The sequence below is a fragment of the Pogoniulus pusillus genome, chromosome 23 (assembly GCF_015220805.1).
Source record: "Pogoniulus pusillus isolate bPogPus1 chromosome 23, bPogPus1.pri, whole genome shotgun sequence".
Taxonomy (NCBI): domain Eukaryota; kingdom Metazoa; phylum Chordata; class Aves; order Piciformes; family Lybiidae; genus Pogoniulus; species Pogoniulus pusillus.
Window position 1 is genome coordinate 16658635 of NC_087286.1, and position 71750 is coordinate 16730384.

The 71750-nt window shown below is 45.9% G+C and overlaps 1 protein-coding gene across 11 annotated transcripts; it reads right to left on the bottom strand.

Annotated features, from left to right (window-relative positions):
• Nucleotides 1-6450: 6450 nt before the first annotated feature.
• On the bottom strand, nucleotides 6451-57710 carry MKX (mohawk homeobox). 11 transcript variants are annotated; one of them, XM_064162761.1, is made up of 7 exons: nucleotides 57313-57707; nucleotides 56569-56816; nucleotides 54569-54728; nucleotides 46361-46514; nucleotides 44826-45161; nucleotides 9264-9297; nucleotides 6451-9149 (listed from the first exon to the last, which is right to left on the bottom strand). In XM_064162761.1, exons 1-7 carry the CDS (start codon nucleotides 57664-57666, stop codon nucleotides 8963-8965), a joined length of 1473 nt encoding a protein of 490 aa, XP_064018831.1. In that variant the 5' UTR covers nucleotides 57667-57707; the 3' UTR covers nucleotides 6451-8962. The 11 variants fall into 11 exon arrangements, with proteins under 11 accessions (XP_064018831.1, XP_064018841.1, XP_064018838.1 ...); XM_064162771.1 differs by lacking the exon at nucleotides 57313-57707 and adding an exon at nucleotides 57072-57185; XM_064162768.1 differs by having other exon boundaries at nucleotides 9095-9144; nucleotides 57313-57699.
• Between the last annotated feature and the right edge of the window lie 14040 nt (nucleotides 57711-71750).

A 71750-nucleotide genomic window follows, 5' to 3' on the forward strand; every position in this document is an offset into this window, starting at 1 on the left:
GATAAAGCCTTTTCTCTCCACAGACCACCAACCACAAATGCTCTCATTTTCAAAACACTAAGCATTAGAGTTCCTTCCATGTAAGTTATGGGGATGTATTTTCCCATGCTGTGGAATTTGTTTTTGAGATGTTAAAGCTTTCTTGCTTTAAAATGGGATGGAAAGTGTAAATACATGAACAAATATATAAACCAAGGAGTATGAATAGCCAAATGAATACATTTTAGAAGTCAGCAAGCCTAATCCAGTAACTCCAGTATAAGTTTCAAGTGGCTCTGATTTAAATCTGATATCAACATCTGCGGCTCTGATTTAAATCTTTTTAACTACAGTGATCTTACATTGCACTAGGGAGCAAAGTTAGCCTGAAGATCTAGAATCCTTCATTAAAATGAATAGAATTTTAAAAGTAAAGAGTTTGATCATCCCCAAGCTTTCTTAAAAGAAATCCAGACACAGTTATCCTGCTTCACAGAGTGATTCTGTTTTGCTGACCTGGCATTAAATTTGCAAAGGTCCAGCTGACAGGCTGCTGACCACCTCTCACAACTGCACTGGCTGCCACTGAGTGCTTGGAATGGTTTAAAATCCAGCCATGTGCATTCCATGGCCATTTCTCAAGATCCTCATAGTTAGACTCACATTGTAGCTGCTGCCCAAACCATTTAGCCATGAATTTAAGTTATAGAGTAGACCTTGAGAACTGTGCCCAATTCTGGGCTCCTCAGTTCAAGTTTGCAGATGACACCAAGCTAGGAGCAGGTGTTGATCTGTTGGAGGGTAGGAGAGCCCTGCAGAGGGACCTTGCCAGGCTGGATGGGTGGGCAGAGGCCAATGAGATGAGATTGAACAAGGCCAAGTGCAGGGTTCTACCCTTGGCCACAGCAACCCCAAGCAGTGCTACAGGCTGGGGACAGAGTGGCTGAGAGCAGCCAGGAAGAAAGGGACCTGAGGGTACTGGTAGAGAGTAGCTGAACATGAGCCAGCAGTGTGCCCAGGTGGTCAGGAAAGCCAGTGGCATCCTGGCCTGGATCGGGAACAGTGTGGCCAGTAGGACAAAGGAGGTTATTCTGCCCCTGTACTCAGCACTGCTCAGGCCACCCCCTGAGTGCTGTGTCCAGTTCTGGGCTCCTCAATTCAAGAGAGATGTTGAGGTACTGGAATGTGTCCAGAGAAGGGCGACAAAGCTGTGAGGGGCCTGGAGCACAGCCCTGTGAGGAGAGGCTGAGGGAGCTGGGGGTGTGCAGCCTGCAGCAGAGGAGGCTCAGGGCAGAGCTCATTGCTGTCTACAACTACCTGAAGGGAGGCTGTAACCAGGTGGGATTGGTCTCTTCTGCCAGGCAACCAGCAATAGGACAAGGGGACACAGTCTCAAGTTGTGCCCTAGAGGATGTTAGGAGGAAGTTGTTGGCAGAGAGAGTGATTGGCATTGGAATGGGCTGCCCAGGGAGGTGGTGGAGTCTCTGTCCCTGGTGGTATTCAAAGCCTCGCTGAGGCACTTAGTGCCATGGTCTGGTTGCCTGGCTAGGGCTGGGTGCTAGGTTGGACTGGCTGAGCTTGGAGGTCTCTTCCAACCTGGTTGATTCTATGTACCTGAGGTGCAATTTTAAATCCTGCTTAATGCCAGATCCTTACAGTTCCTTCAGTGCCTCAGAACCAGTGTGCCACTGACAGCACAACACTGCTCTCTCCTACCTTTAGAGCCTCCCAGCAGCAGGGTGAGCAATGAGGGACATCTTTTAGATAAGATCCTCGTCCCACATTCCCTGGTGCTTAGAGTATTCCCAGGGAAGATGGCAAGCTCCTTTGCATGGACCAAACTTGGGATGAGGCTTGCTGGGACTCACATAGGAAGCCTGCATGAGGAAAGGGCCAGCACTCCAGTTCTTCACCAACAAACTATCTTTCTTGTGCTCAAGATAATGTGCCTTTACCGTAAAGAAAGAAATGTCCCTAATTTGTGGTTATTTACAGCACTGTAAATCAGGCACATGCCACAAAGTACCAATAAAAATTGTTTAAAATCAGCCTTAAATAGCTAAACTCTCAACAGCAGCTCATAAAATGAGACTTGGCAGTTCTGAGGTAGTTATGGTTAAATTGACAGTCCTTTGGGGAGTTAAGATAGCCAAAAGCAGTAGTAGTTAGGAGTGAAGTGATAGATGGTGGAGCTTGTTGGTTGAAGAGCCTCTGTTGCACACTCCTGATACTTCACATGTTCAGTGGCCCTAGGCTGGGAGAAGGCAGATACCAGACTTTGTTGCTGAACATCAGCCTGTTGAGTCATACATTCTTCTTGACTATGGCCCTAGAAACTGCAAGCCCAGAACAAATGAGCTTTGGCATGAAGGGTCCCATCGCCGTCTGCATGTAACAGGAGACTTTGCAGGCAGGCAGGAAGATAGGAGGAGAATCAAGTTCAAAACAGGCTAAGGGGGAAGTAAAGGAAATCTGAAGAAGGGACCAACACCACAAATGAAAGAAAGCCCATCCCTAAAGAAACCAGATCTCAGCTCCTTTAAAAAGTCAGGTGCTTGAATTATATCAGCCTCGAGCCAGGTCTGACTTCCGCTGCCAGTAACCACTTCCACTGCCAATAGCCCAAGCTGACATAACAGCAACATTAAGGAGGTTAGGGATTTTTTTCTGTTACATTAGGCATTCATGTCTCTTTTCCACTTCTTTCTTTCTTCTTTTCCTCTTTTTTCCTTTTTTCCCCCCAAGGTGCTTGTATTGTAGCCAACCTCCACCCGTCTTGTTAAACAAGAGGAGTTTCGAGACGGGCCCCAAAACTAAACACTGGCTCAGCCACGCAGCACTGTGAAAGCCACGGGTTTGGGTCTCAGCTCTGCTGCTGATGGATATTGAGCACACCCAGATGCTGGCAGCTTGGCTCATACAACATGAACTCGCCTTCAGCCTCGATTCCTTGCAGTTTGTCAAAGCAGTGCTCTCATTCAGCCCTTAGCAGCGCTCTCATTCAGCCCTTAGCATCCTGTTCCATCTCACTTTCCTGCTCTTGCTAGCTAGGCCAGGCAGGCATTTCACCAAAGCAGCTCCCAGCTATCAAAGTGCTTCTACACACAACAGCTCAGTCATGCAGAGCAGGATTGTTGTGTTCTTTGAAATGCTGCACCAAAGCACAGAGAAATGTGAGGACATTGCTGTGGGCAAGTGAAAGCACAGAACAAACAATGGTCCAAAAGCTGCACAGATAGAGCCACACGGTGCCAAGTCCTGTCCACGCTCTGCTGAGGACTTTGATGTAGCAGCTCAGGCATGATGCCAAACTTGGTTACCCAGTTTCTGAACTAGGCCATGCTCTATCCAGCTGGCTCAGAGCAGGCAGGCAACTGTCTGTACTTGGCTGTGGAAACATGTCTCGGCCCTTGGACCTTCAGAAGTGCTTGAATTGGTTAGGGTAGGAGCCAGGATCCCATTGAGGTTCTTTCTGCTTCTCCAAGAGGCTCACAAATTGTTCACAGTAACATGGGACTAAAATGGAGGTCTGTTGTGCTTGAAGCTGTCACTGCGACCATTGAATTGGTGCCCATTGGACTTGAGAGATGCTTGTGGAGTAATGGAGGGTCTGGTGTCCTCTGGCTGTGCCAGGTCTGGGCTCCATTGTACTGAGAGGAACAGGCCATGGTTTCAGAAAGTGTAGTCACGCTAAGGACTGAGTGAAAACACAGCTGGAGGTGAAAGCTTCATAGCAGCATGTGAGATTTCACAGCGAGAAATGCTGGCATGCACCGGAAAGTCAATGGTGGTGGAAGCTAGCTTCACTTTGCTCTGTGCCACAGAGCAAGTGGGCAGCTGAGGCAGGACCCAGCCCAAACAGCAGTGACAAGCATTGCTGCTGCAGCTGCTCTTCTCTGCTGGCAGTGCTGGGATCCCAGCTCTGCCAGGGCTCCTCTGAGGTCCTTAGTGATGTTCTGAAAGCAGAAATTATTAGTAAGACTTGCAGAGCCCTGGTGGAGCTCAGTTTATTTACTTAGCTGCAGCTTTGGGAGGTTGGATGACTGGTCAGGCTTACTCTCATCTTCCACTCCACACAGGGGATGCACCAGGAGACACACCCATCTCCTCCAGCTTTGGAAGCCATGCAGGGGAAAAGGCCCCAAGGCTTTCTCAAGACAAAAGAAACAGAGGCATCACAGAGCCTGAAAAACCTCTGGGAGTATTCCTCAAGGAGGGTCTGAGCTTAGTGGCTGCAGCCTCTCTGGTTGGCAGTGCTTTGGCAGGCAGGCTGTGGTGTAGCCCACTGGCGTGCTGCTTGATAGCACTCAATGGCCCTGAGTGATTGCTCACACCAGTATTCAGTCACTGTGGCAAAGCAAGGAGAGAAGGCAGTTTCTGGTACTCCAGAGCATCCCCAGGACTGCCACAAGCCCTCCCCTTTCCTGTTGTAGGTCTCCTTTTGACTAATGCAGAATGGTTCCCACACTCACACTGCTGGGCACATGGCAGGGAGCACAAAGGACTTTCTGGGCATTAAGAGCACAATGCCTTCTGGAAGCTCATGTTATAATCAAGGCCACTTCCTGCACCTCACATCTGGTGGCATTGATGGGTAGTTTAGGTGGATCAAACCCCATCGCTCGCCAAAGCCAGGGCACATCATGAAGAAGTTACTGAGTGAGGTGACAAATGAAGGAACAGCTTTAAGGCCCTACAGCTCTTGCCCTAGCCTCCCTTGTACAGTACAGAGGTACTATGCAGCTGCCTTCCTCTTCTTCTAACCCATGGTGCAGTGGTTCATGCACTTGCATGTGGGCATCCCAGTCTAGCTGCTATCCCTTGCCAAACTCCAAGTCAAAACGTAAGCCATCAGACTATTAAGTGTCCTCAGAAGGGCCCATGTGTCATGCTGGGACTTGCTCTCTGCCCCCCTGGTGCTACAGTTTCACCTGCCATACATAGTCATACATCAGGCTGCCTTCTGAGAAGGAGGCCATGACCAGAGAACTGGCGGTGGCTCAGTGACTGTAGCTGGTGTGTGATGCTGGGAGGCTGCAGTTCTGATTCCAGGGCGAAATTCTAACTACTGAGCTGGCAAAAATGGAGCTCCCCTTACTCTCAGGAGTTTACAAGCAGTTGTGAGTGTTTGGCTCTGTCCAGTGATGTGACAGACCGTGTGGGAGCAGAACAAGTTAGTTTTCTCATGTCAGGCTTGGATACAGTGTAGGCACTGAGCTCACCAGCCTCAGGGTGCAGGTGTTTCTTACGCATCCCCCACAGCAACCGTCAGGCTGTACTTACTCCTTCAGAACCCTGCATATTGACTGAACAACCTGATCTCCACGGACTTGGGTGGCCACAGGTGCTACAGGGGTATACACACACCACAGAGGAGAGCATAAAACCTGAAACTGCCAACTGCTCACTAAAACATTAGTTAGTTCCTCCCATGCAGCTGAAGGAACTTTGCTGAGGTACAAGTTAGGGGGCCAGATGCACTGGGCTCTGATTACTATGAGCCCTGAATGTCTGATGGGACAAGGGGCAATGAGTGGAAGCTGAGGCATAGGAAGTGTCATTTAAATGTGAGGAGGAATTCTTTCACTGTGAGGGTGACAGACCACTGGAACAGGCTGCCCAAGGGGGGTGTGGAGTGTCCCTCTGTGGAGATACTCAAAACCTCCCTGGATGCATTCCTGTGTGATCTGGTCTTCGTGATCTGCTCTGGCAGGGGGTTGGACTGGATGAGCTTTGGAGGTCCCTTCCAGCCTCTGACATTCTGTGAGTCTAGATGGGCTGACTGAATCTCTTTCTCCACCACACCTCCACAGCCAGAGCATATCCTCTGGTCTCTTCTGCCAGGCAACCAGCAACAGAACAAGGGGGGACAGTCTCAAGTTGTGCCAGGGGCAGTATGGGCTGTATGTTAGGAGGAAGTGGCTGCCAGAGAGAGTGATTGGCATTGGAATGAGCTGCCCAGGGAGGTGGTGGAGTCACCATCCCTGGAGGTGTTCAAAGAAAGACTGCATGAGGCACTTAGTGCCATAGGGCTGGGTGCTAGATTGGACTGGCTGAGCTTGGAGGTCTCTTCAACCTGGTCGATTCTATGATTCTATGATCCACACATGGTACTGTAGCCAAGTGTAGCCCATAAACAACTCAAGTCTTTCCCAGCTCACAGACCTTCTCCAGTGACTCAGAAGGATGCTGAGCTATGGCTTGCCTCTGCACTACCAGTGGGGAGGATTTATGCACATCATGCCACGTTGTCATTAGCAGTCATTAGCCTAAACTTACTGATCAGCCACTTTCACCAGGGATGTGCCAAACTGCTTCACTGTGCAGCACAAGGTGCATTCATCCACAGGCTACCATTCCTGTCATCTCTGCCTACTACATGGCTGTATCCCAGTACTGGCTGTAACGGGAAACCCAGAAATGCAAATAACTAAGGACAGGCAAATGAGTCTTTAATTCAAACCAGCAAGGTGTTGTTTGCAGTTATTTATTTTACTAAAATGGTTACATATGTTGAAACAAAGAAGAGCAATAGTAATAGTGTTTGTTTTTCCCCAATATCATATAAATAATTATTGAGTCTTCATTAGCTGTTGGCTCAGCACTGATTGTGGGGTTTTTTTTTTGTTATTAAAAGACACACACATAATTCATTAGAATTTGTGTTTTCAGAAACCTCTAAAGCAGCAGTAGGAAAAAAAAATAAATTAAAGGAAATGATACCAGGAACTTATGCCAAGTATTTCTTCAATTTAAAACCCACTTGATGTGTTTTACAGATTATTCTTTGTGCTTTGATCATCTGAAAGAAAAAGAACCCGGAGCAGGTTGTTTATACAATGGTTTGTCTTCTCCACTTTTACTTCAGAGAAGTCCCCAGAAGTAGCTTTTTGTCTTTTTATTATTATTTTACATTTTATTGTCATTTATACAGACCAAAACCACTGTGAATATTTCTAACAGAAAAGTCTGTCCAAACCATCAATTTATTGTCACAAAATATTTTAATACCAGAATAACTTATAATAGTATGAACAAAAGTGAAGTATTAACTCTCTGCTATTAGTTATAAACTCACATTATTATGTCAAAATCCAGTAAAGTATCAAAAACAAAAATGAATGTCATGGAATCTTAAGACATAGAATGATGCAAGTCAGTAAAAGGTATACTTCAACTGTTCATACAGTCATGACATACATTTCTTGCTTGGCACTTTTAAGTCAATGTAATCAGCAATTTAGAAAACAAAGTAAAAATATATATGTACAAAATATTTTCATATCAAATCATTTTCATTGTACACTAAATAAACTCAACAACATGTTATGTTACATTGAGAAGTTTCCTAAGAAGTCACACCAAGGCTGATGTCTGCAATGGGTCTTGATTATTTTAGTGCAACTGGAACAGCCTCTACTTGCGTGTTAGTTTCACCGTTAGTCCTGCTTCCACTGAAGTGGGAGTTCTGCCTTTAAACTCAGCCAGAGCAGGACTGAAGTCTTGTCTTGTTCATTGATGGCTCACCAAAAAAGAGAAGCAAGGAAAGGAATAAGTAGGAAAAAACCCTGACAGGATACCCACAGGAAAAAAACCCATCCAATTCCTAGCAACAATCATTGCTTTTCCAGTTCTCTGTAACTGATTCTGTGTAAATTGGGTTTGCTTTTGCCACTGTTTATTCAAGCACTGTAAACCTCATTAGACTATTGTTATATGACTTAAGAATCACTTGTACAACTCCCAAGAAAACTTCAAAATAAACCTGGTTTTATGCTATTTGTTACACTCACCAGCAGTCAAGTTTAGAGACGTGACATTTAATACATAGCTTAGTCTCTCCTCAAAGTCCTCCCATCTTTAAATGCTGAGATTTTCAATGGTTCATTTCACATTTGTGTTTCTAGTTTGGCCTTTGATAGCTTATCTTAGAGCTTTTCCTCAACTGAAATGTGAACTGTCAATCAACTGTCCTCACTTCTGCAGTACCTATGAGATAGAACTGTTTAAACCACATTACAGTACTAAGTTCCACCGTGGAAACTTTTCGGAGCTCCGCTGCAAACAACAAATGGTGCTGCAGGTTTAGTTTTGTACCAGAAGAAACCAACTTCACTTCTACCAAAACTTCAGGAAGTCACTAGCAAAGCTTTTAAACTGTGGAAATTCAACCTGAATTTACAGCTAAAACCTTCTCAACTAGAAATCTTGAACGAGCAAGGTGGCTGGGAGTATTAGTTCAACACAATGTGAACGATGAATTGTTTCCTCAATTTTTGTGGTCTTGAGTATTGCACTTTTCAAAGGAATGATTTTGGTATTTTAATATACTGCATATACAGGTAAGAAACATGCATAACAACCCCATTGTCACTTGGACAAAACAAAACAAAACAAAGCCCCAAACATACTGTACAATTTTTATAACACTGCTGATTAAAAGAAAAAGAGAGAGAGAGAGAGAGAGAGAGAAAATGATGTAACAATTTCATTAAGACTCGTCGATTTGTACAAGTCAAACAAGCACAACCTCTCCAGGGCCTCCAGCAGTAATGTGTTCAGCCCTAGGCTGCTTAAGCCCACTTGGAATAACATACAAAGTTTAAGCATTATGGCATTGTCATTTTGAGGCATAATACTGCTGTACTATGCCCACGTTATAGCTTATTTCTCGAAAGCAAGGCACTTACTGTAATAGCAATGCAAACATCTTATGCGCGCTTTGATTAACATAAAATAAGTTAATGTTCTGATAAAAACAGGGTTTCTTTTATAATTTACATGCCTTTTATAGAAGCAATTCAACATTTCATTTAGTACAATGAAAATGTCTGAGTCAGAAGGAACGTTTCGTTTGGGTTTGTTTTTGAACTGACCAAAAGGGAGCCTATTTGCCTCGTATCTGTGAATCTGATTTTGTTGACAACCGATCCCGGTGAGGAAAATGTCCGTTGGGCAGGAAAAAGAAATAGGACCCAATCTCTTAAAACTGCTGAACTAATGGCACTTTGACAGTCTTTACTTCTGATATATGTGATGATTTCTGAATGATGCAGCTGGTAGTTCCCTGCAGTTTATCTTTCCCCTGGGCAAGGTTCGTTAGGGCCATAGCTGCGTTGATCTCCTTCCAGTACGTTTCATCTTTGCTGGTTCCTTTTCTGTTAGCTGCACTAGATTCAAGCAATAATAAATATTTACACATACAGCTTACATTAGTTACATGACATCAGGAAAACTGTAATAGTAGTAATAATTTTTGCAGAACTATCAAGTCCTTTACTCACCTTTCACACTTATTTGGTCCATTCTCCAGAGTTTCTGAAAACAGAAAACAAAACAAAAAGAACTTTTATTAAGAGTTTTTAAAACAAGCAAGTTCATGGAATAGGCATGTGGGAAAATAACCTGATATTAATTCCAAACCTGATACCAGATTTCCAAATCAAATCTTTGTTTTCAACACTTATAAAGGGGGCAGAGCTCCAGGCAAGAGTCTGCCAGGCAAAATCTACACTGAGCTTGGAGCAGGGCATGTGTCAAGAAAAAGTGCTGTGATATCCCCAAGACATCATCTTATAGAAACAGGCCTTGGTAAGGGAGTACCTCACTGAGCATCACCAGAACTGCACTGGTAAAACTGGTGCTGAACCCTGCCCAGTTCATCCCACAGCAGCCTATTCCCCTGAACAGGTTATCCTGGCGATAGCGAGAAGAATGCTGGCCTTGGAGGTTTCCCTACATTTTGCAGGGTGATACAGCTAACTTTTCAAAACATAAATGCCAAGAACATAAGGAATTGCAGAACCTAAAACTAAAACTCAGGTTTCAGTGGAAGCTTTCTTGTGTGCACTAAAAATAGGCCCCCTGCCCTTGCACGCCTGACGTGTGTGGTTTCGGACGCGCGCCTGGGGCGCAGCCACAGAAGCAGAATGAGAAGTATACAAGGAACAAGCACACCTGGTTAACAGCCTTCAAAAATGAAACTGCATCACAGGCACGAGTTACACCTTCCCATCAAGAGTCACATTTGTTCATTCATGAAGTCCTTGCATTGCAGAGATGCCAGAAATATTTACCAGGCAGAGATGTGTAAGCTTTAGATGTAGAAACACATTCTAGAGGAGGGAGAAGCTGATGGCTAACTGCAACAGCCGCAGAGAACCACTCAAACAAAGCAAACAGCAACAGCACAAGCACTAGCAGCTACACCACCCAAAAAGTCCCTAAGCACTGCATAAAGCTTGTGAAGTAATGCACCTCTTTATGAGGTGCAACTGAAAATCCATCTCACTGCTCCACTGCCACCAAATTATTAATTAAAAGTTGGCATTTTCTTGAAACAGAGCTTCCAGGGGAAGAAGTCTCAAAGCACACTGGGAGCTCTCCACTTACATAGGACTTTGCCCATCACCTGCCAGCAATCCATTTTCTCATAGCCAGCCCACATTGAATGTCTCAGCCCAGCCATGTTCCCCACCACCTGGAGGTGACCATCCCCAAAGAAATGCATGGAGACCAGCTGTGATTTCAGAGGGCAGATGTTTACCAAGCTGTTTGATTTAGCAGAATCATAGCATCAACCAGTTTGGAAGAGACCTCCAAGATAATCCATCCCAACCTAGCACCTAGTCCTGTCCAGTCAACTAAACCATAGCACTAAGTGCCTCATCCAGTCTTTTCTTCAACACCTGCAGGGACAGTGACTCCACCACCTCCCTGGGCAGCCCATTCCAATGCCAATCACTCTCTCTGCCAACAACTTCCTCCTAACATCCAGCCTAGACCTCCCCTGGCACAACTTAAGACTCTGTCCCTTTGTTCCATTGGTGGTTGCCTGGCAGAAGAGACCAACCCCACCTGGTAACAGCCTCCCTTCAGGGAGCTGCAGACAGCAATGAGGTCTGCCCTGAGCCTCCTCGGCTGCAGGCTGCACACCCCCAGCTCCCTCAGCCTCTCCTCACAGGGCTCTGCTCCAGGCCCCTCACCAGCTTTGTCGCCCTCCTGTGGACACCTTCCAGTACTGCAACATCTCTCTTGAATTGAGGAGCCCAGAACTGGACACAGCACTCAAGGTGTGGCCTGAGCAGTGCTGAGTACAGGGACAGAATAACCTCCCTTGTCCTGCTGGCCACATTGCTCCTGATCCAGGCCAGGTTGCCACTGGCTTTCCTGACCACCTGGGCACACTGCTGGCTCATCTTCAGCTACCAAGCTTTACATCTCAAGCTCTCCTAGATCAGTGCTCGAATGGGATTCAAGACAAGGGAAGTTCAACATATGCCGAGGAGAGGGAATGAAGGAATAAAGAAACATTCGAGCCAGACAGAGGTACTGAATGACACCAAAAGTCTCCTTCATGCAGTACCTGGCTACAAATAATTTTTCAGCCCTCTGTATTTATTATTGTTTCTTAAACAGAGATGATTTTAAAGAAGAGGTTTAGGCCTGAATAGATCAGTAGGTATAGAACTGGCAATGGCAAGTAACAGAGGACGTTGTTGCCAGAGCAAACCTGGATATAAATACACCTCTCTCAAGCATCTGTCAGTTTCTTTTGCTGTTGGAAAATATTTCCTAAGAACAAAAAAATTGCTTGTACAAACTTCTGAGGAAAGTAGGTGTGAATGGTGACACAAATTCCATTTCCAGCATTTATTTGAAGGAGTATTTGCAAATATTTTGAACTGGTGTTTAGCCAGCTCTAAAAGAAAGCAGCTTGCCCATGGTATGTAAAAGTAGCAGCAGAGCTCAAAAATAAAACCCAGGAGCAAAAAAAGCTACCTCTTCTCTAACTTTGCTGAAAACCTTTCCTGAATTACAAGTCTTTTTTTAAAGATTCCATTCAGATTTTATGTGTTTTCAAACAAATAATCTGGGTCACAGAAACTCAAAACCCAGTTAGGATAAAACCATCATTGATCATCTGCAAAGCTCTTGCTGATAACTGCTGGAAAAGCAGGTCAGAATAATGAAGCCTGGAAATCCATCATTTTCAAAGCACAGAACCCCTTCTCCTTGCCAAAAATCCTTTCTGCTCTACCAAACCTCTGACAGCCTATCCCAGCTTGCACTACCACAGCATCCAAGCAATGCACATCTGTCTGAGCAGCCCTTAGTGAAGGAAGGAAGTATTACCATCACCTTTTGGATGGGGATAACCATATTGAGAGAGATAAAAGACCATTCCCCATGCTCTCTTTGACATCTTGCTGGTCAAACCAACTTGAGCCAACTCAAAAGAAAGAGCAGGGTTCACCTCACTTGCAATGCTCCTACTAAGCCATGCATCTTGTAGTCATGCCAGTTGTCCAGACTCCATCCACAAACGTCCTTCAAGAAGCAGTTTCAGCCCACCTATCCAACACTGCAGTCCAGCAGCTCTAATGCTGCTGAAAAATCAGACTATGAAGCCCTGTGCTATGGACATCTCCCACTATTCCCCTTTGGGCAGCATTACCACCCACAGAGATATAAGGATAAGGGCAGGTCCACATCTCTCCTTCAGACCTTAAACTACTGATATAACTACAGCCTTAATAGCTTAGCTCAGCCTGGAAGAAACAGTCTGGCTCTGTGTGGCTCACCAATGACAAGAAAGGGAACAGATAACAAAATCTTATTAAATAGTAAGAAAAGAGGTGAATCTTACCCATCAGTTTACTTTATCTTTTGCAACCTACCTGCTCTACCCCTGTGTACTAATTAAAGCTTTTGCTATTTGATGTATCTGTGTAAGAACTGCAAAGCGTAACTCAGTGTAAAAGCAACATTCTGGTGAGACTGTTTAAGGAATATAATCAAAGAACAGCATTCTCAGCATGGCAAGTGTTTGGTTTCTCGATAGCACACATCACATTCCCAGATTTTGTCTCTGAGGCAGTAAGGGAAAGGCACTGGGACTGGGTAACATCATTAGAAATGGTGATGGAAGGAATGGAAAAATAAAGCAGCATCCTGCACCTCACCAGGTAGCCTCAGCCAAGGACTTGCTCCAGAAGAAGCAGTGCTGATGGGCAGACCTTGCACTTCACTCATGAGCCTTTTCTTAGTACATGAGAAGTAGCACTTCATATAAGCTACTAGGTGCACCATAGCTGCCCTTTCCATGTGCTGTGGTTAACTTTAACCTAACACACCTTAGTATTCACCCACCTCTGGTCTCCTGAAAAAATGTGATCTTCTCACTACTCAGATCAAGATAGGCTGCCAAACAGATTGCAACCCTACAGACTCATCGAGCTCACATCAATGTGCCAAGTGACTCCAGAGAAAGCCAATGCTGATCTGTTATTATGTTCCAAGAGTTATTTGACAGGGTGCATGAAACTTACCAACCGCACACCACTGGTCAGCATGAGTAACTTTCCTAAACAAACTACAGTTGTGCTTTAATACCATATTGGTTAGTTGAAACCCCTAAAAAAGCTGCTGCTGAAGTTGGTTTGTTCTGTCTCAGAAAGCAGTGTGTTTCTTGTGAAAGAATCCTGAAAGGCTTTCAGCATATATTGAGACCCTTGAATAAGGGAGGTTATTCTTCCCCTGGACTCAGCACTGCTAAGGCCACACCTTGAGTACTGTGTCCAGTTCTGGGCTCCTCAATTCAAGAGAGATGTTGAGGTGCTGGAACATGTCCAGAGAAAGGCAACAAGGCTGGTGAGGGGCCTGGAACACAAACCCTATGAGGAGAGGCTGAGGGAGATGGAGATATTTAACCTGGAGAAGAGGAGGCTCAGGGGTGACCTCATTGCTGTCTACAACTACCCGAATGGAGGTTGTAGCCAGGTGGGGGTTGGTCTCTTCTGACAGGCAACCAGCAACAGAAGAAGGGGACACAGTCTCAAGCTGTGCCAGGGGAGGCCTAGGCTGGATGTTAGGAGGAAGTTGTTGTCAGAGAGAGTGATTGGCATTGGAATGGGCTGCCCAGGGGGATGGTGGAGTCACTGTTCCTGGAGGTGTTGAAGAAAAGCCTGGATGAGGCACTTAGTGCCATGGTCTGGTTGATTGGCTAGAGCTGGGTGCTAGGTTGGACTGGCTGATCTTGGAGGTCTCTTCCAACCTGATTGATTCTATGATGCTGTGACTCTAAGTTTTCTTAATATTAAACATCACAAAAGTCATTTTGTTACAGGTTTGGAAATCAAACCAGGAAACTTTAAAGCACTATGAAAATGGAAACTCTATTTAAAATCAGTCATTGTCATTTATACCTCATTTTTTGGTGCTTCACTCTGCTCCCAGGCAAAAGCATCCAAAGAATCAGCTTTTGCCTGGCCAGGAATGTCTCATTCTGCTCTCACCATCCACCCAAAGAAGCCAGCAAGGCAGGATATTTGTTCCCTCTTGTTTATAATAGGAAGTCACCATAAATCACATTCCAATGGAATCCTGTATACCTTTCCACTAGCAGTTTTCAGTATACAGTTTACTGCAGCAGGCAGTGCCAAGAGTGTAGTCACTAGACAATACCAGCTTTGTGATACAGTATGGTATTTTTCAGGACTCACCTAATTATTAATAATATATGTAGCATATATTATACTTCTTTTTTCACCAAGACATTTCTTCATAAATATTCACTGGTTGATCCTGACAGCTCTCTTGCAAGGTAGCTTGCAGTGCCATTTGAGCAGAGATGGAAATGAGTCTCAGAAGTCCAAAGACAACATACCTAGGCAATACTTTTGACTACTTCAAATTTCCCAGGATTTCTCCTATATTCAAATTGTTTTCTTCTGTTCTGCTATCAGGAAGGCTCACCCAAAGCAAATAAATCCCAGGGTCCTTGAGGGCAAACTGCGACTGGACAATAGCATCTCTTACCCCCAGGACGCTTCCATTACACCTGGCTGTTGTCAAAATAACACAGCAATAATTCACAAGAACAACATCTAAGTACATCCATAGTGTCCTCTTACATCCTAGAGCTTTCAGTACTAGAGAAGAAAGTCAGGGCATAAATTCCATAGCACATTTGCCTACTGCAATTCACAACCTACAGAGGCCCTCTGGCTACGTGGGGCTTGCAGCACACTCAAGTATTTCAGAACAGTTCAGACTCTTATCATGTGCAGAGTCCAGACTAATAACTTTTATATACTTGAATGACTCCAGGAGTGTGCTAAGTGATGTTAATTAGAGCTACACTTTACTCTTTGGATCCAAGAATTCTGATCTAAGAATATCAAGTGTGTGGTGATGAACTGATCTCATCTCAAGGCCCTGCTGGGAACAGTCAAGGAAAGACTGACCACTTCTGTAGGACCAAGAAGCATCCAAGTCACTCCCCCGCTTGGTGTTGCAGACAGCTCAAGCTGAACCACAACAACTGGCTTTAAATCTCTGCTCTGTGTTATCAGCTAACACTGACAGAGCAAAGATGGCTTGAAACCAGCAGGGGAAAGAACGTGTGAATGAGGGAGTGACAGAGAGGAAAGGGTATGGAACATGATGTAGTGGGGAAAAAATGGACATGGAAGTCAAGACACAGTAGGTCAGTCTCACATCACCGTCATATTTCTCAGAGCTACTTAAACATGTACAGACTCCTGACTAATTATGCCCCTTCTATTCTAGCTCAAAACACAGGGGAAAAGAGAACTGCTGGCCCCAACTGGTGAATACTATGAAATATTTGTTGGTTCAACAAAAGGTCCTGTATAACTTATCTTCATTTTAAAACTGGCAATGCAATTCAGCTGTTTCTCTTACTGCCTCTCCTGAACTTTCTTTTGTTGGTTTTGGAGTCTCTGGTTCAACATGTGTTGACCAGCATTTTCAAAACAAGCAAGAAGAGGAAAAGGAGGGAGGAACAGGAAATAAATTGGGGCAGCTGAATGAAAAATGAAGTTTACATGTGTGCGTAAATTAGCGGTGAGACGAGGTATTTCTGTAGGTCACACACACACACACATCCCTTCACTCCTGTGTTTTTTTTCCAAACCACAATTTCAGGGCACATATGACTTTCAGATCTCTGGTTCTCCAAGAACAAAACTGGGTTCACTGGAGTTAATATTCCTGTACTTTTCTCCATCGCCACAGCTCCTTTTCCTCGCAAAGGATCCCAAAGTAAACCATCAATCACTACCGTTCACTCACACCTGGGGAGGAAAGGTAGCTTAGCCCAGGCTGCTCAGCAGTGCAAGGGAGGGGAAACTGTAGCTCAAAGCAGCAGGCCAGGCCCTTTCCTCTTGTAAGAAATGCCATTTAATCTTGGCACCGAGACTGCAGCATCCTTTGAAAAACCCCAGCACAGCAACCCGCAGCTCCTCCAGCCTGCCTTGGAGGAAGCAGGAGGTGGCCTTCCCCTGCTCACACTTGCAGGGCTCCCATTTGGAGTCTGATGTGAACAAGTGGTTTCCAAACAGGTATACAGCTCAGCCAGAGACTGTGCTACCAAAGGCTTTCTACACACAGGCAGGATTAATCTAATCCAGCAGAGAGACTCTTAAACCCCTTTTCCTTTTGCACCCTTCTCTCAGGTTTCCTCAGGGATATCAGACCTCTTAAGGACAAATTATGGGGAAAGAGACAGGAAAGCTCATGCTGGAAGAGGATCCAAACCACAGAGTCTCCTACAGAAATGTTCCCCAAACTGGTGGCTGACCTTCTGCAGACCCAGGGCTAACTCCGTGTGCGATCTGCTCAGTGCTGCCCCTCGTGAAGCCACTCCTGGCCGGAGCAGGTCCTGGATTGGGTGGGCTGATGTGAAACTGTCCAGTTGGGACTGGCAGTGCTTGTGCAGTCTGGAGGAACAGAAGTGCCCACTGGAGTTTCAGATGACCTGTGCCTGCAGACACAGTCAGGCAGTGTGACCTGGGAGTGTGCATGGCAACAATCACAGCTGGTCTGAGCTCATGGGGGTACTGGATTTCTACTGACAGAGATTTATTACTGTGTCCTTCTGCTGGGTGGGAGGAGGAAAGCTGTCAGAAACATGCAGGAACGAGATCTGGGCCCAGACTCTAGAGAAAACGCCTTTTCAGCAAGCCTTTCATTTCTGACTGCTCTCCCTTTCTTCCAGGAGGTAATGAAGTACATTGTAATAAAGTTAGCCCCACTACCCTGTTACCTCACTCCTCTGGCTTCACAGCAACACCGACTGTAACGACTGACCTCTCCTCAGATGTTACATCCTTTCAGATGACCAGGCTGTAAAATGACAACTTAGATTCACACAGTAACACCTACAGTGACTATCTCCCCCAATTCTCCCAAGGTTTTTTTTTCCAGGAACAGCCTTGCACTCGATCTGACCTCTTCTGTCAAGACCCATAGGTTTGGTCTTGCCAATGCTACAAATGCTGCTTTGCCATCACACCTCAGACCAAGCCTTTTCAGGGAAATCTTCCTCTGAAATTTGCTTCTTGCACCAAAAATAGCAGATGTCAGCTTTAACTGTGAGGAACTGAGGTTTTGTCCTGAATACCCGGGAACTTTTTTTCTCCCCTGGAGCCTGCTGAAGGGGGAGCATGCACCTAGTTACATTTTAATGCATGTAATATTCATAAAAGGAGAGTACATGCCCACAGAGACTGGGATAGGTGTGTTTTATAAACCATGAAAGAGGATTCAGTTTGCAAGTCTACATTAATGTTTGCATTAATGAGTGCACTGAAAGCCCCACATAATAGTAGGCATGGTGCAAATGGGCTTCGAGTCCTGGGCTACGCACCTGCACCGAAGAATTTATGAGCTAGAAAACTATAGATACAAACCCAGTGTAAATCACCTCATTGTTTGGGCTGTCGTGGCTGGCTCTACATTTCCCATGACCAGTGACAGTGTGTTCTCCTCGGTGAGATGCAGGGCACTGCGTGAGACCTGTTTACTTAGCCAGGCTTTAGCGGAGTCTGTAAGGGGAGTCAGGGCTGCGCAGCGCTGGAGCTGAGCTGTTAACGAACTGACACTTGTATGGTACTGTTTTCTTTGCAAGTTTGCTGCAAAGCTGACTGAAATCAAATCTCTCCTCACTGACTTGGCATGTAACTAACAGTGTAATGTTGTCAGGTTCCTTGGTGGTAGTCTCCCACATGCATTTCCTAGAATTATAGAATGGTTTAGGTTGGAAGGGAACTCAGAGATCATCCAGTTCCAACCCCCTGCCATAGGCAGGGACACCTCCTACTAGAACAGGTCACTCGAGGCCTCATCCAACCTGGCCTTGAACACTTCCAAGGAGGGAGCATCCACAACCTTCCTGGGCAACCTGTGCCAGTGTCTCACCACCCTCACTGCAAAGAACCCTTTCCTAACAGCTAGTTTGAATCTACCCTCTGCCAGTTATAACCAATTACTTCTTGTCCTGTCATTACAAGACCTTGTCAGTAGTCCCTCCCCAGCCTTCCTGTAGGTCCCCTTCAGATACTGGAAGGCCACTCCAAGGTATCCTCGAAGCCTTCTCTTCTCCAGGCTGAAGAGCCCCAACTCTTGCAGCCTGTCCTCATAGCAGAGCTTGCTGCAGCCCTCTGAGCATCTTTGTGGCCTCCTCTGGACTGGCTCCAGCAGTTCCATGTCCTTCTTGTGTTGGGGGCTCCAGAACTGCACACAGTTTTATAATGGATCCATTTCATAACAGATAAACAAATATCTGATCTAGGTTTTGGGTTTTATTGGGGTGTTATTCAGAAAGGAATTTACTGTAAGTGGTGACTGGAAGGATGAAATTGTTAGCCCGTTACGGGTTAACAGTGAAAACCAAGTCGGGCAGCGGGGAAGGGGGGAGGGTGACAAAGTAAAGAGGAGAAAGGAAAAGAAGAAGAAAGAAAAAGAAATAAAGGAAAGGACATTGGAGAGGTAAAAAATAAAAAAGGAAATGAGAAAATGGGAAACGAAGGTTCGTTAGGAAAAAGAAGAGAAAGAAGAAAGCACACCACTGTTTTGGTTTTTAACATAAAAACGATCTTTTTCCCACCCAGGAATCTCGCTGTTGTGCAGGCAGGCACGTTTAGGCTTTCCCTCTGGATCTAAAAAACTTTAAATGGGAGCTCTTAAAGCCTAAAATAAAGCTTTAAAAGTAAAAAGCTGAAGTCAAACGCAGCCAGGGTAAGCACCATTACACTCCAGCCCAATTGTTTTTCATTAAAAAGGCAGGGTGAAAGGGAGGGTTTCGAAGCCGTATTTCAAATCCAGGCTGACACTGCAGCAGTAAAACTCTGGTTCTGTTATGCCGGTTGGCTGCGGGTCCCCGTGCGGTGCGAGGCTATGATATGAATGTGTGCACACAGGATATTTTCAGCAGGCTCCTGCGGCATCCAGAGAAACCTGCCCCCCGCCCCAGCTCCTGCGGCCCCGCTCGCTGCAGCCAGCTCCTCTGCTGCCCCGGGGAGCCAGCTGGGCTCAGACAGGACATGTGCTCAACAAAGGCAATTTAAATTACAAGGTGGTGTATTTTCAGGCAAGCGGAGGAACTTCTAAGTGAATGCCAGAACTGATTTCCAGGGTGTGTTTAGCCAGCGGCATGAGTAAGTCCATCAGGGAGAGGATATTCAGAGTTTCTTTCACTTGCCTGCAAGATACAGGAGAGACTGACAAATAGGATGTTTTAAACACAGCTACTGCCATCCGCTGCTTGGAGCCCTGGGATGCGTTCAGCACCTACGTCTGAATACAGAACCCCAGGTACCTCTGTGGGATCGCAAGCACCAAAATTGAAGCAGCTTGTAAGGGAGTGCAGGAGCACAACTGCCATAAAAAAAGGCTGTGGGCTACAAAAATGACTCACAGTAACCCCAGACAACTGTTGCATGACAGACCCTACAAACCAAGGGATTACATGTGAACTGTTAAAGTGAGTTATAGGTATTTATGCATATCTAGATGTATTTGTATCTGCCTTGATGGTGAGCACGCATACAACTGGGAATGCCTAAGCAGCCTGCCCTTTCTCTACGCAGGCTGTGAGATGCTGCAGCACAACCACACATGGCATTTTCTTTGCCCAGCAGCTCCTTGAAGGCACAGGGTGGACCCGCTCCAGGGCCAAGCCCAGAGCGGTAGGTGAGATCCTTCCCCAAGCAACTTCAGCATCACAGCGCAGCAGCTCTGAGGCTGTTGCAGGAGGGGAACACACAAAGATAAGAGACAGTCAGATGGATTTAACAATGCCAAGTAAATCATCAGGGTGATTGGCAATCTCTCTGCAGTACTACAGGTTTGTGTGGGGCTCTACAACCTGTTCTAACCGACCTTTTCACAGGTGTCCTGCTGCACTCCTCACTCTCTGAGCTCCAGCTCAAGAGCCTGGGCTCTCATCTTCAGCACTGCTGAGCACTCACAGGAGCAAGCAAGGCCAACAAGGGCTGTGCTTTGAATATATTAAGAGCCATGAAACCACAAGCATCCAGAAGGTCTTTTTTTGGTGCTCAGCTCCCCGTTTGTGAAATCCTATGGATGTCTTCTGAAAACAACTTTATGCAAGCTTGCAGTGGGCCAGATGAAACTGAACAGTACATCACAAAATTAGTCATCCTGTCCTTGGAGATGCTCAGCTGCTTTCACCTCAGTGCTTTGGCAGTAGGGAAGTGGCAACCAGCACAAAGTGAGAATGTAAGCTGGTTTTTGAGCCTACTTTCAATCCTGGCTAGCTTACATAGGTCAAACAACCCATTCCTCCTCTAGCTAGAAATGTGATGGGAACCCTTTCATTCAGCACCCTGAGGAGCTGCAGGAACCTGCACAGAAAGCTGTTGTGACACACCTCCCTGACCACATGGAGAACGACCAGCAGAAGGAAACATTGCTGAGTGACCTGCAAGGTGAACGGTTGCCTCTGGATTATTCCCACCTCCAATTTCACACAAATGGTTTTAGCATTTGATTGCACTACTTTTGAGTCAAGATTTTAGTTCTGTTCCCTCAGCTTTCCCTTGAGAATCTCCCACAGTCTTCATGCTCCTGCTCACCACAACTTGTACTGTTATTATTTCCATTACAGGATTTCTTTCCAAACCTAAATATTCCCAGACACCTTCTGAACAGGCCCTCTGAGATTCTAGTAAAGTGGGAGGTATGTCAAGAAAGGCTGTTTTCAGTTTTCCTATTCACTGAGCCAGTCAGAGGCAGCACAGCAAACCAGGCAAAAGCAGGGAGCAGAAGAGTGGTGAGCCCAGAATTACTCAGGAGGTTGTACCTGTTTGCCAAGAGGTTTTGAAGGAGCAGAAACACCTCCCTTCTACTCCAAACATCATCTTGTATTTAAAACGGTTTGAATCCCAATGCAGTGCAATTTCAGTGACTCTGCAGGAGAATTACAAGAGCTCAAAGGCTATCCTGGCTATCATGGCAATCAGTGCAGTGCAATACATCAGCCAGACTGAACTCCAGTTCTCAACGAGCACTGCAGATGCTCACTAATTGACAGTTGTAAGAGCCCTTCACAGCAGAGTCTTTGCGTAAGACACGTGAGGCTCCTGCACTCCAAAGGAGCATGTGTGGGAGGTCCTGAAACAGTAGTAGGGCAGTACTTAATGTTGCAAAGGCCCTGGATGTGAACAGCTTTGTGGAAGAAAACGGAATTGCTCTTTTGGCAAAACATGTGAAAGTGTCTGTGATAACGGGAACGAGAGCAAAGATGACTGAACAAATATTTGCACTGAATGCCTGCTCAGGACGAGGGAATTGCTACTGATACGATCTTTACTTTCAATGTTACTGCTTCTGACAGTCTTACAGACTTTGCAGATGTTTATTGGCCACTAAATCATTCTCCAAGAATGTTGACTCGGTTCCCAAACCCGAAGAGTCTGAATGTGGAGGAGTTTGTTATTCAACACACTCTGCTGCTTTTGGAGACAGGGATTTTCAAGAAACCAGCTAGGGAAGCATCATCAACTGATAACAACACAGGTCTGAACTCAGGCTTCCCAGCACCTAGGGAGGTTGAAACATGCTTGAGTAGATGTGCACCACCCCCATGGCACAGCACACCATGTGAGCTGTCACAGCAGTGCTGCGCCACACTGATGGACCTGTATCATGGCACTGGGGCTTGCTAGCTCATCCTGACCTGGATACACTGCTTGCAGTTCTCACTATAGCACAACTTCAGTCACTTTGAGACCTCTGTAAAACTCATTCCCTGGTGCTGGTGCTGCAGAGGTTGTTACCGTGCCATGTGGCTCCTCTAGTTGTAGGACACACTGCATAACAATGAGGTGCATTCAGACCCTCTGCCATTCATCCCAGGAAGAGCGCTTTGCAAAGATGCAATTGCTGAGCTGTAGAGGATCCTAAGCCACAATATTTCAAGCCAAACAGATTTGCTTTAAAATAGAGAGTATCTGAACCACGGGCAAGATGCCCAGGCTGTTTCTCTGAGTGAGGATGCCAGTTCTCTGAGGTCACTGCAAACAGCTCTTACCTGAAAAAGCTACGCTGGCCACAGCAAAATACACCTAAATAGCAACTACACCAAAACACAAGGAATAATAACTCTGACAGTGATAGCACGTACCTCTTAAATCATAACAAAGTAAGCCATGCCTTTGCACTAATAAGGTGGCAAATTATTGAAACACAATGTATTATTACCACAGGGCTAAAATGTATTAGCCAGAACTATTAAATATCTTGGGAGAACCCCTCAAAGGCATTGATTGCCTCAACCCATGTATCCCAAGACCAAGAAGGGCATGGAATTGTTGAGAGAGGGAGTAAGCATCATACACACATCATGTACTTGCACAGATGGCCTTCCAGCCTCACTTCCCTCTGAAAGAGTTAACATCCTGAATTTCCACCTCTATAGAGAGAAGCATGGAGACAGGAAGCCATGGTTCCAGACATAAATAGCTCTCATATTTTTTAGGGAATAACTGGTGAAAAAAAACTCAGATCCTTTGAACTCTCCAACACAGTCCAACTCCAGGCTTCCAGCCTTTGGACAGAGGATGAGAGGACTCTGAGCGGTCATGCAAGCCAGGCAGCTACAACACAAAGGCTTTACTCTGTGAACCAAAATGCTCTATGTTCTCTAATGAACTCACTGCTATTACTAGCAGGTCTACTGTTTCAACTTTTAAAGCAATAAAAGGCTTTTCTTTCATTCTGAAAGAAAACAGAGTTTTCACTTCTACCCATGAGCCGAAGCTTTCCTACAGAGCCACAGCCTACACATCACAGTTTGCCAAGTCTGCACCACCAACCACAGCTCAAGGTTAGGCAAATCCTTTTCAGTACTCTCCTGATAGCACTACCTGGGCAAATACCCAGGGGGGGAATATCTTGAGAGATGCTTGATGTGCCCTGAATGCTGCAGACCATCCACAGCCCCATGCAACAGTGAGGCTCTCCCCTTCCTCTAGCATCTGAAACACAGTTGGCTGCCATAACTCAAGTTCTGCTTGACCGTTCTCAGCTTTGCAATTAGTACCTGCCTTGCACTCTTCCAAACACCCAGAAGCCCAGTTTGTGGGCTTAGATGACACCTGGCACTTTCTGGTTTTGTGTTTTATTTTCACAAACCTCCTTAGCCTCTGTGGTGAAGCAGAAATCCAAGAATAAGAACCAGGATGCTGATGCTGTGTCTCCACCTTGTCTCTAAGGAGGAGCTGCCCAGAAGAAACAATAAAGTGTCTAAGAACCCTGGCATCAAGGCCTTTGCTAGATGATTTTGGTTAATATTAAGAACCCACCCCATTCAATCAGGCCTGGGAGGAGCACCTCCTGCTTTGTTTCCGAAATCTGCATCTGGGTAAAAAAGAACAAAGTAAAGGAACATACAGGAATGTAAAGGCATATCCACTGTTGACAATTCTCAACTGAAACAGCTTCTCAGCCATGCAGTCCTCCATCATCATCTTCTTCCACCTCCTCCTTATGTACAACTGAAGCCTCATTTTTCTTTCAATACTATGACAGCAGAAGAGACAGATGAAGCAAGAGACTTCTGCAGTGGTTCTCTCAAAGAAACTAAGTCTTCCTACTGCAGTGGTACTTAGCTTGCAAAGTTGAAGCCATGCTGTAGCAGCCCATCCAAAACCAGGTGCTGTGGATGCTTGGCTGCTGCTGCTCCTCTGCTGTGGCTAAGAATTTGCTAGAAATCTGGAAATGGTAACTGGTGCCCCCCCAAAAAAGCAGATTGGAAAATACGACTCATGGACACAAGGAACTTAGGAGAGTTCCCCGTGCCCACAGTGCCCTGCACATGTGTCCTATTCCTATTCCCAAATACAATGCAGAAGCCAGTTTGAATACAGCACTTGAAATGAAGAGAAAAAAACTCCTTTCAATACAAGTGCCTTGAAACAGAGACATTGGCAACGGATGTCACTCACGTGCTGCCATTACTGAAAGAGACACTTTGGAGCAAGACTCCTATTTGACATCTGTCCAAAGCCTCCTCATGACTTCAAATGCTGTGGCCTTTAAAATTAGGGGAGCAAAACGTTTTCTGTTCAAATGACTGGTAATGGAAAAGCAGAAAATTCATAGATGAAAGCCAAGGTTTAAATGGCACTCCTGGTTGTCAATAAAATCAGACTTCTTTTTCTTTGAGAAAAAAACACATCTGTAGAAAATGTTTAGTTAAGAGATTAAGCTGTAGGGAAACTAGAGAAATATATAAAGAGAAGTCCTACTTCTTCAAGGGTGATGAAACAGTATCTAGATATGTGGTGGTACAAAATCTACCCTCTAAGTGCTAAATTTACTTGCACAGCACATTTTAAGAAGCCACAACATTTATGTTTCAAGGCAGCAGAATGTTTTCTCTTGTTATATAAAGAAGCATCAGATGAGTATACATCTCTTTCCCTAACTGTTGTCCTCACAGATATTTATAGATTTATAGAATGGTTCAGATTGAAAGAAACCTTGAAGATCATCTATTTCCAGCTCCTATGCCATGGGCAGGGATGCCTTCCATTAGCCCAAGTTGCTCAAGGCCTCATCCAACCTCCAGGGAAGGGACATCCCTCCTTGGGCAACCTGTTCCAGTGTCCAGGTTATGACACCAAGCTAGGAGCAGGTATTGATCTGTTGGAGGGTAGGAGGGCCCTGCAGAGGGATCTGGCCAGGCTGGATGGGTGGGCAGAGGCCAATGGGATGAGATTTAACAAAGCCAAGTGCAGGGTTCTACACTTTGGCCACAGCAACCCCAAGCAGTGCTACAGACTGGGGAGAGTTGCTGGAGAGCAGCCAGGCAGAAAGGGACCTGGGGGTACTGGTAGAGAGTAGCTGAAGATGAGACAGCAGTGTGCCCAGGTGGCCAAGAGAGCCAATGGCATCCTGGGCTGGATCAGGAGCAGTGTGGCCAGCAGGACAAGGGAGGTTATTCTTCTGCTGGACTCAGCACTGCTCAGGCCACACCTTGAGTCCTGTGTCCAGTTCTGGGCTCCTCAATTCAAGAGAGATGTTGAGGTACTGGAACATGTCCAGAGAATGGCAGTAAGGCTGGTGAGGGGCCTGGAGCAGAGCCCTGTGAGGAGAGGCTGAGGGAGCTGGGGGTGTGCAGCCTGCAGCAGAGGAGGCTCAGGGCAGAGCTCATTGCTGTCTACAACTACCTTAAGGGAGGTTGTAGCCAGGTGGGGTTGGGCTCTTCTGCCAGGCAACCAGCAAAAGAACAAGGGGACACAGTCTCAAGCTGTGCCAGGGGAGGCCTGGATGTTAGGAGGAAGTTGTTGGCAGAGAGAGTGATTGGCATTAGAATGGGCTGCCCAGGGAGGTGGTGGAGTCACCGTCCCTGGAGGTGTTGAAGAAAAGCCTGGCTGAGGCACTTAGTGCTATGGTCTGGTTGATTGGCTAGGGCTGGGTGCTAGGTTGGGCTGGATGATCTTGGAGGTCTCTTCCAACCTGGTTGATTCTATGATTTTCACCATCCTCACTGTAAAGAATTTCTTCCTAATATCCAGTATAAATCTACCCTGCTCAAATTTAAAGCCATTCCTTCTCATCCCCTCACTACAAGTGATACGTGTAAGAAAAGTTCCTTTACAAAACACTGCTCCTTCCCAAGCAGCAGAAGGGATGCTGTCCTTTGGGCAAAGACACACTCTTCATTTCTTTGGACAAAAAAACAACCAACCAAACAAAAAAAAAACCCCAAACCCAGAAAAAAAATTTCCCAACCCCACTTGTTAATTTGAAATACTAAAAATTCCCCCATATTGAAAGCAGATTGCTCTGAAGACTCCCTCATTTTCAAGGTCATAAGAGCTCTGGCAAAGTTCAGAAAAGTTGTAGTCCAACTTGCTTGTGTTCAGCTGTGTTTACTTAGTCTCAATTTGACAAAAGTCTGCCTCTGATTATACAAAGCAGTCATCTGCCCACAGATAAATAGATATTACACAAATGCTTGGATGGAATGACATTTGGCTACCATTATTTTTGGAATAATTTACTCTGCATCCTGAACTTAAAACACCAAAATGATTCATAATGTTTTTTTGGACTCAGATATTTCCATTAAATAAATAAATTTACCTCTATGACCTTTGTGCACTTTGTATTGTACATGTTAGTGGATGACAAAAAAACCTCAAACCCTTACTTTCAATTATTCTTGGGAAAGGTGGAGTCATAGAGAATTCAGAGCAAAGCCAGTGAGTGGCACAAGAGATGCAGCTCAGAGCTCAGTAGCTCAGCTATAAAACCTCGGAGTGCTGCTGGAGAAGGGGCTCCCCAAGCCATGCCACCCCATCATGACCTGTGAGCCCAAGCACACTGCTCAGCTTGCATGCACCTATACCTCGAGGAGGCCTAGGCTGGATGTTGAGGAGGTCTAGACTGGATGTTAGGAGGAAGTTCTTGCCAGAGAGACGATTGGCATTGGAATGGGATGCCCAGGGAGGTGGTGCAGTCACCATCCCTGCAGGTATTCAAACAAAGACTGGATGGGGCACTTAGTGCCATGGTTTAGTTGACTGGACAGGGCTGGGTGCTAGGTTGGACTGGATGATCTTGGAGGTCTCTTCTAACCTGGCTGATTCTATGAAGACTTAACAGCATTGCCTGAGATAGAAATGTGTTTTCTATTTCAGATGTATTTATTTCAGATGTAAACTTAATCATTTTCTGCCCATTATTTGTAGGAGGAAAAATGAATACACAGTGGCTATCAGACTGAATTTTTGCTTCATCCTAGGCAGGCAGTTGTTTCATGACATTTATAAAATAGCTTAGATTTTAAAGCAGACCTGCAGTATTTCTGTGATGTGGATAGAAGTTTTCTCCAGTTTAAGATCTTATTTAGCCTACAGCATTTGTGCTATAAATTATCCAGGACGAAGCAAGAACTTATGAATAAATTACAGTTCCTACTCCCATTCCTTCCCTGCTGCCTCTTCCTAATTCTCTCCCCTTTAATCCCTTGTCAGTTCTCCAGCACCATCCTGCTTCTCTCCCCTTTAATCCCTTGTCAGTTCCCCAGCACCATCCTGATTCTCTCCCCTCTAATCCCTTGTCAGTTCCCCAGCACCAACTATATGGAATTGTGACTCTACGTCAAACATTGGGAGTACTGAGGGCAATTCAACATCCATGAGAAATAACTGTTACCACTGTAATTTGAAGTGGCAAATGTTTCCAGAGTGTGGTAATAGACAGAAGAATAAAATCTAGACTTGACAGAGAGTCAGATAGATTAGTTTCTGTAAAGTTAGCATGCTTTCAAAAATGTCTTTTCAATTAGAATTCCTAAATTAAGAAAGCCTCTGATGCAATAGGAACCATATGTGTTTGACATACCCAACCTCTCTATCTTTGACATCTAAATATTCAGTTTAAAGAAAAGGAAGACATTTGTTTACAGAGAGCTAGTTTATGTGTTTACAAGACTAAGCTGAATGTTTTTAGGTGGAATAATTATAGCCTCGTCATTTCCCCTCATTCTCCCTCGTTTCAGGAAGGAATATGACTGTGAAGAAGGAATGTGTTTTCGATGTGGACAGCTGGAGGTACAGAAAACAGATTCCTGTCACGTGGAACAAATGCAGCAAATTCCTTCTTTACAGGCTGTTTCCCTGCAGAGATTAAGTATTAGGAGCTCATTACACCATGATGCAAAGCCCTGCTCATTCACAAGTGCGCTAATGATCCGGACCAAAAGAAGAGTTAATTCAGATGGAATCCAGGAAAAACGAAGCAGCACAGAAACCTCATCAGAAGTCCAATCACATGACAAAATGTGAGGCATCTCCAAAGCCACTGCCTGCCAAAAAAAGAAAGGCTGCTGCAAGAAAAATACTTTCACAGCTTGATATCTGGGTCTTGTGACTGCTATCCAAACAAGGAGTAGAAGTGGTACTATATAGTGTGGCAGGGTAAACAGAACCACCCACTCGTCATCACCAATCATCTTCTGAACTCAGGAAAATCCTAGTTCTTTAGAAAATGATGGAGGGGGAAAGAAACAAAACCTTTTGCTGAACTTGAAAATTGGATGTATCCTCTGATCTGGCACGACATCTTTTGGGTTCACATATACCAGGAGCTACACAGGAACGTGAGATTCGCTATGCTGGAAGAAACTATCGGTCCATCCCAGGTGGTGTCCTGTCAAAGTTACAGACCAATGCCCATCTCGGAGGAGCACAAAGACATTGCCCTCAGCCAACTAGGCAGTAAGTTGAGAAGATTTTCAGCCTGCAACTTTGAGATGATGACTCAAAAAATTCTCAAAGAGAATATTTGATCTGAGAAATTGACGGAAAAGATTAGATCTGAGAGAAGTTTAAACTTTTAGGAATGCTGGGTCATGAGAAACCTCCATACACGGCCAAACTGCCTTACAGCAGCCTTCAAACTACTTAAGAGTCTTCAGAACACGTTTGGGTCGGATTCACCAAAGTTTAGGCTGTGTATGATTAAGCCAAATCATGAGAAGATTCCCATCGTTTTGTGTCCAGCTTAGTCAGGGATTGTGGATGAACCACAAAACTGGAACGTTAATAGCCACACACCCCACACAAACCAACACCACTACCACCACTGCCACCAGAACTACAGTATTTCCCAGTTTCAGACTAAGTCCTTGCTTTTCCCTGTGAGCAATGATTTGGAATAATGTGATTGTATTCTAACCAAGGCAATATCCTCTCCTGGAGGTGTATTTGCTTAGAGCCTGTTTAACATGGAAGAAATTGCCAAGACATGGTAATCAGGCACAAAGGTGCCTTTTGGAAAGAGTGGCAATTCTCTTGGATGTTCATCTTCCCTCATTTCTCAAACACTTTGTAAAAGAGAAGGTCACACTTCTCATTTGAGACTGTGAAAAATGCCAGACCTCCTACACTTCTTTAATTTAGTCTAAACCCCTTCCCCACTACACTCCAGATTCCTATTAGTGCTTCCCATCATATCTGCTTCCCCAACATTTTCTCTTCTTACCTTCATCCCTTGGGTCTTTCTCTTCTTCCTTCCCCTCCACTGTTCTCCCCTTTCCTCTTCCTTTTCGTTCTTGTCCTCAATTCTGCATTCCCTTTCCTTGTCCTCTCCCAGCACTCTCCTCTCTTTTCAAGTCTTCCAAAAGTTTCTGTTCTTTATTTTCCACCTGCCTTTATTTCCTGGCTGAGAGTTTTCCTTTTTCCCTTCACTCTCAGTCCTTTCTTCTATCTTTTGCCTGCTAGAGTTAAAATGATACTCCAGTCATAATCTACCTGAAAAGTGAGGTACATCTTTTAAGTCCATTGTCAGTACTAAAGGGATGGAAAGTGTCTCAAAAAGAGCTAAATGACTATTCCAGCCACTCTCCTGGACAAACAAGTGGAGCTCCCACTGACAGCTGGAGAAGTTCAGTGCCTGAGTCAAGTTATTCCCCTTTTGCCTCCAGTGACTGTTTGGTGTTGGAGTCCTGCTATAGCAATCTGTCCCCACATCAGGGCACAGAGAAACAGACAGAATTTCAGGCAGTGCCCACGGGGTGTTGGTGACGAGAAAAACAACTCAGGTAATGCAAACCTTCACTCCTAACTGAGAACAGCATCTAACACAAGCAACTAAGGAACAGGTCTGTATAAATATGGGGGTGGTTATGCACCACTTTGCCCTCTGCATTCTGCTGGACCTCTAAGAAAATACCAAAACAGCACAAGAAAAAATTGTTGCATGACATATATCGTGTAATCAGTATCACAAGTAATGAAATTCTCTGTTTTGGCTTCAAGTGAAGTGGTTTAATATCCTGTGAAAGGACAGAATTACACCACACAAGCAATTAGGTCAAGAGGATAAAAAGACTAAGAAGTGTTGACTCCCTGAGCTTCTTGAGATCTGCCCATCAAAACAGAAAACGTCTGTACTCTAAGGCAAATCAAGTGAACAGAAACATACACTAGCAACCATCTTTATGGCCAACACTGCAGAGAAAATACCGAGGAACACTTTCTTTTGTTGCTGTTCATGGTGCGTGTATTGTCCCTGTAACAGCCTCCAGCCAGAAGCCCAGCTCCCCTCTCCAGCTGGTGCTGCCTTGGCAAGCTACAGCTGTCTATGCACAGCCTAATCCAACTTGCACACTCCATCTTTCAAAATTCTTTGTCTCACTCTTTTTATATTGCTTCTGGAGTTGTTTTTTTTCTGGTGTGTGTGTGTGCTTTTGCTGCTGCTCCCTTCCCACCCTCACTGCTCTCCAACTGCTTGCCGGGCAGGCACAGCAATTCCATGTAAGGAACGCAGGGAAGAGAAGCATTCCTTGATTCTTCTGTGCACAGTAAGCTGCACGACATTTGATCATAGACAGAGATTAAGTCATTCATGAATAGGGCCCAAAGGGAGGAACAACTCCAGAAAAACAACCCTGCTCGTTGGTAGTGAAGCATCCAGGACTCCACATAGTCATTATTGCCACACTTGCAGTTCGTAGCTGATCTGGCAAAGGGAGGAATCCAACTGCTGCCTCTGTGGTTTAAATAAAATATATCTGCAGCAGCTTGGATCAATGTTTCAAAATGTTCCACGTTATTTTAGTCCAAGGACAAGCTTTTAAAAATAAAAGAAAACTTTGGCTTTAATTACAGATTAAAAGTGAAAGTTGTTTAAAAAGAATGCATCTGCTAAGAAGAACAGCAATAGAGATGATTTAAAACGTAAAGCTCATTCTTCTCTCTCTCAGCATGGGACAAGTCTCCTTGTAAATATTTAAAACAAAAGTTTGGAAGTGATTAATTTGTGGACATTATTTAGGGTGCTTCTGCCTTGCTGTCATGGATCATTGGCGTGGCTCAATTTTTTCCTACATTTATACTTCAAAGCTAAAATAAGTGTCAGATTTTGATGCACGTTGCAATGGCCAAAAAAGAACCAAAACTGTAACCTCTGCCTCCTTCTACCCTAAATTTCATTACTTCATATGTGTGATAGAGCAAATGTCACCACCCTCTGCATAAATGCAAAGGGTTTGGAATCACAGAATCAGTCAGGGTTGGAAGGGACCACAAGGATCATCTAGTTCCAAGCCCCCTGCCATAAGCAGGGACACCTTACCCTAGATCAAGCTGCCCAGGGCTTCATCCAGCCTGGCCTTAAAACAGCTCCAGGGACGGGGCCTCAGATCAGCTAAGAGCAGTGTGATCCCAAAGCGGTTAGGTGCTACAGCGGCGAAGCTGTCGCTCTCGGGATGATTTTCAGCAACAATTGCCCATCTGAAAATCATTAGTGCATAGCAGTGGATTTTCCACATGTTCATATGCTGGACGAGCAGGTTGCCCTTGAAGTATGGTTCCCCAGGGGAAGAAGGAAAACCCAGAGAAAAGTATTCTATTGTCAGATCACGGTTTTGCTAGAGCCAGACAAAAATATGGTCAAGTATTCACTTGGCTGCTCTGCTGGCAAAACGATAGGGTACCGAAATGGAGACAGCTAATGAGGAAGGCAAAGAATGAAGCTCAGGAAGAAGAAGATCTTAAAGTAGTACAGATATTTTTTCCCTTAAAAAAAAAAAAAATCAGACAGAGGGTTAGGCAGGCAAATGCAATGATTTTTCAGATTACTGACCTTTATTTTTATAAGGCCAAAATGTTGAGAAGGGGTAGTATTTCCCCAGTAAATTATATACTCTTTTAATTCAGCTCTGTCTGAAGCACCAATGAGAAAGTATTGAAGGAGCCTAAGTAAAAAGGGCTACGGCTATAACTAAGTGGTACTTGATATTTAATGCCCCATTAATCGATAATTTGGCTTGGAGGAGGAAAAAAAAAAAAAGAAGCTGGCAAAAGGGAATGGAATTCTTTAGCTCCTTGTTTTACTTAAGAAAAATTCCCAATGGGTTTCACTTAAACAAAGAACTTTAGTTTTCCACTGGAAAGACAAAAAGAAAATCTTAGTCTAGCATGTCCTGCCACATGCTTTAACTACACAGTAAAAGGGAATGTACTTGGATCCCAGGCACATTTCAAAAGGGTAGTATTTATTAGCCACTCTCTTGCCAAGTTCCACTATTATCATTTTATTATAACTAAGGTATATTTTTACTAACTAAGTTATATTTAGGTCTTTAGTTTAAGCATGTGAAGGTCTTGAAGTGTCACGTATGGATGATATACAATATATGACAGGAATCTGTTGGTTTGTTCTCTCCTCCTCTCCAAACAGTTATCTGTGCTCTTAGGGCATTCAACGTTCCTAAACCCATAACTCAGCTGCAAACACATGCAGGGGCCAAGCGAGCCGCATCCTCGGGTGGCGCAGAGCTTGCCTAGGATGAAAGGAAACCCTGTTCTAGATCACCCATGGCACATCCATCCCTTGCACCCCAAGGGGCAGCACAAACCCCCTTCACACCCACTACGCACTTCAGACACCAACTTTGCAGCTCTGACTCTCTGCTGCCCTTCACTCAGCTCGTCCAGACCTGGCTTTCTGCTGAAACCTCCTGTTTGCAGCGGGGGCTGTGAGCTGCCTTTTTGTGCACGGCAGGTGCTGCATGGTGGGCCACAGGCTCTCTATGGGCCAGAGTGGGAAGCAGCCAGTGACTCACACCAAGCTTGACCCAGCAGAGCCATATCTCACACCTTCTGCAGGGAGCATGGAGCTGCTGTCTGCAGGTGGTTAGGAAAGGACAGAAAGAGGACGCAGACACGAGGCAGAAGGAGGTTTGGATGGGTTCATATTGGGCTGAATGTTGCCACTGCTAAGGCAGGGAAGGGTATCTGTGAGCAGCTGCGATGCCTGCAGAGAACTGACAGAGCTTCTAAAACCTCAGCAAGTGCAGCAGTAATGTGGTGCTGAACATAGGCTTTATTCTTCCTATTTTGTACAAGGAATGAAGGAAGAGCAGTACCCAAATATGAGCAATTACATTCTCTGGGGGTCATAGTCTCTAATCTGTGAACACAGATCCCACTGAAAGCAGCTGGAGTTCACCAAATGAAGTTTGGAAAGCTTTGCAAACATATGAACACTGTGTGGCAAACCATGCAGTGTGCTTTGAGGCCAAAATGCTCAACAACTAGACCAGGATCTTGTCACATTGGAATTTTTGCTTTGTCCACCATGAAGCCTTCCAAAGGTTTCATTTTAAAATATATCTGTGTGCCATCAGTTATCAGGTAAGGGTAAAGGCACTTTTCAGTCAAGCATCAGATATAATTATTGGCTCCTTTTGAAGAAAAAAGGCAGAGAATCAGGGATGTGAATTTGTGAGCTGAATGAAGAGTAGAGGACTGAGCCTATTAATGATCCTTTCCCTATACTGATCTATGGCAAGCATAACAAACTAATACTTCTGTGCACTTGCAGCCAGGAAGAATTATTAGTGCTCACAGTTTCAATAGATTTGCTTCAGTTTAGCCAGCAAAATGAAGGCCTTTGCATCAAACAAAAAGGTCACTGGGATCCAGACCTGCAGGCCAGCCTCATCTCATCTGCTGACTTCTGTGACTAGGATTTTGTGCTCTGCTGGGCAAGCTGGGCTAAGCACCTGAGCAAGTTATAGGATTTGGAAGGGAGATAACTCATCATTTGTGGATAATACGGTAGGGAGCCTCTTTTCTTCTACCTTTACAGAGTTCACTGCCATGCTGAACTACTGGACAGGTCAGAGTTGAAGGAGTAAGCATAGCAAAATGGTGAAGCAGCAGGCTTGAACTCCACAGATATCATCATCACAGAGGAAATATATGCAAGTATGTATGTACATGAAAGCCTCTGCAGCTGACCTGAGCAGGACAGCTTTTCTAGGTTCTCCTCACTCCAAAAAGCCTCTCTAAACATTCAGGACTACTGAGACTCAATAATTAGGAAGCCCATAACAACTGTGATTCTGGTACTGCTGTCAGGGAAGGGATAAAGTAACAAAGGCCACTGCTTTCTGGAGGAAGCTCCAATTTGAAGATGATCCAGAGGGAATGAATTAGCGATGCAATACCCAACAGTCATGGCAGTTAAACAACATGAGAGGAAGAAAAGCAGGACAATGAATTTTAGAGTGTCTATGTAATGGGCAACCACCATCCCTCCTGTGCAAAGCTGCCATAAATAGTCCTGAGGAGACTATCTGATTTGCACACCAGCTCCAAGACCTGCTCCCCAAGCAGTCCTCAGCCCAGACTCCCCGTGGCTTAACTCACAGGGCAAAGCCAGACCCTGCTCCTTGGGGTGGGAAGAGCAATTAGAAGATGAGGGACCTGGGATCAAAGTCTCCCTGCAGTCAACGACCGAGACAAATTCTTCAGCACACCAAGATCTCATTAAAACTGCCCACAGTGTCTAGCCCACAAAGTACATCTAGTGCAAGGAGAGCAATCCTGCTGCTGTTTTGCAATGCATTACAAAATACCTTGGCTAGCAGAAAGAATTTGAGGCAATTCGCTCCTGAAGCGCCAGGTCGTGAAGTGCCTTCATTTTTCCAGCAAACTGGATTTAAGCTGACAAATAGTAACTGAGAGAGGAGGGGGGGGGGGGGTGAAAAAAAAGCCTGACAAAGTAAGGAGGAGATGGAGAAACCGACAACATTTAACTTGATCTTCAACGGTGTAAATCTGTCAATACCCACAAATGACCACAAGGCCACATGCCAGTTTTCACTCCGAGATACCGTAACTAAGACATTTGGCTGGTACCTCACCTTGGAAAGAAGGTTTTTACGTTTAGAAATGTAAAACATTGTAACATTTAAGGAATTTTGGCTACATCCCACTAGCCAGCCTCCCTCCAGCTTCAGCTGAGGGATTATTTTGAATGTTGCTTTGCTTTTCACGCATCTGTTGCCTAAATCAATGTGGAGGCATGAGGGAGGGACTAAAAACTGGCCCTAGACATAGTGGTATATTTTAGTATCATAACTGAGAGTCTTGGCAATCCCTTTCAACTTGAAATGTCAGTGCCATACCAAGCGATCTGGTCATCATAACCTCAGCTTCTGGCCATCACTGAAAGAACAGAGATAGAGTCTCCAACATCAGGTTTCAAGGCCACTGTGAAAAACTAAGGAAAACACATTTCATGGCTCGTTGGAATTCTGTTTTACCTATTTCTGTGTTTTTCTTTTCAGCTGTTCAAGCTCTAGCTGTTTATCTGATCTTTCTGTTTGAATTCTTTTTACTTTTTCCAGACTTTCTACAATGCAGTTTACATCTCCAGCTTATTTTCCTGCTTTAAATTGCTGCTCCTTTTGTTTGTTTGGATTGTTGGTTGGTTTTTTTTTTTGGTAGCTCACACAAAACTCCAGTTACACAAACTTTCTGCATGCTTTGACCATTAGGACATATTTCTCTTTGACCAGATCTGAAATGGCTATCTGACAGCAATTGCAATAATTACACCTCAGCCTTTAGTAACTGCTGAGAATTTCCACATCTCCTTCTTTAAAGTTCAAGTTATCCAGAACAGCAGAGTTGGATTCAGTTTCATCTGCTCCAAACTTAAAAGTTTGGATAGGAGATGTAAGGTGGGGAGGTGGAAATTATCAACAGTTACTAAAGACTGAGGTCTTTTATGCTTTGTGGTGTTTGTTGTCCACCTTACATCTCCTATCCAAACTTTTAAGTTTGGAGCAGATGAAACTGAATCCAACTCTGCTTTTCTGGTTCTGGGTAACTGGAAGTTGAACTTTAAAGATGAAGGACAGTTTTTATTCTGGAAGAGGTATTTTTTATGAGTACTCCCCTTCCTCCATTGAGATGGCAAAAATCTCACAAACAGGTTCCTCACGCTTTCTGAATACCAGGTATGAATTCACCCACAACCTAGCACTAGTCCACGTAGAGATCACTTCAATCCACTTCTCAAATCGAGCCAAAACCCTCCTGAAAGCTTCACTGTAAATACACATGAAGATCAGAAGTCTGGTCTTGCTAAACTGCTTTCATCATTATGTTTCTGGTATTCCCATTATGGACAAATGACCTAAAAAATATCCAGTTAAACACATAAAGGAGTTCTTTTAAGTTACAGAATGACTTTCAAAAACCACAGACCTGCAGAGGGAAATAGGATTTGCTGGATCAGATAAGGTTCCTGGCTTATCTGGTCAGATACTGTTAGTGTGTAGCTTTTTAGAGAAGAAAATTAAAACTAAAATTGGAGGAAGTGGTGGTGAATAAAATCAATTTTGCAGTTCAACACTGAATCATTTTTGAAGAGATTTTAAGAAGAACCAAACAAAAATCCCACTCAAAACAAAGCAATCTGTTTTTTTTGCTTTCCTCCTTCCCCCCCCTCATGATGATCAGCAGATAAATTCTGCTGCTTGCAGCAGTGTGGATACATTTTTTTTTAATTCTACCTAGAAGTGATCAAAACTTACTTCAGAGCAGGACCCTGCTGAGATTCAAGCATTTGCCACCCACATCAGAATATTGCCACAGTAAGGAAAATGCTTATCCATGTAAGCAAATGCAGAATAAACCACCAAGACATTCTTTTATTTACAGCTGCATGACTGAATACAAACAAGCTGCTTTTCACTAGTCTCACCACAGGCATGAAACATTTCAAACTCCAGGTCTGTTGAGAGCAGCTCACACTTTTACTCTGCAGTCATCATGCTCCAAATTTACAAGCCTAACTCAGATGGTTATTACTGGGATGTACCTGCTTAAATCCTTTCCACAGATGGAAGAACGAACACTGCCCATGCCAAGTTGCAGTCTGGATTGAATTTTTACAGCTGGGTCATAAATTTGCAGATTAAAAAGGCTCTAATGGAAACACAGGTACAGCCCTAACTACAGCAACATGACCAGCAGCACTGCTACACTGTGCAGGGGACAGTCCCTGCTAGAAGTAGAATCGAGCAGGAACATTACCCAAAGTTGTGTTATTTCTCCCCAGCAGCGGAAGAAGGCTGGGTCATGCAGGAACCCCATGCCAGGTATGAAGTTTCAATTGAGATGTTTTTCCAGAAAGAAGTTAAATTTTTATGGGTTTGCCTCTCTTTTAAATTTACTGCTCCAGAACGTGGAAAGTCCAGCCCTTCTTCCCCACCTGCTACTACCCTGTCCCGTCTGTGCCTGACTTTCCTGCACCTTGTCCCCCCCAGTCATACTTTGTGGGTTAACACATGTCACTGGAGGTGGTAGTTACTAGTGAAGCAGATGACAGATTTTGTATGCACAAGTAATTCACTGGGCAAAAGGGAAGAGGTTTGCCCCTGTAATTTCTCTTCTTCTTGCAGCTACTGCAGGCAAACGTCTTGGTGCGGCGGCAGAGCCAGCTGAAGCCCCACACAAGCTCAAAGGAGCAGATTAGGCACATTTCAGTGTCAGAGCCAGAGCAAGTCTTGCATGCAGCCCAGCACCGGAATGATTTGCCCCCAGCCACAACTTTGCATTCAAAGTGATATACACTACTGTGTGATCTCCAAGTCACAGCTGACAGGGTGACAGCTTTGCAAACACTCCTGTGTTTTGTTCTTTTTCTCTAGTTCACATTTAAAACTCTGCTGTCCTTTTCGTGTTCGTTGGCCTTCACTCCCTCCTTGGCACAAACAGCTGCTAATTACACTTTGCTGCTAAGTTTCCCAGGTAGGGAGGAGAGCAGACATTCCTTCCTTTGTGCCTCTAGAAGTGTATCAGGGGAAAGCCATAGTGGCTTTCGTGGCAGGGTCCCTCTCCATGCACATCAATGCAGTACAGGGCAGCTGGGCTTACACGGACAAACTACTGAATGCAAACCTGTGCCCTGCTCGATGCTGAACCGCTTCTGGCTGCTGCAGCAGGGCTTCTTCCTGTCCTTTCCAGTTGCTGCATTGCCCCATTAGCTTGTCCCATGGTATCCCACTGAAATCTCCCTCTGCCCTCCTCGTTCAGGTAGTGCTTTCTTTTGCACGCACAGCGCAGTGGCTGTAGCTGGCCAGTGCTGGCAGGGCTGAGGATGCTCTGAATCAATGCAGAAACCAGGCTAGCTGACATGCTGCAAGGCTGCCCAGAACTCTGCCATTTCTGCTTTAAGAGAAACACACAGATACGTGGCTACTAAAGAAAATCCTGTTCAGGCAGTGGAAGGAGAGAAGGAATCACATCTATGTCACTAAATCAGTTCTCTCAAGCTGTAGTTTCACACACTCTTTACATATGCCTTAAATTAACTGCTAATTTTCTTACTAATTTCCCTATTCTATTCATTACTGCCCATGCACTCTATAGCTAAATCTGGAAAATAGTCTGATTTATGATCATGTGCTTTTCCATGCACATAATTTCCTGAAACATTCACATTTGGGTTGGCCCCAGGTTTTAAGACCAAGCATAATTCTAAAGACATTCTGAACAATGGGAAAATGGGGATAAATATTTCTTTCCCTGAACAAACACCTTTGCTGAATGAATGAAGCCTGAGGCTTGCCAGGGAGCAGCCTTTGCTGAGGCCTGGAGCATTGGCAAACTCTAAAAGAGGAGCATTAAAATATATAGTTGGTAGGAATCGGTGACAGCACCACGCATTTTTCCTGCTACGTCTGAGAGAGGTCTTGGGCAGGCACAGGGGTCTGCTGCTGTCTTTTTTGGCTGTTGCTGCAAATATTTGCATTGGGGAAATGTTAATGGTCTCAGAGAAACAGAGGTGAACTGCTGCAGCAGCCTGGGCAGCAGCAACCTGCGGCCATGGAAATGTGGCTGATCCCTGGAAGGTTTTTTTTTCAGTCAGATGTGGTCATCTTTTCCATTTCTAATCATTCACACAAGAACATCACATTCCTCACAATGATAAAGCTGTCAGGAGTCCCAAGATGTGCTGCCTTGAAGCAAGCTGATGTGAAGAAAACACTCTGCAGCCAAACAACTGGCTCGAGCTAGTTTTTAACTGAAATACATGGAAAATCTGTCATGACATAAACAGAAGCAAAACCAGCAGAGGCAGACAACCACCTCCTCTCCTCCACAGGGGTCTCGACAGCACTTACAGCCAAATTATACCCACAAACTGCTGCTATGAGAATTCTGACCTGACACAGCCCTATCACCAGAATCTTTCATATTTGGGATTTGGAGGAAAAAAAAAAAAAAAAAGGCAGGCTAATGAATTCCTTGCCACTGACATCTGAAAACAAACAGACAAAAGGAGGATGCACAGTGGTTGAAGCCGGCACACGCGACAGCAGTTATTCTCTTTTCCCACAAAACTGACCACTAAAAGCAGGGAGTGGAGGCACATGGCTCAGAAAAGCCAACGCTGACAGGAGTACTGCTTCACCCCTCAGCAGGGCTGGCTCCAGACAAAGCTCACTCCTGCCCACTGGCAGCCCCTGGCTGCCCAAGCTCTAGGGAGAACGCTCTACCCCCAGCACTATCAATGTTCTCAGCCTACCCAGCACTCTCCTTCCATTTCCCTGCCCGAGAGCAGTTAAAACTGCTTCCTTTGCATAGAAAAGATACAGTTTTGATGAATACTGCTTTCGGGATCAGGTGGACATAATCCTGGCCCATTCCCCTAGCAGCTCCAATACCGAGAAATCACGAAACTAAATGGAATTTAAAAGCAGCTTGTTTGATTTTTGCTGTTCAAACTGAAAGAAATACAACAAAGCAAACAATCAACTAGCAGGGAGCGGGCAAGATCTTTAAAATTCCCAACTGTGGGCCATCACATCTGGTGTATTAAACCAAACACTGTCCCTGCAGAAAAGCCATTTTCCTTTTAATCTTCCTTTAGGGCAAAATAACACAACAGCAAGTTAAACACAATCCTCTCCTCCATTTCCAATTCTCTGCTATTTCAGTGTTGACGAATCGGGTCGTGTCATAACACAAGTCCTGCAGAAATAGGATCTTAACTCTGTAACCTTCAAATTGCAGTTATGCTGCTGTCTGCATTTAATACTGTACTTGACATTCTCCTCGATTTTTTCTTTTGTTTCCATTTCACTTCTGGACGACATTAGGCTCTGCAACAAGGACCTCCTTCAGCACTCCCAGGTTCCCTTTTATTTTCAAGTAGCCCCCGAGGTCTCCAGCACCATTCAGACCAAAACTGTGCCAAAGCCACTGGTACTGGCGGTTTTTGCAGGTCCCTCGAGCTGTTTCTGAAAACAGGTTCCATTGTGTTCGTATTATGCTTTTAAATTTTATAGCTCGTTTTTAAATTACATGTTAATTTCTAAAAACGTTAAATCGAGAGAGAAGTTGGCAAGGACCACACAAAAGCACAGCACTGGCTCTGCAGCTCCCATGCGTCTCTCTGCGGTACTCATTGTGCGCGGCTACAGCCTTATGTTTAAAGCGCTCTGGAGGACGGTGGGCCTGATCCTGCAGCGTGCTGAGGGTCTCGGACAGCGTGCTGCAGGTCCCAGACAGCGTGCTGCAGGTCTCAGCGTGCTGCAACACACTACCAAGGATTGTGCTTTAGAAACCACAGGCTTCTATGATTCTATGATTCTATGGTAGCTTTGCAGGGTCTAAATGGGAGTAAGGAAGGCGAGAAGAAAGAAAAAGGCAGTAATACGAAAACAGCAAAACCAGAGCAGAGTCCTGGGTATAAATGTCTAAAAATAGAGATCAAACATCTTCAAAAATCAACCAGTCATTCCAGAGGGTTGGTTGTTTTTTTTTTTAAAGCCACCCTCCTTTCCAGGCCTGCAAGTCTTCAGTCTCCTCACTATTTTTATTTGTTCTGGCTTTTCTACTGCGCTAAGTAACATATAAAGTGAAATCAGTGAAAACCTGCCTGTAGAAAGAAGTTAGAAACCTCCCTGTCCTGCCGTTCCATCTCTCATTTTCATTTCTGCTTTCGTTCAGCAGACAGCGATATCCCAAAAACTGGGATTTTTCATTTCCTTCTGCTGTAACCATGCAGAACATTCTGTTCCCACAGGTGACTGACAAAAGGCTACTCACGCAGCTCTGCAGCGTGATTACAGAGCGCCTCAGCGTTTTAGTGATCCGTAAACCAAAGACTGACGTTGCCGCTTTAGATTTACATCCAGCCTCGCTATAAACATTATTGGATCTTTCCCTCGCAGGTTTCTGGAGTGCCTGCTGCAGTTGGACTGCTGTTTCTGCGTGAGCTTGTGCAACAAATACAGATAGGCAACGTCTGGTTTTAGTTATTCCTGTCACACAACCTACCTCCTGTGAATGACAGCATGCCAAGGAGTTAATGAAAACTTGTTCTCCAACGCTGATTTTTAACTAAACAAAAACACTGAACCGAGCCTTCCACTGGTCAGCTGGAGACACATATTTGACCAATTACAGACATTTATATATTATACTTGCGCTAGGATTGATCCGAGCTGAGGTTTCTGCCCTAGCTGAGCACACGAGCCTGTGTCAGGCTGTATACACGAGCGTATCAGCTTACGAGAGAAACGCTTCCATACGTGGCTGCGCTCTGTCCCAGCCGCTCCTTTCCCCGGCAGCCGGCGTGGGACGAGCGGCCGGGGCGGCTGCAGCGCGGGCACCGTGGCCGTCGGGGACCTGGCTGCGCCTGTGCTGCTCCCACCCCATGCACCCCAGCCGCTCACCACAGGCTGCGGTAGGCGTGCGGGGTGCACAGCGCTTAGCGCAGCCGTTCGCCGGCCACTGGGTTACATGGTAGAGCCTGCTCTTGAGCTCTCCATGCGATTCCCCCGTTGCACGAAGCTGCAGCAGAATACGCGGCCGTGTTTATAAGCGCGTTAGTGACTGGAACGGGAAAATCTACAGCCCGTTTTCCGTATAAGCTTCAAACTGCGGCTTCTTGCTTTTGTCATTGGATGCTGCTGTTAATTTGACATGAGCTGCTGAGACGCACGGGGGCCACGCTGACCCCAGGTACTGGACAAGTCACTCTGGGCACACTGATGTACCTGAGCTAAGGGTTTAGCACGTAATATGAACCAGATGTGGTGAGCAAGCTTTCTACTCACAATCTGCTAAGAAAAGTCGCTTTTCCAGGGAGGCACAATAAAGAATTTGCTTCAGGACCAATGACAGTCTGCTCTCAAGAGCACAGCAAGCCGGCCAAATGTTTCTCCAAAGTAAAATATCAAAGGCTTGTCACTGTGCTTTAAAAGATACTGCTGAAAATGCTTCCAATAACTAAAATACCCAGGGACCTCAACCTCTCTGGGTTAGAAATCAGACGTTTCACTTAAAAAAACTGCAGTGGGAAGCTCCTTACAAGTGTTGATATCACACCTGAAAATATACTCGTTGCTTTCAGGAAGGTCTGAGTAGTACAGTCAGCCACGTCCCGTTATTTTGCTTAACTAAATGGATTGCAGTTATGCTTGGGAACACAGATACAGGACCGCTACATGACTGCATTGAGAGCTGCCATCCCAGGTATTCAAATCTCAAAGACACACACACACACAATCCTCATTTATCTCTTCCTATCTAAGAATCATTTGAATAAGTTCATCTATCTCTAAGTAGATTTCAAGTTATCATCCATTTATGAAAATATCTTGGTTCATGAAAGGTTCAATTCCTGCACATGATAACATCACACACCCCCCCACCCCTCTCCCAAATACCACTGGGTGTGCGCATTGTCTTTTTCTATCAGTCTACTGCTTGTCTGCTTTGGAAGTGTGAAAAGAATAGAATCATATCCTGAGAGATGCTGGAATGTTCTCATCAAAGACTTCAAAATGTTAACAAGAGATATTTCAGAACTGATTTAAATACAACCTCAAGAGGAGTTCCAGGAATGTCAGTTATGAACTTTAAGGGCAAATACACTGACTGGTTCTCAAGCCTTTCCAGCCTAGCTTGTGAACTCAGTTACAGTGTGCCTGCCTCAATCTTCTCATTAAAGACCATATTTTTTGGTGCAGCTTGAAAAACTTGGCAAGAAGAGCTTATTTCAGTAGCAAATTTATGACAACTTTTAAAAAAGTCATTGTGTCCATTTTTAAGTTATGGCATAAAAGTACAGAAAATACAGAAGTTTACATAGCTGAGCTGCTGCATCTGTTCTTGAGTAGCTTTTCACTTAAAAATAAAACTTGGCAGACAAAACATCCATAATGTGGGCCAAACACATTTGGTATGTTGAAAAAGGGGAAAAAAAACCCACACATGCCCCCCCTTAAAAAACACCCAACAAAACAACCCCTCAAAACCAAAAAAGGCTAAATGAACAGAGAGAGCTCATTTTGAAACTTTTTCATTGTCCATGCACTACACTTGCTCCCTTCAGTCCTGTTTCTCAACAGGGACCCCACTTCCCACCTGGCCATCTCTGACAGCCTACACATACCAGTGTCTTCCTACCCCCATCAGCTTCCTGAAATCCTTGTAGCCTCCCTCCACCAGGACAACCAAACCAAACAAAATCTCATGAAATGGGCAAGGAAAGAGGGCAAAAGCCACAAACTTGAGAGGCTGTAAAAGCGAGAGACACTTGAAGCTACCTGCCAGAGAAGCCAAAGGGAATCCAGTTCAACATCTAAATCTGTAGTGTAGTGCAAAATCCTTCAGTACTTTCATCAATATTCATCCACCTCAAAAGTAACTCTGCCTGCAGGGTGGTCCCTGGCAGAATAAACCTCCAAGAAAAGCCCTAGCACAACGTGAAGGGATGCTGCAGGGCTGAGACACTGGTGAAGACTCCAGAGCCTGGGTTGCAAAACTTCATTTTTTTCAAAGATAAGCCTTATGTCTCCAAAGAAATACAGAAGAAACTTCCAGCAGCCCCTGTCCCACAGAGACCTGAGCAAGTCCTGATCTCTCCCTGATTTACAGCAATTTACTGGCATGAATCAGGCAGTCCCATGTGCCTTCCTCTGGTAAAACAGCAGATGGTATAAATCATGCTTTTATGTTTCTATTGATAAGATTAAAATAATAAGTAATCCTTTAAAAAAACATTAAGACTAGATACTTAATGGCCAAGTCTGTGGCTCTTTAACTAACTGCACTGTCTGGAGAGCAGTGCAGAAACCGAAGTAAACTAACCCATGTATTCCTAAGAGATGTATGAGCACCAAGGGACCACGCACTAGAGAAGGCACTCTGAGACAGAAAAGATGCTGTACAGCAGAGGAAAGTGTTCACATGCACTCACTGGAGGGCTCGTGCTCATTAAAGTGCCCCAAATAGCTACCTGGAAATTGTAACACCCTCTTCTTCCTCTCAGTATTCCAGTCCACCTCTGATCCCTCACTGTAGTGCAACGCTAAAGACTTTTCTCCTGCTAAAGATGGTCTGTATGTGTCATTTCACAAATCAGCCCCATAGCTCCATTCAAAAAGCAAACCAGTTGATTAGTGATCAACAACTGCATTTACCTGCAACGCTGCAGGCAGAACTCCTCCCAGGACTGCAAGAGTGGACAGGAATATCCACTGTCATGGATAGGAAGGAAGCACGGACAGGAGTGATATACTTTCACGGCAAAGGACAGATAGGGAGCTATTGACTCTCAATATGAGAGCATGGGAAAGAGTTCTTCACTCTGATGAGTGAAGGCACAATCACAAGACATTTCAGGTGACACCATCCACCAAAGCTGGCTGTTTTAGGAATGATGCAGAAAGGATCCCTTACCTGTCCGGTAGACAAAATTGCCTTCTGTCTCTGATGATGATGGAGACACCAACTCTTCCTCAAATTCATTGGAACTAAACGAACCAGAGTGATTCCTTTGCCTTGTTTTTTCCATCATAGCTGCATTAGTAGCCATGACATGTCTCAATGAGTCATTCAGGTAACGATTCAACAAGCTGCTTTTGTATTTGGGGGGTGACACATAATCCTCATTGGCACTTGTTTCTGGTCTCACTCCTGTTTTTATTACTGAATTTTCAGTTTTAATCACAGTGTGATGAACTGGTTTGTTATATCCCCCTTCATTCATATGGTTTCTTGGAGGATTTTCTCCATCTGAAAACAAAAGAACAAAGATACAGTGACACATCAAACACCTACTGTTTAACAAGAGACTTTCTCTACAGGTCTTAAATTGCTGTAACTACAACTAGATAATAACTTTAGACTTCTGCATTAGACAGTGGTTTTCATTTGCTTCTCTTCACACATTGTAGAAGCTCCCAGGATTCTCAGATGTTCCAGCTATTCCAAACTAATTAACTGTAGCAAACAGTCTGAGTCTAATCTCTTCACGAGCAACACAAGGCAGATAGGGAAAAAAAAATCTGTTAAGTGTCATAGAATCAGTCAGGGTTGGAAGGGACTACAAGGATCAGCCAGTTCCAGTCCCCTTGACATAGGCAGGGACACCCTACCCTAGATCAGGCTGGCCAGAGCCTCATCCAGCCTGGCCTTAAACACCTCCAGGGATGGGGCCTCAGCCACCTCCCTGGGCAACCCATTCCAGGCTCTCACCACTCTCATGCTGAACAACCTCCTCTTCATGGCCAGTCTGACTCTCCCCACCTCCAGCTTTGCTCCATTCCCCATAGTCCTGTCACTACCTGAGAGCCTAAAAAGTCCCTCCCCAGCCTTTTTGTAGGTCCCCTCCAGATATTGAAAGCCCACAAGAAGGTCACTTTGGAGCCTTCTCTTCACCAGACTGAACAGCCCCAACTCTTTCAGCCTGTCCTCATAGCAGAGGTGCTCCTAATCATCCCTGTGTCCTAAATCAATGATAAACATTTAAAAGTCTGTGTGAACAAGCTGAATTCTTACTATCCTAAGTTGAAATTTGGCTATTCTGAATGGTATAAAACATTTAAGTCTTCTTGCTACAGCCCTTCCATCAAGGAAATTAACAGTCCAGAGATTTCTAATTTCCTTAAGCCAACAAATGTATTTTTCCCCCCTCCTTTAAGAAAGATTAAACAGGGCTTATAGAATCTAATGAACTACCAATTACACTTCTAGTAGCAATATTACATGAAACAGGCAAACAGCACACAACCAGCCTGTGACCCTGATTAACACACACAACTCCACTTTGCAAGGCTGAGTTGGTAGTTAAAATAAGTCAACCCTAATTGACAAAAAGTAAAGAAAGATCCACCGAGGGCGTTTTGTGAGAAAAGTCAGAGCTAAGAGGGTATCTGATACTTCCTGGATATATTTTCCGTGGTTTCAAACTGATAAAAGGAGCACCAACAAACCTTCAGAGCATGAGTCATCGCTGCTCACGCTGAGTCGTTCAGCATTTCCTTGAACATACTTGTTGTACAGTTTTATTCGTAAAGCCCAGCTGAGATCTGGTTGCCTGACAGTGTTCTTCAGCCGACGTCTTGCATTGGCAAACCAGTTTGATACCTGCGTGCAAATTAATGCGTTAGCTCCGCTTTGAAAGGCATGCAGATCACCTACAAACAGTGATGCAGATCACCCAGAAACAGTGATGCAGATCACCTAGAAACAAATCTAACCCACAGGCTTTTCCCGAGTTCTAGATATGCTTTGCTTTGAAAGTGATGCAGATCACCTAGAAACAAATCTAACACACAGGCCTTTCCTGAGTTCTAGGTATGCTTTGCTTTGAAAGTGATGCAGATCACCTAGAAACAAACCTAACACACAGGCCTTTCCTGAGTTCTAGGTATGCTTTGCTTTGAAAGTGATGCAGATCACCTAGAAACAGTGATGCAGATCACCTAGAAACAAATCTAACCCACAAGCTTTTCCCAAGTTCTAGATATGCTTTGCTTTGAAAGTGATGTAGATCACCTAGAAACAGTGATGCGGATCACCTAGAAACAAATCTAACCCACAGGCTTTTCCCAAGTTCTAGATATGCTTTGCTTTGAAATTGATGCAGATCACCTCGAAACAGTGATGCAGATCACCTCGAAACAGTGATGCAGATCACCTCGAAACAGTGATGCAGATCACCTCGAAACAGTGATGCAGATCACCTCGAAACAGTGATGCAGATCACCTCGAAACAGTGATGCAGATCACCTCGAAACAGTGATGCAGATCACCTCAAAACAGTGATGCAGATCACCTCGAAACAGTGATGCAGATCACCTCAAAACAGTGATGCAGATCACCTCAAAACAGTGATGCAGATCACCTCAAAACAGTGATGCAGATCACCTCAAAACAGTGATGCAGATCACCTCAAAACAGTGATGCAGATCACCTCAAAACAGTGATGCAGATCACCTCAAAACAGTGATGCAGATCACCTCGAAACAGTGATGCAGATCACCTCGAAACAGTGATGCAGATCACCTCAAAACAGTGATGCAGATCACCTCAAAACAGTGATGCAGATCACCTCAAAACAAATCTAACCCACAGGCTTTTCCCAAGTTCTAGGTATGCTTTGCTTTGAAAGTTATGCAGATCAGCTAGAAACAGTGATGCAGATCACATAGAAACAAATCTAACCCACAGGCTTTTCCCAAGTTCTAGGTATGTTTCACCTTGAAACAGTGATGCAGATCACCTAGAAACAGTGATGCAGATCACCTAGAAACAAACCTAACCCACAGGCCTTTCCCAAGTTCTAGATATGCTTTGCTTTGAAACTGATGCAGATCACCTAGAAACAGTGATGCAGATCACCTAGAAACAAATCTAACCCACAGGCTTTTCCTGAGTTCTAGGTATGTTTCACCTTGAAACAGTGATGCAGATCACCTAGAAACAAATCTAACCCACAGGTTTTTCCTGAGTTCTAAGTATGCTTTGCTTTCAAAGGGATGCAGATTGCCTAGAAACAGTGATGCAGATCACCTAGAAACAAATCTAACCCTCAGGCTTTCCCCAAGTTCTAGGTGCGCCTTAAGAAAGTGGCAAACTATGGAAATGTGAACAGGAGTCCACAAAACTATCACAGAGCAGAGCAAGAACCTCAGACAAGAAGACAGGTTCAGGCTTTCTACGCTTCATAAGTGTTAGCAGATGCTTATCATTATTAATAAGGTTTCAATTGAAGTTTATTAAATACTCTATAAAATGAGTATTTAATTAAATACTCAATGTTTTGGTTTTTTTTTAACACTTTATTAATTTTAAAGTTGCTTTGAACTTTCAATATGAGCCTTTGGTGTGTTACTAAACGTTCTAAATTAAAACAGCTGATATTCACTGATTTGCCTTTGACATTTATGTAGGCTGCAGTAAGGCTGTAGGTGAGAAAAAGCCATTCTGAATTTGGTTATATAAAAGCCTAAATTCTCCCTCGTGCTTTTTCAGCACTCTGGCAGGCAGTGGATATCAGGAAAGTCTCACACAAATGCAACATCTTGGAGTCATTGCAGACATCAACCATTTGCTTTACAGAGCAGTAGCTTTTAAAAACTCTTTCTGGTTTGGAAATTCTGCAAAAACAGGGAAGATGTTTAGTAGTCATCTCGTGTGGAGTCTGTTTTCCTTCTCAGGTGCAGAACACTTTCTAGAGTTTGAGACACATTGGATCCTTCTAAATTGCAGGGTGACCAAAAAGTCAGGCTCAAACAGAAGGATTTCACAGTGCCTGAGACACCAAAGGAGCAAAAGGGTCTTCTGTGCCAGCAGTGCTAATGAAATCACCAATGGGACAAGTGTACTTGGAGTGGCTTAGAATGGAAACACACCTGAGAAAAGGCTGGCTTTGATTTTACTCTAACTGGAAAATATATAAAATAGGAAATACTGATACTGACAGAGTGGCCTTACCATAACCTCACTATGAGCAAGAGCAGAGGAAAGCTACCTACACTCTAACAATATTTGTTTAATGATAAATCAGGTCTTTAAAATGCTATCTACTCCTTGCAGGAGTAATTACATTTTGACAGGGACCTCTGCCAGAAGGAGGCAGAGCAGCAATATTTGCACAGGAGAATGTAAAGAATGTTGGGAGTCTATAGCCACACTCACATCTTTGGGTTGTGAAAGTGCACACAGAGGAAGCCAGAGACTACTGCAGTCATATTCTGACCTGGGGAGGATCATACCAGTTCATTTAAGTCAACCTGAGAAGCAAGTTAACACGTGTTCTATCAATACATGCTACACCCCACCTACTAGAGAGCCAAACTGTAGGTCTCAGTGTTGGATTTTGGCTCCAGTTTTGCCATTTGTCTTTTGCAGCTAAGGTTTTACAAATTGCACAGAATTGCCAATTACTCTGGATCAATAATCAATCTAGGGTGATGATGAGGAAAAAAGCCACAACTATATGCATAAAGGAAAACCAAAACTGCGCAGAGTTCCATCCAGAACTCAGCAGCAGCATCTTAGACCTGTCACTTTGATTTTCCTTAACATCATGCTTACATACAACAGGGTTCCACCAAAAATATAGCGAGCCCTGGATCAGCACTCAGGTGCCAAACATATAACTTCACAAACCACTTAGTTTAGAAGACCAAACTGTAGCTGACAGAGAGGAGTAATTTTCATTCTCTTCCAGGGCTACCTACTTATATTAATCATATTGTCACAGCAATCATTATAGTAAACCAGAAAGGGTGTGCTGGAATCCATCCGCTTTCCAACACTGCTAACAATCTGACTGCAGACTGCTCAGCTGAAGCAGCAGTCACCTGCCTGCTGTGTGATTTAGTAGAACTCTGAAATCAAGTATGTAATGATAGGGATGGATCCATCCAGGGTCCCAGTGAATATTACAGCAGTTATTGCAGCATCTTACAAAACTGACAGCTTTCTAACCTCTCAAGAGAAAGGTTTCATTATGCTCCATTTCATTACATAGTGAAATATTTCATCAGTGAAGTGCCATGTACAGAAAAGAAAGACAGGGTAGTATTAGTGTGACTCATACATAAAAGCAATTAAATATAGCAGGAGTGATTTTTGCACGGGACTCTTGGTTTATTTTGGGCTCATTCTTCCCATGCCAACGCTTTGCTTCATATCAATATGAAAAGATGAGTCATATTTTAAGTCTTCTGCTATGAGAGGGGGAAATAGTAGTACTTGATCATTATGAAAGAACCTAAAGTCAGCATTTACAAGAGCAGCTTTCTGCTGAAGCACAAAGCAGCAAATTCACTATAGAAACTCTTAACCCAAATGCAATTACAACAAGGCCCATTAAAGCTGAAGGAAAGTTAGGCAAATCCACTGAAGAGATACTTAGGTTAGGTCTATAGAGTGGTATCTCTGGGTGGTTGGTTTCCTGCTCTTGGGCACTGATGTATGTTACTAGTAAAATCCTGAACCTAAGACATGAAGAGATTTAACATCTCTCCCCTTCCAGTCTTGGACAGCCTCCAAGTGTGTGAACTGAAGAGGCTGCATGGCCACTGGCTGTATCAGACAGCTCACCCTGACCTCCAGCCACCACCTGGGTTACTACAGGCCGTTCTGGCTCCTTTACCTTGTGCACCCGTGTGGTCTTTAAATAGTCACATGCCTACTGCTGTAGGTCCCACTCACTGCAAGTGCCTGTTTGCACCACACTTACTGAAGCTATTAGAAAAAGAAACATCTAGAACTGCCAAAAGCCATCCATCCTTTGCCACGGTCCTGAGCTGCACTACTGCGACCTCCAAAAATCAAAGAACAAAATGATGACTTACATACAAGGCAAGGGGAAAATCTTTGTCTCAGAAAGCTCCCAAAGAAATAAGTATCTCGAGAAAGTGCAGGATGAAACTCACTACTCTCATACAGTAACAATCATGACATTCTGCATGAAGTAAAGAGACAAAATGCAAGGAGAGCGAGAATAGATGTGCTTTGCAGCACTCATATTTTACAGCAGCTGAGCCATTCCCAAAGAGCACCAGGTATCAGCAGCATGAAATATTGACCTTCTGGCTTTGATTTTGCAGAGACTCTTCAATTTTACTGTAATTTGTTCTGTCTCACTGCTTAAAAGTGGCCAAAGCTTCAGAAAGGGAACAGAAATCAAGCGCTTCTCCTCCTCCAGTAACACAGATACGCCTTTAGGAATCTGGATACTATTAAATCTGTAGCAGCACATAAGCAATACATTAGTATTACAAAAAAGTCTCTTCAACCATACAGCCATTCATATTTCTTTCTGGATGGACTATACAGCCATTTTTCTTTCTTATTTCACAAGAACATCTAAGCTAAAATATAAAATAAATCAAGCAAGTGAAAGTGTAGTACATTAATAGCATATTAGTAGGACAAATGATTGGATTTTGAATTAAGACTCTAATTGGAGTAAAACATTAACAGACTTTTTCAATATACATTACTTTTTTTAGTTCCCTGCTTTGGCAAGTAGAAAATTTTGGGCTGCTGGACCAAAAGCTGCAATAACATTTGCTTTGAGGACTGCTGAAGACCTTCTTGGTATGCCCAGGAATAGCTCTACACAGAATGTGCCCCAGATTTTGCTATTACTTATTAAGAAACAAGATGATTTATGATTCCTGCAAAGTCCTACCTCCTTGACAGAGTCTGATTTTCCTTCTGCAGTGCTGTTGAACATACAGCTGGAACAGCCCCTGCTGCTGTCCCATCACTGCACTCAGGAACTCAGGGTTAGGCCACAGTACTAGTGAAGTGGAATAAATTCATTTGCAATCAGCCAAGTGGGTGATAGCAAAACTAATGAAAATAAAATTGTGGAAGATGTGAAATGTAGGTACTGGCCTAGTAAGTAGAAAACAGGGCTGAATGTTCACCTCCTTGTCTCACACAGGACTGTGCCATGCAAAAGCTCCTTAGGTTAAATGGTACACACTGGTATAAAGTTCATTAGATAAAGGAAAGCACATGGGGATAGCACAGCTACGTTATCAGCATTTGCTTCTAAGCCATCTGAGCTGGTCTGGTAAACTTACTCGGAGGGTAATCTCAACCCTCCACACCTGTGACCAACATCACCTTTCTGGCAGCTGCTGAAGCTGATGACCTTTTCCAAGGTTGACAGGTGAAAGCCAAAAAACTCCAACCATTCATTCCCTACCTGGCATTCTGGCAAAAGCTCAAAGGGCTTCCAACAATGAGGTGTAAGGGCTCCCAACGACAAGGTGTCAACACTGGGAATAAGTAACATCAGCAGACAACAGCCGACAGAGGAGTGGAATGCTGTAGGGGCAAGTGTACCTTCCCATCAAGAGCACACAGTATGAGACAGCAGCAAGAAAGGGGAGAGCAGGAAATAGACAGGTCAGCAAACCCAGAGAAAGCATGATACATCAATTCCTGGTTCTCCAACCATGTCTAGATTAGACAAGCCATCACAGGAGACCTTGGTTCATGATCCTGCAAACAAAGTGCCCCTCCTGGGGCAGAAGTAAAGCTTTCCAATAGATACCAAAGCCTAGTCCCAAGCCTGTTCTTGGTACTGCTCAGATGAAAGAGTACCACATTGGAGGAAACTGTTTCAGATGTACCCAGTGTGACTGACATCATAGCCTGGCACTTTCTCTCTCTCTCTCTCAGAGAACAAGAATTTTGATATGGATTACAGTCTTGTTTTTTTTCTGGGCATCCAAAAAGTAGATGTGAGATGTGTGCTGTTTTGTTCTTTCAGGGTCAGGAATTACTCCTGTTGCCCGACATACATATTTACCTCTCATACAGATGCTATCGCGTTCCTGGATTACAAAAGCACTGCACCCAAATGATGGAAGAAGCATCTGGGGTTTCTTTCTGATGGTATGCTTCTCAGTGAAGATAGATGTGCTGGTTTTGTACAGCTCTTTCAAATATTACAGTTCAAAGAAAGAAGGCTGCTCAAAGTCAGCTTCAGCGTAAATGCCCTCAAGTCGCTGTGGTCTAACAGAGATAAATGCAGTTCTCAGTGATTCTTTTTAACTTTATTCTACACCTTACACAGACTGTAAAACTCTGTGGAGTAGCACCAACGGCTCACTTGACACTTATAGAGACTAACACAGCATTTCCCCATCAGGCTTTATCAAAGCTGCCACAAGAGAAATACTACCACACCCCACCCCATTTCCCCCTTGTCTATTTGCTCCAAGGCATTTATAAAAGAACTCCCTAAGATGTCATTAATGTGAAAGTCTCCCAACTTGGGACATCCATCCATGGATTCTGGATGTAAACTCTAAATCTAACAAAAAAAAAAAAAAAAAAAAAAAAAAAAAGGAAGAATATTCTAAAAGCTACAATCCAATAACCTGCTCCTATTGCACTGTGGCACTGAATGGACAGTGTTTGTGTAATCCTATTTTTAAAAGTCTGAGCAAAGCTTTCATGAGCACTTTTTAAAAGCAAGAGAAGTTGTTTTAACTGTCTCTCCCAGCTGTTAACTGGCATTTTCTGAGACATTAATATTATTTTTGTCAGAGCTATGCTGGTTTTTTTTCTACTGCAATAGTTTCACGGTGAGGTACTACAGTGTAAAAGTTTCCCATTTCCCCATTACTAGCATTGAAGTTCAAAGCACAGGCTTTTCTGAAGGAGCATTCAAAACATTAATGCTCTATTACCAGCTTCTTTTCCTCATAATTCATGTTATTTTGAAATCTTCATGTCCTTTGCAAAGTGACACATGCTGTGTTAGGCAGAGCTCTGCAGACCCAATCCTACAAACACCTGTGCTTCATTTTCTGCACCTAGCAGTAGCTTGCGCTAAGGAAATTAGATTATTCACAATACATAAATCTCTGCAGCATCCAGTCCTGAGATAGCATCACTCAGCAACCAGCAGCATTTAACCACACACTGTGACAGAGTGCCAGATGGCAAAGAGAACAAAGAACTGAGATTTATAAACACCTGCAGCCAGTTTTCTACCTCACACTGCAACAAAGCAGCCAGTCATTTCAGGGGAGTTTTACCTGCAAGCAGAACAATTACTCCCCAGGCTTAATTACGCTATAATGATGACTCCTGCAAGACTGTGAGGCAGTCTCTACATGCTGAGCCACTACATGCAGTGAATACAGCAATGCTAAGGGCTGTGCAACAGGTGATGATTATTGCCAGAACAATAGAAATGTTCTCATTTCAACCCATTTTCAAAAGGGAAAAGAACAGCTCCTTACAACATCCTCAATTCCTATTCTGTGCTGAAATCTCCCATTACTGATTTGTTGGGTTTTTTACCGAAAGGATTTTCAAAGACCAAGCAAAAGCATTTCCATTGTATTTATGAATGAAAGGATGAGAGCATTTTTTCCTAGACAGGGGAAAGTGCACATCTTTTGCCGGTTGTCTTTAGCACCTCCCCAATCAAGACAGCCAGATGTGGGAATTCCTGTCTGGGGGGCACAGTTCTGTTGGAGGAGGAGCCCTGGGGAAAGCCGAGGGGAAGACGTGTGCAGGACCTTTGGCCTTGCTGGATGCACTGGTACCCAGCACTGACTCTTACTTGGCTAACAGAAGGGCTGTGGCTTATATCCCTGTCACCCGCACCCGAAGCAGCTGCCGGAGGTGGGGGTAGGAGGTTCCCTTACCTGCACCAGGGTCATCTGAGAGCCGAGGGCCAGCAGAATCTTCTCGGTCTTGGTGGGGTAGGGGTTGTCGCGGTGCTTGTAGAGCCACTGCTTGAGCGGCCGCGCCATGTCCTGCAGCGCCTGCCGCTTGTGCCGCACCTTCCCGCCGTTCTGCCGCGCCCTGCCGCGGAGAAGGGACGCTGAGAGCCACGGCTGACACCGGCCCGGGACCCTCCACCCCGCCCCCAGGCACGGCGTCGAGCCCCACTGCGCAAGGATGCACGCACTGCCCCAGAAGGAAACCAGGTCGGTGACCTGCTCGGCTCTGACCCTGCGCGGGGGATACTCGGGCACCTTCCGTGGCCGCAAGCATGCTTCCGGACCCGCAGCTGCTCCGGATTCCAGGTGGAGCACCCTGAGGGGGAGGGCTCGGGGCCGATGGACGCGATGATGCTGCGGGCCCGGCTGGCTCCGCCGCTGGCGTTTCAGCGGAGTCAGAGCTCCGTCGGTGCGGAGTTTGATGATCCCGATGCCTTCATCACTTGGTATCTACCCGGTGTACGGTCGGGCGTGCAGCGGGGCTTTTCGGAGAGCCCAGGGGCCGCCTCGCACGGCCCCGGTCATGCACCGCAGCGCAGATAGCCATGAGAAAGCGGACAACCGAGCCTGACCCCCAGCTTATTTGCCAGTTATATTCGAGCTTGGCATCGAGCACCTCCTGGTCATTTCTCTGCGCGAAACCGCCCCCGAAGACCCGGGCCTCACAGGGAGAAAAAAAAGGTGACCGCGAGTAATGAAACTCAGGTCCCGGTGATAAATAATAAGAGGGGAAAAGTATTTCTTTGTAAAACATGTTCGAAAACAAAAAGCGAGTGAGAAAAGCACGGGGGGTGGGAAACAAAATCCAGAGGCGGTCCGGAGCCGGCGGCTCCCACCGTCGGCAGCAGGGGGCGCCAGGGAGCCATGCCGAGCCGGGCCGAGCAGAGCTGAGCCCAGCGAGGCCGAGCGGCTGCGGGAGCTGCCTCGTACAGGGCTGCCTCCGCAGCCCAGCTCCGCCGCGACCGCCGCTAATGACATTCGAATGAAACATGACCTTCTACCAGCCAACCGGCACCACTGCTACAAGTATGAGCTGATGCAATCACTAAGGTGGAAATTCGGCAGTAAAACCAGCTCCCCGCGATTTCTGTGTCGGTGACTCCTGACAGTGTTTCTTAGTTTTAGTCAAGCTGCGCTCCCACTTCATCCGTCTCAACTACGGCTGAGAACGCGCCCGAGCTAACACATCCTCTCATCATCCATTTCACCTCTTTCAGCACAAAAACGCCAACCAAACTAACAACGCAAAAAAACCAAACAAAAACCGCCAACCAAACCAAAACAGTCGCAAAAGGCACAACCTCAGCCGGCTTTTTAGCAAAACAGATCCTAACATCGCCCTGCCCAGCCCTTCGCTGGCATCGCGCTCCTTCCGTTTAAATCCCATCCTAAGGAACGCACTGACAAAGCAGCTCCTTCCCATCCTCTCGCTCAGCGAGCGGCAAACCACAGGGGACGGCGGAACAAGTGCTGGCTCCGTGCAGTGCCCGGACGCTTTCAGCCCTGCCCGCCCAAGCACCGCCGGCGAGGTCGGCTCTGCGGCCGCTCCGTCCCTCAAGTTTCACCCGTTCCACCGTCCGCTTTTGTTCTGGGACCTTTAATTAAATGAAGCGCTCGACCATATAAACCGCACGAACCCCGAGACGTTTTTGCCCGGTAGAGAAGGGGAGGTCAAACGCCGCCGGACAGGAGCGGTCTGCCCGGCACATTCCAGCTCACTCTGATACCTCTGTATCACCTATTACCGGATTTTCCCACCGTAACCGTGCAATGAAAATCCCAGAGTATGGACCCGGGGGCGCGGGGCAGGACCCATCTCGAAACTCGAAACCGGCTCCGCGGCGGCCGGGAGCGCCAGCAAAGGCACGCAGGGGCCGGCCCGCGGAGCCGGTGCGCGGCGCGGAGACGAGCGCACGGCATACCCCGTCCGCCGGTTGCGCAGGCTGAGGCTCTCCTTGATGGACGGACTGTCGGGGAGAAGCACCTCGGCGTGGTGCGGCCCTTCAACCACCCCCATGTAGGGCCGTCCGCTCCGCTCCCTCTCCTTGGCGTCCTCCTCGAAAAGCACCTGGCCGCTGAGCTTGCTGAAGACGATGGTGTTCATGGTGGGGGGGCTGGGGGCCGCCGTCAGGCTGGCCGCCGGCTCCGAGGTGCGGGGGCTCGCTCTGAGCTGCAGGGAGGCGGCAGCGGTCACCGGGCAGCCGCGCCGAAACGCCGAGACCCGCCCGGCGAGACCGGCGCGGGGGTGGGGGGGGGCAGCGCGAAGGCACCGGGCGCCGCCTGCCCACCAGCGGGGGGGTGTGTGTGTGTGAGAAACAGCCCGCCCCTCCCACGGCCCTACTCCCCCCCCCTCCCATCCCCACCCTGGGGTCCGCTCCGGCGGCCCAGCCTGCTCCCACGGTCCCTCGGCCCGCTCCCCTCGCACCTCGCCGCCAGCCTCCGCCGCGCTCCTCGCTCCGTGTCGCAATAGTTAGGAGCGCGGGGTTTCCGTTGCGTTTGGTGCGTCTCTCTCGCGCTCCCTCTCTCCTTCCCCCCCCCCCCCCCCCTCCCCCGGAATGATTTTCCCTTTCCCCCTCCCCAGGCGGGGAGGGAAACAAACTGTTTTTAACGACCACCAAATGCGCGGAGCTGGCACCCGGAGGCACAGCCGCCGCGCAGTCACTCACACTGTCAAGACCTCCGCTCCCCCTCCCCTGGCGGGGGGGCACCGCCGGCGAGGGGACCCCAGCAAGGGCACGGGCCCCGCCCGGGCAGCGTGGCGTCGGGAGGCGGTGCGTGGAGGGGCGGTAGGAACTCGGCGAGGGGCAGCCGAGGGGCCGGCAGCGCACGGCTGGGCAGCCTCCGGTGTTCAGGGGGCGGGCAGGGGCCCGGGAAACGCGGCGTAGGACACTGTCTGTGGTCACGATGCCCATGGGAGTATTTTTGGTCGGGGGCGCAGAGCAGGGCCGAGTGGCAGCGGGCGTGCTGACAGCTGCATCCCTCCGCCGCTCATTAGTACCGGCGTTTAATGAAGCCAGCATCTTCGTCTCTAGCGTCTTCCCCCTTCCGTAAGGGGGTGGGGGGAGGGAGGGAAGGGCTTGTCAGGATTATAAACTAGACCGCAGCCCAAGCCGGGAGATGTCCCGCTCCCTTCAGCATCCTCGGCACGCTCAGGAGGAAATACGATGCTCAGTCGCTAGCAAGGTCTGCGGGAGCCCCCGAGCCCCCCGGCCTCGACGCCTTACACGTCCCGTACCTCACCGCCGCCTTGTGCTGCAGCAGCCCGGCACCGGCTCCGCTGGGCTTAACATTTGGGTTATTGTGAGCAGAAACGAAGAAGATGGCCACAGTCAATATTTACAAGGATGTAATTCAGATGTTATTGGGCCGCCGCGGCTGAGCGGGCAGCAGCCGTCTGTGCCCGCGGGCCCGGCGGGACGTTTGCCGCCACGGACTCCACCATGCGCGCTCCTTCCGCGTCCACACCCCCTCCGTGTGGTATCTCGTTTCCCCGTGGGCTCCCTGTCCCTGTACTTGTGCCCTCTAGCATCACTCGCAAAGGACTCGAGTCTGCATAGCCGCTACCAGCTTTGCCCCCTCCTCTCTCCATCACCCTGGTTTCGTCCTCTCCCGTATCCCGAGGCCAGAGCGGCCACTGCGGAGCGGGTACTCGTTTCTCCGTGGCGGGGGCTGGGGGCTGCCGCCTTCCCGACCCCGCAGCCGCGGCGGCAGGTACCTTCTGCGGGCGCGGCCGCTCCAGTCCGCAGCGGTGCAGCGGTGCACGGCGGAGGCTCCTGCCGCCGCACACCCCCGCCCACCTGTCGCATCCCACTCTCGGGCTCTGCGGCACCATTTGTGCTCCGCCGTGGGGTGAAAACCGCGACCTGCTCTTCTCTCCGCACCCCGGTGTCACGGGCGCGTGACGTCACGGGCACTTTCTGCGACGTCACCGTCACACGCCTTGGGGAAAGAGGGTCTCTGGACGAGGGCACCGTGCTGACGGGGATTACCGACTCGATTGCGGTTTTTCCAGTTGCTGTGGCGAAGGGCAATGCATTAAAGGCTTCCATTCCCCAGCATGGGACACCCCTCCAGTGAAACCCTCAACCTGCCCCCGTACCCGGCCCAGAAAGCAAAGGACGGGAACAGGTGGGAGGGGACAGGACACACACACACATACACGTACGGGGACACCATGGGACAAATGCTTCCTGTTGGGCTGCGCTAATGCACTTCATAGAGGCTTGCTGCAAAACACGCAGCTCCAGTCGTTGTGGTGCTCAGCTGAACTGCTCGTGAGCTGAGAGGTTGTGTTAGTTAATAACTCTGCGACAGTGAAAAGAGACTAGGAAGGTGACTGGTCATACCTGAACTCCTGAGGGCTCCTGCTCACCCCAGGCACATGAGAAAGGGATCTCAATCATTCATCTCATCCGGTTTTAGCGTCATAGAAGTATCTGCAGTCTTGTCATCCCATGCCCCTCTTCTAGCCTCTCTGCGCAGCAGAAGTGATACCCTACCTCAGGGCAGGTGCTGGCTCTGGCCCCCAGCTGCTCAGGGAAGGGAGTGGGTCATGGCAGGTTTCTGTGGGCCCTGCAGGCTCAAGCAGCCTTAGGAGCAGGTCAGCCCATGAACTGACATGCTACAGAGCAGGTGCATTGGTGCCCTGCTGCGTCACCACTAGTCTGTTTGCTCTGGAGGGATAGATGCTCGTTCCCTGCGTGATGGCTCAGAAGGAAATGGGAAGGCAAAGATAATCCTCACTCATGCCTTTGAAGGTGGTGCCACTTAGTCACAGGCTATTTGCACTTGCCAGGGTAGGTGGCTGTCCTCAATTACATCCATGATCTGCAGGAGTAGTGGGAATGCGCTCTGCCTGCCCAGAGCTGGACAGGGCACAGGCAGCAGGTTGCTGAGGGACTGGCAGATCTCACACCCTTACCCAGACTAAATCACAGCAACAAGAGCCAAAGGCAGAAATCAGCATTTGGAAAGCGGCTCTGGAAAAAAACAAAAGTCTGTGCGGGGCAGGCGCTGCCAAGTGCGGCGATGCAGCGGCAGGAGCAGTTGGCACTGCGGCGCCTTACAAGCCTCTAAAGCAGCGAGATCTCCCAAATCATCACATGTAAATCTCACACACGCCCGCCCCCTCCATATTTCATTACTTAGATCACAGTTGAAAAGCTTAAATGAAAACAGGGTTTCTATTTCCAGAGCTTGTTTAACATCGCAAATGTGATACAAACTGTGGGCTTCATGTTTTTAATTAAGGCTACGTACACGGCCGTGCACGGAAAATAAGTCCGTAGCTGCTGGCCGCATACCACAGCCCACAGCTGGCTCCCCTGGGGGTGGTGCAGTGTCAATTGATGGGAGCACCAGGACTTCCATGCATCCTGCAGCACGATGGGGGGGGGCCTGGGGTGCAAGGGGAGCTTGGGCACCTGCTAGGCTAGAGCTGAAGGAAGCTCCTTGCCAGTCTTTGCAGCACTTCTCTTGCAGCTCATGCCCACGTGCCCAGCTTAAGACAGCCAGTAGGCCAGGCTGGCACACCAGAAAGCGGCAGCAAGGCACCTTTCCAAGGGATATCGTGCAGAAAGAGCCTAAATCTGGTGCTCTGGGGCCTAATCTGTCTCATTGGAGAAGCCAGGAAAAAACCAACTGTGCTGTCACAGTGAGAGGAGGATTTGCTCCTGAGGCTGCAAGTGACAGAGCTCCCCAGTGCCAGCCCTGCTGCAGCCCCATCCTGGCTGCCTGCAGCGAGTGGCTGCCCACAGAGCCCATCTGGCTGTGGGCAGCTGAAGCACTGCTTTGCCCACTCCTCCTTCCCTAGCGAGGAGCAGGGCTCCAAAACCAGTAGTCCCATCTATGCTCTTAAATACAGTCCCTGTTTCTGGTTTGCACTCTCAGAAGAATGTTGCTTTTGTCCCTTGCTTTGTGCTCTGGGTACTTAAGTGCTTTCAGCAAATATTTTCTTGGTGTTGCATTTTCACAGCTCCCCCCTTCAGCTGCAGTAAACATATATGTTTGAAATGTAAAGAATTTCCTCACTTTCCTGGTGCCCTCTGTGCTGTGACATGCTGAGTGGCTAAATAACTACGACCACGTGTATGGTGAAAGGCCTGAGAAGTTGGGTAGGTGAGAAATGGCTTGGGATTATGCAGAATGAGGTGTTATCTGTAACACTGCAGAATAGCCGTGCTGGCATGGAGAGCAGCTGCAGAGACCCGTTGCCACCCATGGCATCAGCTGGATCAGTGCTGAGTGATATCCTGAGGCAACCTGCTTAACCAAGTTGGCTGAAATGCTGCCTTCAAGGAGTTTGCTCTCCTTCTGTGGACAGCCAGAGCTGTCAGACCTGCAGCCTTAGCAGGTTGTCATGCTCAGTCTGGCAGCCCCCGAAGCACTGGGGTGAAATAAAGTAGGGATGAAGTTCAATCACATAACATGGAGTTTTGCTAAATAAAATCCTGTGGAAGCAAGAACTGTCCCTTTTGAACGTTTTGCAGGGCCAGTGCCTAGAATAGCCCCTGCCTTACAGCAAGGAAGGACCAGTACTCCATCCCTGGGAACAGCAGATTCATCAGACTGGACATATGACATCTAATGGGGGAGATAATTATGCTGGAAAGCAAAGGTAGGCTCTGAAGTTGCCATCTAATTGCAAGTCTTTGCAAAGAGCTGTGGAGAAAAGAGCTTATATGTAAAAAAACAAACCAAAACAAAACGTGCAGAATGGTTCAAACCATGAAGAATATTTGCTCAACTCTGTCCTTCTGGGCAGACAGAGAGGAGGGAGTGTGTCTGTGTGTGTGTAAGCCAAGGTGGTGCAGTAATGTGTGGGGGCAATTCAATTCATGTGGTGTCTACCCAGGACCCACCTCCTGGGATTCTTGAGCATCCCCAAATACCTGAAAATATGAACTAACCTGGCAGGGAGATGTGCATGGGCAGAGGGGGTGGAAGGGACATCTGTGAGGAGCTGCCTCCATTCCTCACTTGAGCCACTCGCCGTTTTGTGTGACCTTGAGCATTTCACAATCCCCCTGCCTCTCTTCTGCAGCTGTAACATAGGAATAATAACACTTCCTCCCCTTTCTCTGCTTCCTACTCTGCTTTTGGCACAGGGCTAACACAAGAGGGCTTGATCTCAGTTGGAATCTATCAGTGCTACTGACATGTTAATAATACCAGCAGAAACGTTTCCTCTTTCCTTTGCACTGACAAAGCTCTGTACGGGGCAGCAGCTCCCAACACGTCAGCCCAGAGCGTATTCACTTTCAACCCCAAATCTGAGACATTTTCTGGAGACAAGACAGAAAGGATACAAGATTCAGGCTGACTTTTAGGATTTTAAAAGGGGAGAAGTAGTCAAAACATGCTTTGGTTTGATGGCCCTCCAGTTATTTCATTAAAAACCCCTCCAAAATATCCCCAGCCTCTTGGCTGCATGCACGGCATAAAACCCTGTGTGGCTGAGTCAGGGTTTCAGTGATTTTCTGTCTAGAAGCTCCTTTGGTAGAGTTTAGGTCCTGGAGAGGACAGAGAAGAGTTGGAGCACATTGCCTCAGCCACATGGATCTAATTGAGGGGATTTTGTTGCTTGAAGGAAAACCCCAAAGTTAATGCCAGTTTCTATAAAAGCTGTATGGAGTTGGGCACCCAGAGCCACTGGAGGAGTGCTCCCTTCTGGGACATGGGATCTTACTCTCTCCAGCTCTGCTCAGGAGTCACCCAGCAGTGGGTTGGTTTCCTGCAGAAGAAGCCTGGGAAAATCTGAGGATAAAATAAAGGTTGCTGAAAGATTTTTTCTAAAGATGACCTGCAATTAATGTTTTTGGCCTGAGACTGAAAATCTCCTTCCTTATTGCTTGCAGTCATATAAAAACATCTCCCTAGCTGCTCTAACTCTTACATAACTGATAACTGATAAATCTCCAGCGATTTAGAAGTTTTCTTAAAGTTTTCCAATGACAATAAATATGTTTATTCAAGCAGAAGAAAAAGTCAGGCTGATCATATTAGTCTGTTCAAGCAGTGCTGGTAGCTGTGTTATCTCCTTTCTAGTAGAACTGAAGTAAAATCTGCCTAGTTTCAAGATGCCCAAACAGCATTTTAGCAAAGGCTAAAGAATCACAGAGTTTCTTAGATGGGAAAAGACCTTCAAGATCACTGAGTCCAATCATCAGTTTCACACTGACAAGTCCTTGACTAAACCAAAGCTGTCAGCACAACTTCTAATCACTGTGATTCGCTGTAGTTGGAAAGGACCACCAGGATCATCCAGTCCAACCTTCATCTCAGCAGCCTTCATCACTAGACCATAGCCTCAAGCACCACATCCACTCTCCTTTTAAACCCCTCCAGGGATGGTGACTCCACCACCTCCCTGGGCAGCCTGTTCCTCCCAACATCCAACCTAAACCTCCCCTGACCCAACTCCAGGCCATTTCCTCTTGTCCTATCATTAGTAATTACAACCTCTTCTTAGGTAGTTGTAGAGGGCAATAAGGTCCCCTCTCAGCCTCCTCTTCTCCAGACTAAACAACTCCAGCTCCCTCAGCCACTCCTCTTAGGTCATGTTTGCCAGACCTCTCCCCAGCCTCATTGTTGTTCTCTGCACCTGCTCCAGCACCTCAATGTCCCGACTATACTGTGATGACCAAAACTGGACACAGTACTCAAGGTGTGGTCTCACGAGTGCTGAGTACAGTGGCATGATCACCTCCCTACTCCTGCTGGTCACACCATTTCTGTTACAGGCCAGGATGCTGTTGGCCTTCTTGGCCAACACTGCTGGCCAAAGGCTCCAAATGCTGTTTGTCTTTGATAGCCGTTACCAGCCTCAAACACTGATACCCAAGGAAAGGCAACAGGCTCATGCCCTGTGCATTCCTGCTTGTGTACCAAATAGTTGTGCAGGGTGCAAAACATGAGGTGTAGCAGCATAACTCATGTACAAACCGTTACTATTTTTTCTTGGTGAGGCTGAGACATGCAAGCCAGCAAAGGAAATAGCTGGCACATCTTCATTAATTCCTTCTGGTTCTAAAGTAGTTTTCAGGAAATCATTCTCCAAGACCTTGGCTACACACAGAGCATATTTATTTGGAGTAGGCAGAGGCAGCAGAAGCCATATAGTCCACAGAGCCTTCATTTCTTTGGATCCTGAAGGTGTTTATCAGAAATGATTTTTAGATGGGTCAGAGCCACACGCAACCCAGGTACCAGTCCTGTGACACTCACCGGTGTCTCCAAACACTTCAGCTTTCATCCTAACCCACATCCACCCTGTGAACACGCAGCAGAAACTTCCCCACGGCAGCAAGGGTTATTTTGAGAGCGAGCAGCCGTCCACCTTCGCACGTTAAGTGAATGTTTGCTTTGCAGGTTTGGTTTCTCTCTCCAAGCTATTTGAATACAACTATTATCTTTTCTTCTCTGTTGTGACTGTTTGACTTGTGACCTCAGGGATCCTTTTCTCCTTGCTTTGAGATCTAGCCATGACTAAACCCAGAAGTTTAGATATATATTCAGACCCCTTATTTTTGTTTTTTTGGTCTGAAAGATAGACTGAAAAGCTTGAATATCAGTCTGTCTCATGAGATGTCCTGATTTCATGCATTAGCAGCAGGGCCAGAAATAACACGAGAACAGCTTTTCTCACAGTATTTCAGTAGTTCTTTTCTGGCCACTGCCAAAAGCAGGATGTGAAGACATGCACAAACATTAAAGCAAACTCTTATTAGAATAGTTCAAGTTCCTTTTGCCTTGTGGTTAAAAAACTTGTGTCAATTTTTATTCTATTCAGGCTATCCCAATCCTTTTTGGTACTTCAAAAATCTGTCACTGTTATTTTTTTCTTAATCAATCATTCTGCTGGTGCAAATGTGATTTGTGGGCTTTCAAAGCTATTTATCTTTTTTTCTTCCTTTTTCCCCTCCCCCTCCTTTTTATTTTTTTTTTTTTTAACCCCAGGCCAAGAACATGACAAAGTGCTCAGACCCAAATTGTACATTTGGTTGTATGCATAAATGTTGGCTATCCCACTGGCTATCCCATCGGCTTTGCAAGCATTCCTCATTTGTGTAACTTTTAGCATCCACTAAGTGTTTGCTGGACTGGGACAGAAGCTGCCCTCAGATGCCCGGGTGAGAGGACTGCAACTGCCAGCAGCAGAGACATGCTCAGGGCATAAAGGCAGGATCAGTTTCAGGTTTGCATGATTAAATTGTTTCCTTCAAAGCTGTCAACAAATTCAGATGCCAGTCACACACAAAGTAGCAAAACGGTGTAAGGTTACCTGCTTCTGCTGCCAGGGTAAACACTGGGAAGCAGTGCAAGCACAAAGCAGGGTGGCAGCCTGCTCCTCTGGTGCGGGATGTGCCCTGGCAAAGGAGGGCAGAGCTTGATGCTGCACCTGCCCCGTTCTGACAGTGCCCATAACAGTACTTACAACCCTGGGATTATAAATCCCTAGATCTCAATTCAAGAAGGAATTTCAGGAGCAGCCAAATCTTAGTAGAGAGTTTTGCTGTTCCTTTCTCCAGGGAACAGAGGTAAAAGCACCAGGCTACAAGCTATTGGAGTTGAAAGGCAGCCTATTTCTCAGCATCTGCTGCTCCTGCTTCAGTTGCCTGCAATACCTATCTTCATTGATTGGGATGGAGATCCTGGGGAGGAACAGATGACCTTCTGCACTGCACAAGCGACACACTGCTAGTTTTCTTGAAGAAGCCCTTCAGGAGGACTCCCTCAATAGCTGATGGGCCTCCTGTAGGTCAGAGAACTCAACTGTGAGATGTTTTCAGTGTTGTCACAGCCACTGTCCTGTAAAAGGCTGTGGCTGAGGTGTCTGGGCCTGCTTGGAGACTTTCTCCAAGAAAAAAAAAAGGGAGAAGAGCACACTTATTTGTGCCTGTGTTTATGTGGGAGGCTCTCCATGCCTGGAGCCTTAAGTCTCAGTTAAGGTAATTCTGTCTAGCAGCAGCACTAGATAGTTCAGCCAAGGAACATAATTTCTATACAAAAGATCCAGCTTCTTAGGGGTCTTACCCACGGAGCTGTTTCAAGGAGTCTTCATGTTTCGGTCCTCCCTTGGATGGACTCCACAGCTCTGACCTAGGTGGCTGATAATGCAGAAATGCTCAAAATGCCTGAAAAGGACAGTCGTGGCAGTTGTGTCCAGTGAAGGTAGCAGTCACAAACACATGGCTTTGCCAGAAGTCTCTGGCTAGTTCCAAGAAGCCTTCATTTGTTTGCATTGCTAATCTACCCGGGGCTGAGACTGCTCGGCGAGATATCAAGCCTTTTCTAAGCTTTATTTCACCCGGCTTCTGTTGGGATCTGCAGGACAGCAGCCATCTGAGAAGCTTATAGGAGACTGCACAGTTATCAGGCTGAGACAGAAGGAAATAGTTTGAGCTGGAGGCAGGACAGCCTGTTCAGCTAAACGTACATTTTCATTCTTCAAGCCCTCTTGCTTTTCCTGTGGTTCAGCTGCTTGTCGGGACCGGCGAACTCAAGATCTTGCTGCAGTGCTGTCTGGACAGGCTGGAGGGATGGTCTCCTGAGATGCATTCCCCTGAAATTTAGTGAATGCTCAACAGATTGTGTTGTGATCTCCACTGCAAGAAAAAATTCACACTGTAAGGTTTTCTGGAGCTCCCTTCTCACAGCAGAGTGCTGTGGACATTTGAGTCTGTATGAAAGGGGGACAGCATGAGGGTAGCATAGAGTATATAGGGCATATGTTCTTTGCTTGAGTAAAAGCAGCACTGTTTCATGCCTCTTGTCTGGAATGATTCCCCAGAAAAGGGTCTGGCTTTAGATCCTGGCAGCTTGGGCTGCCATTCCACCATGCAGCATCACAAAATCTGTGTTTATCACAAGGTAATTGTCTGTCTTTGCTTCTTAATGAAGCCCTTGATTAATCGTGGAATAGTAGGGCTTGGAAGGGAGATAATCTACTCCAGCCCTCAAATACATACACCAAACTTTTCTTTCCACCTCACATCCTTTCCCTCTCGCTGCAGCTCCTTCCCTCTCCAAGAAAGAGCAAGGTGAGATACTTAGTGTGCAAGTGCAGTCATGCTGCCCTGGTCCTCCCAGGCCTGGAGCACACTGGGTACAGCAGCTGCACACATGGCAATCGTTGGAAGTGACTTCCTCACCCCTCCCCTTAAATATTCCTTGGGCAGGAGTGATATCCTATAATCCATGTTTGGATTTTCATACTGTTACTTATTGCCTAGAGCTGCCCAAGGGTACCGCCCAGCAGAATGGGTTTGCAGCACATTCTCAGCAACTGAGAGCTCTCCAGGGCCATCTGCAGTCTCCTTTGGCTCTCACTTCATTTTGTTTCCAGCTATTCAAGACATGTTTGCTCAGCTCACACGTGCTATTGCGACATGCTGCCTGACCAGCAAAGAGAGATCTCACCTATTTTCCACAAACCTTATTGAGTAAAGCCTTGAAGGTGCAGGTGGCAGCCACTTTTACTACCTGAATTCACTCCACGTTCTTATTACTTTGTAGAATTGCAACTGGTTGGTGATGGAAGCACAATCTTGTTGCTTTGTTGACCTGCTTTGTTTTAGAAATGCAGACCTGATGGACTTCTGGCAATTAACAATGTTCTCAGTGGATTAAGTTTTTGTGCATTTTCATTGTTCTTTCATGAGAGTTTTACTGGGTTTTCTTTGGCTGGATCAGCAGAGTACACACCCTGCCAGATGCACGGTGGAAGCCCTGAGCCCAGGCTGCTTACCAGGCTCCTGCCCACTGCTGCAGATCTCAAGTGGGGCTGGCAGCACTGGGAAATCTTGTGGAGAAGCTCTGTGCTTGATCTCAGCCTGCTCAGGGACATGCATGCTTGAGTCTGCAAAGAGATGCTTCCCTTCCCAAAGCTGCTTCTGGAGCTGAGCATTTTGGCTAGCGCTCTCTGAGGCATCACAGTTGTGTTTTATCGTAGTTGCAATGGTTGTCTATGGTATGGAATAGCTGTTCCCAGGCTCCTGGACTCCCTTCTCACATTGGCTTTCTCTGATGGAGCCTCTCTTAGACTTGCAGCATCTGAGGTTGCTGTGGGACACTCGAGCCTGCGTTTCCATCTCCCAGAGCATGGATGTGTGTGGTACAGAGTAGTTTCCTCTTAAAGCTGAAACGCGTTTCAGTTCTTTGCGATGGTGGGTGTGGATGTGGCAGTCACGGAGGAGAGGAGACACATGATTCAAATTCAGTTCTAGCAAAAGTTAAAGTGGTTTCTATTACACATTCCTACAGAGTTCAGAACAGATTAAGTGGTAATTAGACATCAGTAATTGCCAGTGGAGCTAAAATCACAACGCGGATCTCAGTAACTGTCTCGATTTAGAAATGCCAGCACTAACGACTCTAGGCTGGTACTTGCAGAAATGAGCACGCTCACACGATGCAAGTGTCTTAAAAACAGACCAAAATGTGAAAATCAGCACAGGGGAGACCGAAAAAAAGTCTGGTTTGGCTTTTAGGTTTTGTTTGGGTTTTTTTTTTGTGTGTTTTGTTTTTTTTAAATGTTGAATTTGGAAAGAATTGTTTATTCAGAGCCATCACTTTGTTTTGTACCCTCTTCAGGCCACATCAGATCCAGTGCTTGGCAGTCACCTATATGCCTTAGTTGCTGTGCTGAAAAACATTCACCTAGTCATTACATTCTGGGAAGCATACCAAGGCTGGCCCACAGATGTCTGCTTTCCCAAATATTTCTCCTTTTACATGACACCCCACCACAGACAGTTGTGGAACGGGTTGGAAGGAGGCATCAATCTGACCATGACTTCTCCTCCTGAATGTATTTTGCCAGTCAATCTGCAAGTGCACATGGAATATTGCTCTCCTAGAATTGCTCAAGCTCCACTTCAAATATCTGCCTAACCTCACGCAGGGGTAAGGATTTGGTAGCCTGCCTTCCAAATGGTGTAACTGAAAAAGAGTCATCCATAAATGAGTTCAGTGAAGGTCTGCAAAGAAAGATTGGCAGCCATGGGGATGGGAATTTTCCATATACTGGGGAATCACAGGGAAAAAACAGCAATCCTACAGCTTCTGCACTCTTGTACCTATTGTGACCAAGGACACTGTGACCATCATCGACACACTGAAGCAACACTGATCTCTCAGAACACTAGGAACTGATTTCCCTTTGCCCCTGGAAAGTGGGTGGAGAAGACCCACTGGTTTAATATACGTTATTGTCCTCCAGTAGGTCTCAGCCTGACCCTAATCAACCCCAGTCCTATAACCAAGGTTTCTAAACTGCTGACCATCTACCACCAGTCTCCTTCTCTCTTATTTTTCCCTTTTCTGTTTGTCCCAATCTGTGTTCCCCCACCCTTCCGTCATTGGAAGGTTTAATGCTGAGTGAAAAACCACGAACAGCCTTTGAACGTGTTCTGCCAAGTCTCTTTACAGTACAATACTGGCAGGAGTAAAACACTGGGGCCAGGCAAATATGCAAGCTTCATTACATTAAAGGAAGCAGAGCAGCATGGTTATTGCATCATTCTATGGCTTCCCAGACATTGTTGTTATTTTTTCATTAGAGCAACAGAACTGCACTTGGTGCTTTCTGCTAAAGAGCCAAGGAGGCCCCCAAAGGCTGTCAACTAGAGAAGAGAATACAGCAACTGGAAAGATGAGTGGTTTACTGCACTAATTTTGCTGCACCGCCTTCACCAGTCTGTGGTAGAGGGAACCAGCAACATGATCTATGTTCCCTATTTTTTTTGTATAAAAGGACACGTAGCCAAATGCCTAAAACTATTTGCTTGTTCTAGACAAGTTATTTGGAAATTTAACTACTACTGAATCAACCGACGTTTTTCAACGCTAAATCATTTCAATCCCATGTCATATGTTTTTAATTTTATCAGCATCTGTAACTTTTTAATTATCATTTTTATTAAAGCCTCTTCCCCTCCCCTTTCTCCCTCCAGAAGCAGTACACAAATCCCTAGCTATTTAATCTGGGTATTAGAAGGTGTAGTTCAGGGCTTAGCCATTGGAGTGAAATTCTGCTGTCAGAGGCACCCACCGGACCACAGGTGCTCTGTGTTGCTGGGTGCTAGGTTGGACTGGATGATCTTGGAGGTCTCTTCCAACCTGGTTGATTCTATGATTCTCTCCTGCATTCTGCAAGCCCCTTGGAGAACTGCTGACGTATCGCAATGTGACTGGATAAAACCTTACCACCAAGACTGTAATGAATGATTTTGCCCCTCAAAAGCTTCTAGGCAGATTCTCAGCTAATGAAGAATGGAGAAGCTTCAAAGGCACTCAGGATCCTGGTGCAATGGAGAGTTGACTGGAAACTGGTGGTTTATGAACTATTGTTTAGTGATTCATCATTAGCATAATGTGATTCTTCTGACTCTTTTCCAATGTAGGCATTCAAAGTGGCAAACAAGTAAAGGTTTTGACTGGCCAGCTATCAACTCATTGCATCACCATGCCAGAATTCCTAACTGATGGAAGAAAACACATGAAATTAGTGAAGCTGGTTTTGCACCTTCTGTGCAAAAGTGATAGGATTAAGGTTACACCACATTATGGTAGCAAAGTCAAAGCTTCCTTTATGAGCCTTTCAATAACAAAAAAAAGAATTGATTGCTGCCTTTGTAAGAGAAAGATCAAGCAGCTGATACTGTGTTCCATGTAGATTAGGATAAAACATGTAACTTGCCAGTGGCAACTGGAAAAGAGAGAGGAACTTGCCAACTGAAAGGTTTCTGGCAGTTAGCACAAAAACAAACTGAGAGGGTAAGCACAAGACATGGTGATGCTGTCCGTGGTAATCCTTCCCAGCAAGCTGTATTACTGAAATGACTCCTAGGCAAGAGCATGAAAAGCACACATTACAATGCAAAATTGCACTCAAGGGAAAGACTGATGAAAATAGGTGACTTCTGGATGTTAGGAGGAAGTTCTTGCTGGAGAGAGTGATTTGCATTGGAATGGGCTGCCCAGGGAGGTGGTGGAGTCACCGTGCCTGGAGGTGTTCAAGAAAAGCCTGGATGAGGCACTTAGTGCCATAGGCTAGATGACTGGATGGGGCTGGGTGCTAGGTTGGGCTGGATGATCTTGGAGGTCTCTTCCAACCTGGTTGATTCTATGATTCTATGATTTTGGTTGTCTTCAATGGCCAAAGCAGCAAGATTCTGAGCGCTGAGGAGCATCTCTGTTTAAGCAGTGATGGGGAACAGTAACTGGTATCACTAACTCCTTCAGAAATGGTGCAGTGTGTCATCCCACTGCAGTGACTGCAGCTGCAGGCACACTGGCTCTGGCATGTATCAGATCACTGAAGAGCAGAAGGTTAGGTTGTCTGAACTGAGAAGCGGCCAAGATGTAGCTATGCTTTTTTCTGTTGTTCTAGATCCTGAGCAGTGAGTGGCAAAGCTTAGAGGGCCAAAGAAGAGATACACAACAATTTACAGTTGGGGAGAAGCTGGCTTCAGATTCTGGAAGTGAGCTCTGCAAAGAGCCTGTAAGGAAATGTGAATGCTCCTACTGAAGACACACATTGCATGTTTCCATTGCAGTCACTGTGCTGTTGTGTGTAAAGCAAGGATTGTTTTAGTGGAAATACACAAACAACAATCATTTAATTTACTGTGAGGTGAAATTCTTAAACTAACATATTATCTAGTTCAGCCTCCTGGGATGATTCATATCTAACCTCCAATGTCAGCAGCCCATTCAACTAATTTTAGGAGATGTGGAATTGCTTCCACACAAAGCAATCAGCCTAAAGCAAATTCAGGAGTCAAATCTCAAGGCAGCTCTGTGAATCTCAAGCTCATTTATTTGCCAAAATAAAGTGCCAGTGACAGAGCAAAGTAACCAAGCCCCTAATACATCACAGATCTGCTGCACTCAGGCCATGAAGTAAACTTCCCTAACAACTTGGAGACAATATCGGGTGTCGGAGCACGCGTACTTGTCACGAGCATGAACACGAAGAGGAAATGAACATAAATCCCAGATTCAAATGTGCAGTTTGGACATCCTGGGACAATTACATTATTGATAACGGTTATCTGTCATCAAGCAATAAATCATAAAGTCGTGGAGCAGCAGAAGAAAG

Excerpts from the sequence above, each read along its gene's own strand:
- MKX (XM_064162761.1), bottom strand. The coding sequence starts at position 57,666 with ATGCTGGCTTCATTAAACGCCGGTACTAATGAGCGGCGGAGGGATGCA. Across the intron at positions 56,817-57,312 it reads GGAGCGGAGGTCTTGACAGT|CTCAGAGCGAGCCCCCGCAC; the intron begins GTGAGTGACTGC and ends GCCTCCCTGCAG. Across the intron at positions 9,150-9,263 it reads GGACCAAATAAGTGTGAAAG|TGCAGCTAACAGAAAAGGAA; the intron begins GTGAGTAAAGGA and ends GCTTGAATCTAG.